General features: G+C 50.4%; 3 protein-coding genes across 5 annotated transcripts in view; all 3 read left to right on the top strand.

The window, feature by feature from the left end:
* The window catches only part of GPR25 (G protein-coupled receptor 25), a 2,241-nt gene extending 2,194 nt beyond the window's left edge, over positions 1–47 (top strand). The window contains exon 1 of the mRNA XM_045787477.2: positions 1–47. This exon is cut by the window's left edge and continues 2,194 nt beyond it. The gene's annotated coding sequence lies outside the window, so the exon portion shown is untranslated.
* Positions 48–17,204: 17,157 nt separating this feature from the next.
* On the top strand, positions 17,205–38,050 carry INAVA (innate immunity activator). Of its 3 annotated transcripts, XM_087857368.1 has the most exons (10): positions 17,205–17,380; positions 23,426–23,574; positions 24,341–24,465; positions 25,001–25,117; positions 25,857–26,079; positions 30,707–30,760; positions 31,611–31,821; positions 32,044–32,217; positions 34,223–34,895; positions 36,212–38,050. In XM_087857368.1, exons 1-10 carry the CDS (start codon positions 17,220–17,222, stop codon positions 36,302–36,304), a joined length of 1,980 nt encoding a protein of 659 aa, XP_087713494.1. In that variant the 5' UTR covers positions 17,205–17,219; the 3' UTR covers positions 36,305–38,050. The 3 variants fall into 3 exon arrangements, with proteins under 3 accessions (XP_087713494.1, XP_045643852.1, XP_087713498.1); XM_045787896.2 differs by lacking the exon at positions 17,205–17,380 and having other exon boundaries at positions 23,382–23,574; XM_087857372.1 differs by lacking the exon at positions 17,205–17,380 and having other exon boundaries at positions 23,460–23,574; positions 34,223–34,835.
* A 1,800-nt stretch (positions 38,051–39,850) lies between these two features.
* Positions 39,851–68,831, top strand: LOC148110653 (maestro heat-like repeat-containing protein family member 7). The gene is made up of 22 exons (XM_087865992.1): positions 39,851–39,938; positions 41,744–41,808; positions 42,469–42,591; positions 42,715–42,794; positions 43,187–43,316; positions 43,966–44,052; positions 45,340–45,447; positions 45,917–46,052; positions 46,791–46,879; positions 48,424–48,573; positions 50,507–50,661; positions 57,350–57,494; positions 57,996–58,168; positions 58,667–58,804; positions 58,903–59,017; positions 61,857–61,997; positions 62,569–62,745; positions 63,087–63,245; positions 64,202–64,303; positions 67,124–67,226; positions 67,829–67,888; positions 68,686–68,831. Exons 1-22 carry the CDS (start codon positions 39,851–39,853, stop codon positions 68,829–68,831), a joined length of 2,670 nt encoding a protein of 889 aa, XP_087722118.1.
* The last annotated feature ends 435 nt before the right edge of the window (positions 68,832–69,266 follow it).

Here is a 69,266-nt window from a genome sequence, read left to right as displayed (position 1 = left end):
GGACCTAGACAGTTAGCTACACCATTGCAGGTGCAGTGATCCTACAGAAAGGCAGCAAATCCTTTGCTTTTATTATTTTTAAGAACGTTTCACATTTTGAAGGTTACAGAGAAAAAAGATGTAAGGGCACCTGCCAGTCAGGTGTCACTTCAAAGAGGAAATGAGTCACTGCGATTTTTTGAATATGTACTGGGCATTTTTTCCTATCCTTTTTGAGACCATCTATCCATTTTCTGACTCTGTGACTTACCCTTTGAGGTTTCTGGAGGGTTTGGGAATTCGGTGTTTATACTTTTGATTTAAGAGGATTTGGCTTAAAGGAATGTCAGTCCTTGCAGGGAAAGGAATGTAATTCTCCTTGAGAACCACCTCCCAGCCAGATCTCCACCAGGCCCATCATAAAGTTGCAGGCTTTGGTGGTAGCAACCACTGAGATCAGCACTTCAGTGCTAGGTTGGGTCTGAATCCTGGGCATTCGTTCTCAAGCTGCGTAACCCCCTACCTAACACCACTGCGTTTGTCTCTAGCATTTGGGGCTGCTGGATTCGAGTGGACTGAATGTCCCAGCCCACCGTGACCCCACCTGTCAGCTGCCCCTTGTAGGTGAGGCTGTTAAGAAAGGTTAAGCACATTCCTCCCACCCATAGAGGCAAGACTTGCAGCCTGTGGGGTCCCTGGTTCCAGTAGGACAAATTTCAGACACGCTTATGATTTAAGAGCTCAAGTCTATTATGGCTCTTCTACCCTCACCATTGCTCTCGGAGGCAAGAAATGCTTCACTGGGGTGCCTGGCTGGCTCAGTCAAGGAGCATGTGACTCTTGTTCTTGGGGTCGTGGGTTCGAGCCCCATGTTGGGTGAAGAGATGACTTAATAAATAAATCTTGAAAAAAAATTATTCTGTGTCGTATGGCGGGCATGCAGGATAGGGAAGCTAGCTCTCACGTGGGTTGGGATGTGGAGAAACCTCAGCTTACAGACTGGGCACTTCTGACTGAGGCTTCCCCTCTACTCCCACCAATTTACTTCTCCTGACTTACTGACTAATGGAGCTCCCTGAAGACAGAGCGGAAGAAGGCTTCTCCGTGCCCGGGTGGGCTTTCATAGCCCTCCTGGAGTACTTACTGAAACTCAGCATTTCCCGCCCGCTGCAGAACTCCGGCTGATGTGATGACGTGATGGGAACTTCCCTCCCTTTGTTTGAGTAGGTCACTCAATTAGTCTCCCTTGTGTCCCTTGGAAATTTTCTTTTATACTCACCCAAGAGTGAACGAGGACCAGTAAACTTCCAGGTGTGTTCAACTGAGAAAGACGAGGCACAGGTTCCGGAAATCTCTGGTTAAAGAGCACTCCCGCATATCTTGCTGGCAGGAGTGTTAAAGGGCAGAATCTTTTAGAAAGCAATTTGTCAATCCATACCTAGAGCCTTAAAAAATATTCATATCCCATCCCTCCAACAGGTTCATTCCCTGTGACCCCATGTCTGCCACTCTCTTCTAAGACAATAATACTAAATAAGAAAAATTTGATGTCTAAAGTTCTAAAACCGTAAAGACTTAGCCTGAAAGGGAACAACTTGAATGTCTGGTGTTGTAATGCCCTCATTAATATAATGGGCTGTTGTTATGCAAATTTTAAGACAATGCTTAAAGGAGAGATTGGAAAATGTCCATGATAAAAGAAAAGAAGGTAACAAAATTGCACGTGTTAAACACCCACTCACTTCAAGCTCAATAATTGTTAGATGGGTTTTGGTAAAGCAAAACATTCCATGCCACGACATCCTATGGATAAAAACCATCTCGTGCTCTTTTCTTTCTCCAGCACAAGTGTGAAGCATCATAGGTATGGTTCTTCTCTCTTGATGCTAACGAGGGAAATGCCATCTGTCTTACTTCTTTGTTCATTGTTCGTCTCTCCCATCAGATATGGGCTCCATAGGTGAAGGGTTTGTCTGCTTTATTCAGTGCCCGGGACCCTGCCTGGCGTGCAGCAGGCACTCATGAACTACCTGTCAAAGGAAAGATCATCATAATATGATATATTGTGAAGAGCAGGAGGAAGGATATGACATTTTGTGTATGTTTGATAAAAGGGCACAGAAGAGAGTCTAGAGGAAATTCAATAAATGTGAGCAGTGATTGTGTTAGAGTAAGGGAATTATAAATCCCATCCCCCCTCCATCTCTTTATTCTCGGAATTTGTGTAATTTTTTTTTAAGGGCAGTTATCAAAGGGCTGTGAAACTGCCGAAGCGCTGGGGCTACCAGGCCTGGGTCCTGCCTCCCGCAGCCACCACTAGCTGCCCGTCCTGGGGTGTCTCTCTGTTGCGTGAGCCTTGCTTTCTTCATCTGAAGGATGGAGATGATTAGGTCTGCTTGGGCTGCCTGGTAGATCAAAAGAAATCATGTTCTTGAAAGTACTTTGTAAGCCGTGGTGTTTTAGACAAACAAACCACAGGAGCCCCGCCTTGGGATTATCTCGGTCCAGGCCAGGCTGCCCCGTACCCATCCCCCTCGACACCCCCTCTCCTGCCCTCACCCTCGCCCTCCCTGTGGAGGCGAGAAGGGTGGGGCTCCTCTGGGTTTTTTAAAAGGTCAGCATCGCTATACTCACATTAAAAAAACAGATTAGAAAAAAAAAGATCAGCATCTGGTCAAAGGCTGGGCACATTTGCCATGTGTGATTCTGACTTTATTCTTGTGACTAATTCTGGGCTTTTTTTCCTCACCTCCCTTGACCCCCAGGGTTCTTTCTCAGGGCACAGTGTGGGAACCCAGCGCCCCCCCCCGGGTGATGAGTGATCTGAGGAGTTCAGAAGAATGGCAGAGCTGGCAAAGCTACACTTGGTGATATGACTCAGCCCCCGTGTCACTCCGGGGGTAAAGTGAGGACTCTGGACACTTGTGAGGGCTTCTCACGTGGTCGACCTTATCAAGTCTAAATCCCTCCCTTACCGGGGCTGAGTGACCCGCAGGAAGCTTCTTACCACCCCCTGCCCTGCACCGAGCCCCCCAGCCTCAGGCAAATGCGGCAAATGATAGGAAGACCCATAGCCCCCAGACCGGGGAATGCTTGGAAAGTGAGAGGAAAAGAGGAAGCAAAGATGTGCAATCGCTCTTCCTCTTCATTCTCACCAAGGTCAAGCATGGGCGCTGGGTGTGGAATGACATCTTCCGTGAAAGTAGACACTGTCTGAGATTCACACTACATCACAGAGCTTCAGAGCTAGAAACCATGTGTCCGTTCTAAGAAGAGGACACTGAGGATCAGAGATGGGAAGTCACTTGTTTAAGGTAATAATGACACCACTTATGTCTGTGTCACATGCCACAAATGTTTAAAAAGCACACACCCATGATTTCATCAATTCTCATGACCCCGCAGCAAGCGGAATGATTAGCTTCATTTTACTGACGCTGAAACTGACAAGTATCAAGGTCACAGAGAAGCAAACGTTGCCGCACAAACCTTTGTCGAAGCCTCCTGCTCTCTCTTCTCCTCCTACCCCTTCCCGTGTGACATCCAAATATGGTGTCTCATAGGCACCACAGGCCAAACAGGCGCTCTCTCCATTCTGAGCCCAGCTCACGCTAGGCGACTCCCTGACCCAGGCCCGCTCTTGAAAATTTTAAGAATTTCCAAGACACCTACCATAAAATCTCACTTATATGTGGAATCTAAAAAAATAAGATAAATGCATAAACAGACAAAAAGCAGACTCAGACTCGAAATACCGAGAACAAACTGGTGGTTGCCTGAGGAAAGGGGGATGGGCAAAATGGGTGCAGGGGAGTGGGCGATCCAGGCTTCCGGTTAGGGAACGAATAAGCGAATAAGTCACGTGAATAAAACGTACAGCACCTGGAAGCTAGTCGATGATATTGTACTTGTGTTGTGTGGTGACAGATGGCAGCTACGCTTGTGGTGGGCACAGCGTAACGTAGTTGTTAAATCACTATGTTGTACACCTGAAACGAATGTCCCATTAGTGTGTCAACTCTACTCAAAAAAAAATTAAAAACGTTTTTGAGAGTTTTCTTCTTGTTATTAAAGTAACATCAGTTCTTTGTTAATATAAAGTGGAAATTACCGGAAAATACAAAGGAAACGATGAAAAACACCTATCATTCCACCATGAAACGATATCTTAGAATATTTTTCTATGTATGTAATAGTACACACGAGTACATTTTCTTTCAACTAAGTTGGGGATAATCTACATGAGACCATAGACTGAGTCTGTTGTGTTCCCAAGTGTATAACCAGTGCCCGGCACAAAATTGGTCCTCAGTAACTGTATGTTGAATGTATACGGTATACATTATTTTGGCACTCGCTTTTTTTTTTTTTTTTTAATTAAGTAGGCTCTACACTCAGCATGGGGCTTGAACTCATGACCCAAGATCAGGAGTTGCGTGCTCTATCAACTGAGCCGCCAGGCGCCCCATATACGTTATTTTGTAGCCTGCTTTCTTCACTTAGCAATATGCCATATTTTATCACATCATTAGATATTTTTCTAAAACATGTTTTTAAGGTTACATTATATCATTATACGAAATACAATTTCATTTAGGTAACCAAGCCCTTAATCTTTTTTTTTAAGCTTATTTATTTTTTAAAGTAATCTCTATACCCAACATGGGATGTGAACTCATGGCGCTGAGATCAAGAATTGCACACTCTTCCAACTGAGCCAGCCGGGCACCCCCAAGTCCCTAATCTTGTTTCAATTTTTCACCCTTATAAATAATTCTATGATGAACATCCTTGTACAAAGATTTTTGTAGCCATTTCTAATTCATTTTTTAGGACAAATTCCTAGAAGTGAAAAGTATTCATCAAAGATTATAAACAGTTTAAGACTTTGGGTACATTGTGCCAAATGGTTGGAGAACACCCTTAACAAACACCACCAGGAATTATTATTTTTAAAAATATTCGTCAATTTGGTATCTGCCCAACTTTAAAAGAACACAAGATTTCCATCTTATTATATTATTTCAAAGACTTTTTAGATATAATAGGTGATTACAACATCCCTCTGAAGTAGATGTTAAAATGATAGCTAATATTTATTGAGCACAGACTATATGAGAGGCACGGAGCTAAAGGTTTTATATGTATTATCTTATTAATCCTCAACAACAATTTTATGGGGTATAGAATTTATTGTCCCTGTTCTAGAGATTTAAGAGTTGAGTCTTGGAGAGTTTATGTAACTTGTGCAAATATCTTCCCTAAAGAACTTGTATTATTATCCCCATTTTACAGATGAAGGAGCTGAAATACCACGAGCTCTGTTGCCTTGCCAGGCTCACACACACATGGCAGAATTTAAATCCCATGCACCCTGGCCCACAGCTCAAGTCATCTTCCATCTTCCACTACTTTACTAGCACCTGCCTTACCTCGTTTATCACTCATCAGGACTAAACCAAATGGCACACTGAGGTCAAGACCACCATTACTGCATAGAATTACCCTGCTTCTGTTTTCAAAAGATCAATGGTTAAATGATGGCTAATTTTATGTGTCAACTTGACTGGGGGTCACAAAGTGCCCAGACATTTGGTCAAATGTTATTCTGAGTATGTCGATAGGCATGCCTGAGATTAATATGTGAACCAATAGACTGAGTAAAGAAGATTGCACTCCCAAATGTGGCTGGTGGGGGGAGGGGGAGGTGCAAGGCAGGGGGCTCCATCCATCAAAGGCCTGAACACAACAAAAAGGCTGTGTAAGAGGGAATCCACTCTCTGCCTGAGTGTCTGAGTTGTGACATCAGTCTTCTTCCTTTGGACTCAGACTGGGATTGGAATTTACATCATCGACTCTCTCCTGGGTCTCCAGCTTGCCAACTGCCGATCTTGGGACTTTTCAGCCTCTGTAATGGTGTGGGCTAATTTCTTATAATAAATATCTTCAGATAGATAGATGGATGGATTTAGATATGTGTATACACACACATATTATAATCCATATAATAATCTATATAATCTATCTCTCTATCTATATAATAGATATATTTCTTTCTTCTATTGGTTCTGTTTCTTTGGAGAACCCAGACTAACATAATCAGGGTCCCCTCACTAAGGAGAGCTTGGGCATCAGAATGAGAGGATGAATGGGGCTCTTTGCAGGTGTGTTGAGGTAGGGGATCAAAATGGGGAGAAACAGCACCCCCCCCCCACATTGCTGGGTAGTCCTAACTGGCAAGTTAGGCAGTGAAAGCAGAGGGGCTTGGCTTCGGCGGGCAGCAAAGCCTGAAGTACAGATCTGAGACAACGGCTGCTGGTGTCTGGGGGGAGGCTGTGGTTTGCCCCAGGGAGATGTGCTAGACACAGGGTGATTAATCTCGCGCACCCTGCTCTGAAAATGACTGTCTTCACATGTGCCTGCTTTCATCTCCTCTCCAATCCAATATGTCTCTTCGCCTCAGCTCCCAACCACCCTAAAACAAGCCTTGTGCTGTCCCCACACTGGATCCTATGCACACAAAGTCACAGCACAGTAGAGGACACAGGGCTTGCTGAATTCTGTCTTTTTAAGCAAAGTCTTGGGTGTTATCTTTTTTTTTTTTAAGATTTTTTTTATTTATTTGACAGAGATAGAGACAGCCAGCGAGAGAGGGAACACAAGCAGGGGGAGTGGGAGAGGAAGAAGCAGGCTCATAGCGGAGGAGCCTGATGTGGGGCTCAATCCCAGAACACCGGGATCACGCCCTGAGTCGAAGGCAGACGCTTAACCACTGTGCCACCCAGGCGCCCCGGGTGTTATCTTTCTTTAAAAAAAAATAACCTATTGTTCCAAATCTTCTTGGGTTTCATTTTTAAATTCTAATTCCATAAAGAGAGAAAAATGTCATATTAAGAGTTAAATAACTCCAGACCCTCCACCCTTATTGCAGTAATTTTCACGTTGGCACATTCTCTTTCCAACATTTCTCTATCGCGGTCATATTTTACATGGCTGGTCATGACATGTTCTGTTATTTTTTCCCTCAGAATATACTATACCATTTTTCTGTGCCACTATATAGATGTCATAATGGTCACTTTTGAAGTTTTCCCTCTCCCTGTGGATAAACCGTGGCGTAGCTGACCGGTCCTCCCTATTAGACTTTCACGTTGTTCAGGAGCTTTTGCTTTGATAAATACACTGCAGCGAGCATCCTTCCCATCTCGCTCAGGACTGGTTTTGAATGTTCCGAACCGAACAAAACTCCCTGCCACCTGCTCCCCCTCCCATAGGCTCTTCTTCTCCGCTGCCCTGCGTGATTCTATCACCTCCGATGGTCTGTCCCCCCCCCCCACCTCAAGCGCAGGAGCTGTGGACACATAAGCCATGTGTTCTGGAAGCCCTTCGAAAAGCAGCACAGCACGCGAATGTAATGACATGCACATCAGTAATTATTTATTATTATTTTAGACCCTAACGGACCAACTGTGAGAAACAGCCTAACACAGGACCTTAATGCCTAAGCTGGGGCCACAGCCTGGGTTCAAGTCCCAGCTCTGCATCTCACTTCTTTGTTACCCAGGTAAGGTATTCAGCCTTTTCCGCTTCAAAATCCTTATTTGTAAAATGGGAAGAATGCTTCTGATCTCAGTGGGCCCGTGAAACAATTAAACGTGCTACTATATGAAGGGGTTAGGACTATGTGACACAGATGAAGCATTCGATGTTTGCTATCATCATTGGGAGTAAAATAAATGATACTATTTGTTAGGTGGAATTGAATTATACCACGGCTTTGGATTTCTCTTCTCAAATTCATTGATTCAACACATTTCTATTTTGCATTTGCTATGTGTCGGTTAGTCAACAAGGCTGTGGAGCTACAGAAATTAAAAAGATTCCCGGTTCCCCTGAAGAACCACTGCTGACGACTTAAGTCTCCATCCCACACACACAAAAGAAGGAAAGTGTGGGCTTACGGGCGTAAAAGAAATAAAAGTCGTGCAGACCTTTAATTTTGGGTAAAGTGAGATTTTTCTTCTCCTCTTTCTTAAAACTCAAAATTATACAAAGAACTCTGTACTATGTGAATACATCACTTTTGTATATCATTGATTTCCAGAGACTTGGTGGATCACAGGGTCCCTTGCGTGAAAGTCTGTGAGTAGACCCTGGTCGTTTGGTCTTTCAGGGCGGGGACTGGCCTGCAGAGCCCGGGGCATTCCCTGGCATGAGTGGGACCGGCAGCCTTCCACGCAGCAGCAGCTCTGCTGACGTGCCGTGTCCGGCAGGGGGCGGTCAGGCTGCTGCAGACAAGGGCCCAGCCCTGGGTGGGGGTGCGATGAGGGAACCGCTCTGGTCCACAGTCCCATGAGTACACGCCCAGCCTGTTCTCCAGAGACAGATCACATGTATTGCTTTAAAAAATATTTTAAGGGGCGCCTGGGTGGCTCAGTCGTTAAGCGTCTGCCTTCGGCTCAGGGCGTGATCCCGGTGGTCTGGGATCGAGCCCCACATCAGGCTCCTCTGCTGGGAGGCTGCTTCTTCCTCTCCCACTCCCCCTGCTCGTGTTCCCTCTCTTGCTGTCTCTCTCTCTCTCTCTGTTAAATAAATAAATAAAATCTTAAATATTTAAAAAAAGGCACCCACCAAAAGGCTGGAAGCATATATCCATCAATTAAAAGTCAAACAATCATGGCAAAACAAGCCTCACACACACCAAGGCAACAACTCAACCGTGCCTCCATTACCGCAAACGAGGCAAGACAAACACGTAACATCAAGTCAGAAAGTAAAACTCCTTCCTCGGCGCACTTAATAAATGCTTTTTGAGGGACGCCTGGGTGGCACAGCGGTTAAGCATCTGCCTTTGGCTCAGGGCGTGATCCCGGCGTTCTGGGATCGAGCCCCACATCAGGCTCCTCCGCTATGAGCCTGCTTCTTCCTCTCCCACTCCCCCTGCTTGTGTTCCCTCTCTCACTGGCTGTCTCTATCTCTGTCAAATAAATAAATAAAATCTTTAAAAAAAAATAAAATAAAAAAATAAATGCTTTTTGACACTTAAGAACCTGCTTCTCTGTGGTCCGGTCCCAAGAGAGACCCACACGTACAGGGTCTGGGTACTCTCAGCGGTCAAAGTCTTGAACAACTCCTGAGCAGAGCCTGCCCCCGCCCCCGGCAGGCTGCATGCACAGGGATGTTATTTTAAAATATAATAAATCAACAGGGACATCTTTGGGGGGTTTTCCTATATGATAACCTGGATTTGGAAGGTAGGTCCATAAGAAGGCGAATGCCCACACCATATGAACTTTACTGCTTTTTAAGAAGAAATTATTTTAAACAGAAACAGAAAATCACTTTTTGCAACCTCGAAGACAATAACTGATTCAGGCAACGATCACTGGTGGATGCCGAAGCCACGAGGCGAGAGCTAGGCCACTAAAGATGCTCACAGAGCATCCCCAGGGACTGGTTCCCAGTGAGAGGGGAGAAAACACAACGTGACAAACATGGCGGTCAGGAGCAAGTTAGCGACAACACGAGGAGGCAAGCAGATAAAACAGAATGTAGGTCATTTCATGAGACAACTGACCTGATTTCAACAAGTCACTGACATGATTAAAAAAAATCAGGGTGAGGGGAGGGGACCCACACAAGAAAAAGAGCCAAATTCCATGTGTAGACCTTACTTGAATCCAGATAAACACAGACCAACTTTAAAAGACAGTGTTGGGACAATTGGGGAACTTTGACCGTGACTTGGTATTAGGTGATATTAAAGGGCTATTGTGGGGGCGCCTGGGTGGCGCAGTCCTTAAGCAACTGCCTTTGGCTCAGGGCGTGATCCCAGAGTTCTGGGATCGAGCCCCACATCAGGCTCCTCCGCTAGGAGGCTGCTTCTTCCTCTCCCATTCCCCCTGCTTGTGTTCCCTCTCTCACTGGCTGTTTCTCTCTCTCTGTCAAATAAATAAATAAAATCTTTTTAAAAAAGATAAATAAAGGGCTATTGTGATAATGATCATATGATTCTGTAAAAAAGTGTCAGTGTGTTTTTCAGAGATGCTTTCTGAAACATTTAGAAGTTGTGTGCCGCCATGTCTGGGACTTCTTTAAAATATTTTGCTAAAGAAAAGATAAACTAAGGAAATATAGGGAAATGTTGATAAATTACTAAGTCTAGGTGATGGATAAATGAGAGTTCATTATACTAGACTCTCTCCTTTTATTTATGTTGGAAAACATTCATAATACAAAGTTTTAAACTATTAATTTAAACTATTAATTTTAAATTGCAGAAATTACATAGCAATAAAGAATATATTTTCACAGCAAAAAGTCCACACAGAAATGATAAAGTTCAACTCCTCTTCGTCCCCCAGTCCCTAGGCCAGCCCCCTTCCCAGAAGTAATCACAGTTGGTATTTGGGTGTATAGAGATTGCTTTTCAATTTCTTAGCTGTGCCTGCTGGAATCCCAGCTCTTAGCAGTGGGCAAGGATAGAAAGTAGACATCACCCACTTTTCAGCATCCAAGACATATTTGAAGTTTCTTGGGCAATCTGAGTGGCTTCTCCTCCCTGGTTTCTTAGGGGGTTTTTGCCCATCACGAACACCCAGCTAAACTTTGTCTCAAGATCCGCCATCAGACCTTGCGTGGTGTCTTTCAGCCATCCCACAGAACTGACTCCAACCACTAAGCCCCCGCTCTCTGCCCCCCCCCCACAGAGCTATCAAAGCACCTAGAACACTTTAGCGCATGAATTTATGAACAAGTGGATGGAAAAGCACTGACCAGTCACAGAGGGGTTGGGACAAGAGCTTTGGGGTGGGAGGTGTGAAGAGGTCACACAGAGCTGGGTTTATGGACCATTTCAATTGATTTCAAAGAGCATTGTACCTCAAGGTAAACCATTCTCCTTTCTCTTCCTTTCTCATCACATTGAGTATTTTAAGAGGAGACAGAAGTGTGAGGTATGAATTTGTTTCTAGTTAATCCATGCCAAGGCCCCAGACCCAGGGCTGGTCACAGGAGGAGGGTGGCCTTTTGAAGCCTCGAGCTGCTAAACCACAGGAAGTGAAACTTGGTCACCAGTAAACAGGTTTGGGCTACTGAAGATGAAATTATCATGCAGAAGTTTCTCTCTTTCTTTCTTTCTTTCTTTCTTTCTTTCTTTCTTTCTTTCTTTCTTTCTTTCTTTCTTTTCTCCTGAGAGTTGGGTGTGAGGAAGATGAACTTATTTTTCTTTTAAGACTAGGAATATGGAAAAAAACATCTTTAAAAAAAAGTCACTACCAGGATGCCTGGGTGGCTCAGTCAGTTAAGCATCTGCCTCCAGCTCAGGTCATGAATCCAAGGTCCTGGGATCAAGCCCCGCATCGGGCTCCCTGCTCGGTGGAAAGCCTACTTCTCTCTCTGCCTGCTGCTCCCCCTGTTTGTGCTCTCTCTCTCTTCTGTCAAATAAATAAATAAAATCTTTAAAAATAAATAAATAAAATTAAAAAAATTAAAAAATCACTACCTTTTCCCAGGTGCCTGGCTGGCTTAGCCCATGGAGCATGTGACTCTTGATCTCGGGGTCATGAGCTGCAACCCCGCTTTGGGTGGAGAGATTACTCGATAATTACATAATGCTAAAAACTGTCTTACCTACATGATTTCACGATCCTCCCCACAGCCAACCAGTGGGTCCACCATCCCCATTTTACAGATGAAGAAACCGAGGCTAATTTGAGTCCAAAACACATACTTTTTACGTCTCTCCTAAATTATGTCCCTGAGCTGGTCAATAACCACCTATCAGGTAAAATGAGGAAAAGGCCCCAAGGAGGTCAGATGCTACTTTGGGGGGCACCTCTATCTCCAGGCCTTTGAGAAAAGCAACCGGTTATGGGATTTCTAAGAATCCAGCCCTGATCAGAGCAGCAGACACCCCCACCCTCACCCTCCACCTTTCCCTCTACCTCCCCTGCCAGCTGCTCAAACTCATGACCTGAGGTGTTTCTCAGACAGGGACCTGGGGGCCAGGGGTCTGCTCCCAGGGGCCTGGGACTTCTCCACCACACATAACCCTGCCAGGGAAGAAATGCGGCGGAAACCAGGCTGACAAAGTCTTAAGACGCGCCATCTGACTTCAAGCAGATATGGGCTTCGTGGGCACTGGAAGGGGGGGTGAAGAGAGCTGGGAGCAGAGGTCCTATCTGTCCTATCTGTCGGGGTGCTGGTCTCTGCCATATTTGAAAGCCCCCCCAAAATCACTGCTTTCTCTGCTCTGGTATTTAGCTTTTTATCTTTGCAGTTTTATTGTTTTTAACATAATTCACTCTTTTCTTAAATTTTCAAATTCTCAGGGCACCTGGGTGGTTCAGTCGGTTAAGCGTCTGCCTTCAGCTCAGGCCACGATCCCAGGGTCCTGGGATCAAGCCTGGCGTTGGGCTCTCTCCCTGGAAGGGTGTCTGCTTCTCCCTCTCCCTCTGTCCCTAACCCCCCTCTCCTGCTTGCTCTCTCGTTCTCTCTCTCAACTAAGTAAATAAATAAATACACTTAAAAAAAATTTTTTTTTAAAGTTTCAAATTCTCTGGGTCTCTAGAAACAGAAGAGAGAATGGCTGGAGACCAGAGCCTGAGGGTATGCTGGGCAGTGATCCCAGAGCCAGGGAAGGTAGACTGGCGGCTTGGGGCTTGCAGGGAAGGAGGGGGCAGTTCAGCCCTCGGGGGAGGAGAGGTCCACGGCTTCCACCAGCTGGGCTATAGGAAGCAAGGAAGTCTCAGGCTAGATTAGAGCCTACGACAACTCCACTCCACCCTCCGTCACTTTCACTCTCAGGACTTTTTTCCCTCCGGGGCACAGGGAAGAAGGACCAGAACATCAGATCCAAGAGCGATCAACTCTCGCCCCCTGGTGGTCCCACTAGGGAGAGCAAGCTGCAACTAAGGCTTGAGCAGTAGGGGAAGAGGGGAGGATGGCGTCTCAGAGGCCAATGCTCTGTACTGGAGGTGCTCAGACACATGTGGCCTGTGGAATCCTATGGGAACCCTGGTGGCTAGGATGGAGGAGGTGGAGAGGAAGGGGCAGGAAGAACGAGAGAAGGCAAAGGAAAAATTAAAGGGAAGACAGAGAAGGTGGGGAGGGTAAGGGGCAGCACTCTAAACAAGGTGGAGAGGAGCTGGTGGCATTCAGAAACCAGCTGAGAATTGCTGGCCTGCAGGATGCTGGTGTGTCCTGGGGCAGTGGGCTCCTTTTCCATCTCCTGCAACTCAGGAGTCTGAGCCCCGATGATGGGTCCGCCCTGCATTCCAAGCAGCTCTCGAAACTCAGTGTCCTGGCCCACGTGCTCTTCCCTTGAGGCAGCTGAGTGAAACCCCCTGGCCTGACCCCCTAAGGTGGTCGTATGGATTTCCCATAGCTACTCACCTGCCTGCAGCCAGCCTGCGCCCAGTCCAGAGGGTTCTGGCCCACACAGGCAGATGCCAACAGGCAGTGCCCCTCCTGTCCCTGCCCCCATCTGTGAGCTGCAGGATGCGGTCAGGAGAGGAAACAGGGCCTCGGGCTCCGAGTCATTCTGGGGTTTCCAAAAAGCTTCTTGCTGAGGGCATCGACAGGGCACTGTCTGGGCCACTGAGAATCCACTCTTTCTCTTCACCCAGCCCACAGAGGAAGGGGGGAGGGGAGGGAGGACAAGGTGAGCGAGCCTCATCTCTGCTAGGCCCAAGAGCCTGAGGACACCTGAGTCAGCAGGACCAGGGCAGCTCCCATGGGCAGGGAGGGTTTTGGGGCACCCCCCCCCTGCAGTATGTGGGGGAGGGCTGTTCCCAGCATAGACCTGCAGCTGCCTAGCCACCACGAGGCTTCCAGAAGCTAAGCTATGGGGTTCCCAGCTTATTCCCCCTTCTCCTCTCCAGCAAGAACTCAGAAAGTTTTTCCCAAGACCCCTCCACCACTTCCCAAGACTAACCATCTGATGGAGAAGAACTGTGGCCCCCTCCCACCGAAGTGAGAAGGACAGAAACCTGTTGGGTGCTTGGTGGCCTCTCCCAGTGAGCACCCCTCCCCCTCCTTCCATAGTCTGAGCTAGTTGGTTCCCCGTGAGGGCTCTGGTTTCTGCTTCCAGAACACCTGCTTCCCCAGCCCTGGCTTCTTTAGACCCTGCTCAAACCAGTCCCAGGCTCTGTGCTCAGAGCCATGTGGCAGCAACTCAAGCTACAGCCTAAGGAGTGCAGATACATTTTGCTCCTTTTGAATTTTTTAATAAAAGAATCAAATGTGTACAAAGCAGAAGATTTCATATAAATATTTGGAGTTCTAGCTTTTGTTTTAAAAATAGAAGCCCTTTTCTTGTGACCTTTGCAGTGATGGCTGCCCTGAGATAGAGCCTCAGTGTTGGAATTTGCCATAGTCTCCACCATGCCCTTTTGTCCACCACACACACACACGCCAAGGCCGGGTCCACAAATCAATCTGATTCTGTTCTGGGCCTGCTGGAATGGCCAAAACTGCTATTTTCTCAAGCAGAATCCTGAAGGTTCAGGGGAGCTCCAGGGAGCAGGGCATCCAGCTGCTCTAGGCTGCAGGGGTCTCACGTAGCCTGGGCTCCTGCTTCCTGGCCATGGGTGGTATGCGGATACGTTGAGGCTAGAAACTTGGGCCTGGGCATCCCCCCTCGCAGCCCTGCTGAGGTCTCACTACCGCCCCAGAGCACTGCATGAATAGTGTTCAGGGTCCTGGCTGCTCAGGACGCGCACTACTTTCCTTCACATTCCCAGGTCATCACACCTCTTTTTCCTGGCCTCCAAAAGCCACACCTCTGCCCTTGAACCTCAGGACCCCGGCATTGTCTCAGGAGGCTTAGGGCTAACACCTTCAGGAAGCTTCTGCTTTCCTTCCAGAGAAGAGGGAGGGGTGAATGGGAAGGGAGAAAGAATACAAATCAATGTTTCAACAAACTGTCCCGTTTCATGAGTAATATAATAATGCTTACCTGCAAAGGCACTTTACCTTCTGTCTACCCCTTAAATGTTCCCAGAATTCCACCCCCCCCCCACTCCCTGTCCTTTTCTCATTCGACACACCCTTCCTGGGTGATTTCACCCACTCCCAGAGTGGCAGCCCTGTAGCGGCTCCCAAGCCCCTTTCTCCAACCTTCCTTGTGCTTTAGAGCCCTCTCCCCATCCCCCACCAGGCTGCTCATTGGACATCACTTCAATGTCCTCAGGTGAACACATCTCATGCTGAAGCTGGGAACCCCTTGACTCATCCCCCTTCCTACCTGCCATGTCTTTAGTCAATCAGCTGTGAAGTCAAGCAAGGTCCATCTCCAAACAGCTCTGTTTCTAAACTCTCCCCACTCCATTTGCTCATTCCTCAAAGTGACCTAAAAGTGAGTCAGCCTAGGTTCTGGACTGACAGTTTTCAGTAGTGTGATGGATAATTTTATGTGTCAACTTGGCTAGGCCTGTGGTACCCATATATTTGGACAAACATTATTCTAGATGTTTCTACAAAGGTATTTTTATTTTTATTTTAAAGATTTTATTTTTAAGCAGTCTCTCCACTCAACATGGAGCTCAAACCCAGAAGCCTGAAATCAAAAGTCACACACTCTACCAACGGAGGCAGCCTGGCACCCCTCTGTGAAGGTATTTTTAAATGAGATTAACATTTAAAGGAACAGTAGACTCAGAGTAAAATGGGTGAGCCTCACCCAAACAGTTGAAGGTCTTAATAGAAAAAAAGACTGACCTCCTCTGATGAAGGAATTCTGTAAGCAGAGTGCCTTTGGACTCGAACCGTAATCTTCTCTGGGTCTTCAGCATGTCAGGCCACCCTGCAGATTTTGGACTTGTCAGCATTTCCAATAGTGTGAAACAATTCCTTAAAATAAATCTTTCTTTTTCCATCTCTCTCTCTCTCTCCTTCTCATACACACACACGCACACACACACACACACACACACACGTATATCCTATTGATTCTGCTTCTCTGGAGAACCTTGGCTAATACAAGTAGCCTCTCTTCAGTTTCAGGATAAAAGTCTTAAATCTTAGCTAGCCCACACAGCTCTTCAGTCAACTTAGCTCATACAGTACCTTTGTATAAATGAGAGAAAGTCACTGCCTCTAGGCATGACCAAGGCACACAATTTGGTGGGCAGAACACGGGTGAGTCCTCCCTCTTAGTATGGTACACAACCTGGACAACCGTACAAAGCTACTCTGCTTCCTGAGGAGCCTCTGCCCGCCACTTTAGCCGTGGCTTTCTTTGTTTTCATTCTTTTCCCTCTTCCTCATCCTACACCCTAAGTTCCTTGCAGCTCCCAGAACCTATGGCGCTTCTTTGCCATTATGCTTTTGTATATCGCGTCATCGCTGCCTCAAGATCCTCCTTACATCTCCCAAATGCCCTTGGCACTGCCTTCTCCAGCTTTGCGACCCTCCGTCTGGCCCAGCCTCCTCTCCTCTTCTCTCTCTCTCTCTCTGTCTCTGTCTCTCGGCCCTGGGTTCCAGCCCTTACTTCATCGATACTATTGCTACTTGATTACTCGCCTCAACTGGGGAAGCATCCGGGGAAGAATGTGAACTGTGATCCACCGTGCTGAGCACTAGTAGGTGCTCATTAAGTTCCCTGCACAGCCGAAAGCGTGAAGAGTGAGTGAATGAATGGATGGCTGGAGGCGCACGAGGCTAGCGCTAACAGTAGGAGGCGCTCCCCAGGAGCGGGCTCCTCTCCTTGCCGGGCCCGAGTTCCACCAGCCGGCGCCCAGGAGGAGGACTGGGCTGGGGCCGGAGGAGGGGGAGGCAATGCCGGCTGCGCCAGCGCGCTGCTGCGGTGCACAGCGAGGGAGAAGGAGGGGAAGGGGCCTGCGAGGGAGGGGCGCGGCGCCCTCTTGCCGGCTTCTCTCATTCTTTCACCCCGGGGTCTCCAGGAATGGAAACGGCCCCCGGCCAGGCGGGAGCGCGCGGATGAAAGGCGGCCCTCGGCCGGAGAGCGGAGCCTCCTCCCGCCCGGGCGGCGGAAACTGGCAGCGCCGGGGGTGTCCCGCCACGCCCGCGTCCCAAAGCGGGAGAAGGGGGCAGCTCGCCCCCTCGGACGGGGTTCCCCCAAGGATACTCATTCCTGCTGGCATCTTACCACCCCGGCACGGGGCCCCGCCCCGACTCCTGGCTCGGACTCTCGAATCCCTTCTTGAGTCTTTCCCCTCTTTCCTCTGGACCTTGGTATGCCCCAGGGGACAGATGTCTTGGGATCTTTAACATTTGGGATGCTGCAAATGCCGAAGTTAAATGAAATACCTCCCGGGAGGGAAGGCCGGGGGGAGACTCGGGGAGAGAGGAGATGGCCTGGACAAACAGGTCCTGAAGCTGCGAGGCAGGAACGGGGGGCGCGGGGACAGGCGGGCGTCGCCAGAGCTCCATGGGACAGGTAAGGGGGAAAACTTAGGGGGACGCAGCGCGGGTGAACTGGGGGGTTCAAGCTCCTGAACCCATGGTCTTCGGCCTTAGCGGAGCTGGCCCTACAAGGAATGGAGTAATTTACAAAAGGGGTGGGAATTTCAAGTTCCTACCCAAAGTGCACATTTCCGACTGCTCAACCCCTCTCCTTCGACCTTCCCCATGCCTGTGGATCCCCTGGCCAGGTTCCGGGAAGCCAGAAAGCAGCCAAACAAAAGGAGCAAAGTCTGGGGCCGCCTGGATGCGGAGGGCGCGGTGGGGGAGGGGAGCAGGGTGGACCGGACAAAGGGGCTTTTTTAAGGAGAGCCTAGAGGTCTGATTTCAGGGCGCATTCCAGGCTCGAGTGGAGTTCTTCTGTCTAGCCCACTCCACCAGCGCCTGCTGGAGGCGAACACCTTTCCCAGTGGGAAGAGAGAAGAGCAGAGAAAGGAAACAGTTCAGGAGCCCTCTCCCACCCGCCTTCGCCTAGAAGGTCCCGGGCTACTAGGCTTCTTTCTGCTCTGTTGACTCCCGTGGCTGACCATTCCTTTGTTAATTCATTAAGTGGGATTTTAGGAGTGCCTGAGACCGGACTCGGCTGGGTGCTGGTGGCAATGTCAGGACGGTAGGATGGGGCCCTTGCTTTAAACAACTTCCAATATCATGTATTAGAAGAAACTTAAGGAATGGACTTTTAAAAAACGTTGAAGTGGATGGCTACAGAGTGTGGAAGTTTCCTGATTGGGGGTTTGTCCTTGGGAAGTGAAAACCCGAAAGAGATAGAGTTTTTCTCCTTTCAACAATCAGATTCCAAGTACTCTCTGTTCAAGGAAACCACTTCCTCACCACCAAGTCGTGGTCTTGGTGTTGATGCTTCTGGGGTTTGGGGCAGGGCATTCATCAGTCCCCCAGCCCCCTAGGCCGGCTGGGAGGGAGGCAGTGAACCCCAAAGTTCCCAGCCAGTTTCTGGGGTTCCCACCTCCCTTTTGGTATTTTGAGTTGACAGGCATGGCAGACAGTGAGATCTGTCCCATTGGAGCTGCGGTTCTTGGGAGAGTTGGTTTGCTATTCCCATCCCAAACCTCATCTTCTGCTGGTCAGGAAATGCTGCATGTGAATTTGAGGGAATGAGGGGGTTTTGAGAATTCCAGGGACTCAATGCAGTGAGTGGATTATCTGTGTTTCTCTCCTCTGAGCTCAGAAATGGGGGGGTTACCTGATGGCGGGGTTCTTAACTGGTCCTGAGCACCAAAGCATCTATGGATAGAATTCAGAGGATTTGTGAACTTAGATGGGAAAAAAAAATATTTCTATTTCACACCAACCTTTAACAAAAATTTAGCATTGCCTTCAGTTACAAAGGCAAGAAACCATAGGCAGTACCTGTGACTTTGCCCTTAATAAAATTCACAGTGTTACATCACATTGCAGTCGTCATAACTGTGTTGAAGTATTGTTCACATTCATCACTTCTATGAAATTACCCACTGCTGGATCCTGTTTAATGTTAATAAAGAGGCATATATATTACCATGTTTTTCTGTTTTTAGAACTGTATTTCAATATAATTGGTTCTCGTAATGATTCTCTTAATTTCATTTTGTGCATTAAAATACATGCTGTCAGCTGGTTCTAGAAACTTCCATCAACCCCCACCTGGAGCTGGGGGATGGGCAAGGTGGAGGAAGGGGACCAGTTACACTGAGTCAATCTCTCTGTGCTTGTCATTGAAAGAATGTGACAAGGCTATTGGGGGATGGGGAGGACTAGGGGGAGGGAAGGGCTGCAGGCTCTTTGGGAGACCAGACTGAAAGCTGGCTCCACATCACAGGAGGGGTCGCCCCCTGTTGGGGCCCCTCAGTCTCAGCTTGGGGAGAGAAGGAGGTGGTCAGCCCGGAGGACTCTGGGGCTAGCACTGTTTGGAAAGAGGGTGTGCACAGGAATGTAAAGGTGAGCGGGGTCTGTGTAGGGGCTGGGACGGGACATCAGTGACGCAGCTCAGCCCCACAGGAGATGTTTGGTGGAGCAGACTTCTTCCACCATCCCAGCCCTGGGGAATGGGGAAGGGGATGGGGTTTGGAGGTATGGGGCTGGAGGAGGGCAGCAATCCAGAGAGATGTGGAGGTGCCGAAACCCCAGGGTTAAGGGGCACAGTGGGAGTAGCAGAGAGTGGGAGAAAGGGAGGTGGTGGGTTGAAATGTTGAGGGGTGTCGTCCTTAATCTTCAGTATGTCTCTGTGTTGTCTGTGGCGTAACAACAGGTGGCCTTAGCCCTTGCCTCTCCCAATGAAATGCGCCAAGTTCTGAACTGTTTTTGGTTTGCTTGAGGATCAATGTGGTGGGAGACCTGGAGGCTTGCCCCTCATGTTTGGGGAACGGGCTTAGATGCTGGGGTCACAGTGGCTCTCCTGTGGAGCAGGGTCCAGGACTGGGGTTCAGCATAGTCCTCCAGGGACCCTATTGAGGGATGGATGTAAGTAATAGGTAGGCCTTGGTAATCCTGGGGCGAAATGTCTAGGATGGAAAGAGAACACCACCCTTGCTTTCTTTAGGACCCTAGAGCCTTCCCATAGGGAGTTCCCTAATTACTGCCTTGCCTGAAGCTTTCTTAAGCCTGATTTGGGAGAGACAAAACTCAGGCCTTGGTTTCCATTTCAGTGTGTGGAAAGAGCAATGACCTATTCTTGTCACTTTGTCAATTTCCTGCTGGTATCCCCATGGACAGCGGACTTTCACCCTACTTCTGGGGTCTTGCAAGCCTTGATTTCTGGAAAGGGAAACTGAGGGTCAGGAGGGCAATTGTGCACCTAACAGCTCACCACATTGCATTATTGTCCCTCGAGGCCATGAAGATGTGACCCCTGTTGCCTTCTTCTGGGGTTCCTCCATGGGGAGCCCCTTTCTCCCTACTCACCACACACACACACGCCCCCCCGGAAGTGCAGAGGCCCAGGAGCTGCCTGCTGGCAACAGCCACAGCAGGATTAGTTCAGGGAAGGACTTGCTCACCTGCTCCTCCCCTCTGACTCAAGTCATAACAAGTACCTGGTTCCCCTGGCCCGGCAGGCAGCCTAGGAGGAAAGGCAGGCAGGCCGGCAGGCGGGACCAGAGGGAGGGGCGGCCGTCGGCAGCAGGCAGCGAGTGGAGAGCTGGAGCTAGGTCAGAGAGAGCACAAGGGGGGCTGGCCAGTGGCCTGGGACACCCTGAGGCGGCATGCGAAACCCCTCAGCCCCCTGACCTGGGAACCGGGGGTGTTTCTGGAATCCTGGACTAAACCCCAGAAGCAGGTGAGGGCAGGGCAGGGTGGAGCAGGTCTTTGGGGCTGAGGGGCAGGCTGGCGGTGGGGGGGGGGGCGGCCTGCCGTAGCCGTCACCAACACTCCCTTCCTCCTTGTGTCTCGGGCACAAGATGATTGGGGGTGCTGGTGGGCCCAGATGAGGAGCCCCTTGCCGTAGTTTTGCTGTAGTTCCCAGGCCTTAGTCTCTACTGGAGAAAGGGAGAGGCCCAGGAGTGGCTTTGGGGGCACACTGTGATGGGGGAGGGTCCTCAGTGGCTCAGCCTGAAGGACGCTGCGCTGGTGTTTCCCTTCCTCCCTCTTCGCTCCTTCTTTCCTCCTCTGCCTTTTTCCCAGGGACCTTGTTCAGTCAGGTGGACTGCTTCCTAGGACCCAGGACTGGGGCTTGCCGCAGGGGGCTAGAGGGCAGGGAGGGATTCCTGCGTTGGGAAGGGGTTGGGCATGGGCCCCGGAACTGCCTTTATCTGAAAGCAATGCCTGATACATCAGGCTCCAGAGACTTCTGTCCTGCTGGTGGAGGTGGGAGCTGCGCAGGGTCCCCACGGTGAGGAGGGCGACGGCTACACGACCGTGTGGAGTTCCTGCCCAGCCCGACATTGTCCACAGGGGTCCAGAGCAGGGAGCCGGAAAGGGCTTTCCCTAGACACTGTCTAGTCTTTGTGCCTACGAGGGAAGAAGGCCCAGCCAGGCCGGAACTAAGACTTGACCCTCCCAACTTTAGGTCCTGTGCTCTTTGCTCTACTTGGAGCCTTGAGTTAGCCCGGAGTGTGCCCAGCATGAGATTGGGGCCACTGTGAATGCCAGGGCCAACCCCTTGACCCTGGCAGTGAACGCTGGAGGAGAGGGGGTGTGTCAGGGGGCTCTCCTCTCACACCCACCCCTCTGTTCCAGTGACCCCATGCCCGGCAACAGTCAAGGAGGGAAGCAGGGCTGAGTTATCACAACTTCTCAAGGGAACGCCTTCGTGGTTAATAATTAATTAGCAAGTGTGACTAATTAATGGCTTCACTCCCACATTACCTCCTTCCTTATCCAAAGCAAAATGCGTTCACGGTGCTAGCTGAGAGGGCCTTGCTTCCTAGCTCTGGCAGGGCCCTGCCCCTAGCTGCTGGGGAGGGTTAGAGGATACCTGTGGCGGGTGGGGGCTGGGTGAACTGCCTGCCCCTCGGGCCAGCTCTCATCTCTGGAGGGATGAGGGTTCGGGAGCGATGGGCCATGCACTGGTAGCTCTCCCACTAAGTGCCCTGTTCTGGTTTCCAGAACATGGGCCAGTCTCTCTCTTCAGCATGTTTGCAAAGGCCCCACATAAACTTTTCTTCTTTCTTTCTTTTTTTAAATCCTATCGTCCATTCTCTAGACTTTCCTGGAGATTTGGAATTCCAAAGTGCAGGTCCATATTGTTTCCAGGGCTATGTTTTTAGTGCTGCTCATGGTACTTCGGTGGGCTCTGTGGTTTACGGAGGTCTGTAAACGTGCTCCATCATTCCGGCTCTTCCAGTCTCAAGAGGCAGAGGTCCTCCTGGGGACCGGGCTGTCAGCAGTCCTCTCTCCCTCTCCTTGCCTTGCTTTCCCAAGGCCTGCCTTCCTCGCCGTTGGCTGAGGGTGGAGGGGCGGCGCCCACCGCCTCCAGCCTGTGGCCCTGTGCCGTGGGGAGGCAGGATAAGCTCCAGACAGAAACTCAGAAGGACTTTTGGACTGTTGCTCAATGGGCTGACTCAGTGAGGAGGTGGCTGGGCTCTCCTTCCAGACCGCCTGCCTCGGCTCCACCCGCCCCTCCCCACCCCTGCTCCAGCCCACAGCTGCCAGGCCCTGGCCAGCCAGGACCCTGAGCAGAGGTGTGGGCTCGGCGAGGAACGAGAGGGCGAGCATCAGGTGTTGTTTTGGCCACTGGTGCCCAGCCGGGCCGATACACACTGTGATTGAACTTGTGCCACCCGAGTGCTCTCAAGCCCCAGGGAGCCAGAGGAGTGGGTGGTCTCAGCTCCTCCTTGTCCTCGGGCAGCTTCCGCTCTAGTCACAAGTCCCACCCTGCCCGTGACCCACACACACACACACACACACACACACACACACACACACACACACTGGGTCTCCTAGACATAGTGGCTTGGGAAATATTTCAGGGCTCTGGGACAGCTCTCTGGCACCTGCCTTTGGATGAATACCCTGGTCCAGAAGGCAGGGCAGCACGGGCTTTGAGGACCCTGGAGCAGGGGCTTGGCTGAATACCCAGTCCCCGCCCACTTCTTGAAGTGCTGTCTGTCACCCACTGGGGCAGCAGGACAGGCTTCATGCCTCCTGGGTTCTCGAGCTGAGGATAGCCCCATGGGGACAGTTGTGCCCCAAGAAGACATCTCCCCCTCTGCTTTCCTTTCCTCCTGCTTTGTCCTCCCACCCATTTTTCTTATCATTTTCCTTTTTTTTTTTCCTTTTCCTCCTCTTTCTTGCTCTTTTCCTCACCCTTCTCCGCAGTCTCAGTGGTCCCTGTGGCCACTCGGAAGGAGGCAGCAGGAGGCTAGGGTGGGCCCAGAGACCCCCCCCCCCCCACGAGAACAGGTTTGCTGGTGAGGCCCACCGAGCCTTCTCTGCAGCACCCCCAGCACTGAGAACCTCCCCCACCCCAGACTATCCCAGAAACCTGGCCCTCACTTCTCCCCCTGCCTTCAAACATCGGATCCTAACTTAAGCTCTGTGTGGAAACAAGGGGTTTCACCTACAGCTGGTTTTATTGTTCTCTCAAAAGCTGGGGAACCTGCAGGCCACCGCCACATCCCGGCTCAGGTTGGGAACGGTGTTACCCCTTCCTACGCTGCTCCCCCTCCTCCCAGAAATCCACCATGGAGAGTAAGGATGAGGTCAGCGACACCGACAGTGGCATCATCCTGCAGTCTGGTGAGTGGTTTGGGAAATCCCGCCCTGTGGGCCCCTAGCCCTGACTCTCCGAGGCCCCAGGCCCCAGGGCTGGCCAGGCTGAGTGGCTAGAAGATGAGTCGGGGGAGGTGGGAGGGGTGGGAGAGGCCTCTGCTGGGGGCTAGATACCCGAGGGGCTGCAGTTTTCCTGGATCGTCTGGCCTGGAGGTCTGATCCTATCTGGATCAGTTCTCTGCAACTCTGGCCCCTGTGATTACTAAGAAGTAGAAAAATTTTATCTGGCTACTAGAAAGGTCCTATCTCTCTGGTTGGCCTGAGTCTGTGGGCCTAGTCTGGTCTCATCTGACAGACGAGAAGAAAGAAGCAGCACATATGTGAGTAAGAGAGAGAAAGAGAGAGAGGGAGAGAGGAGGAGGAGGAGAAGGAGGAAGAAGTAGTAGAGGCAGAAGTGAATTGTACAGGTGGGGGGTGGGAAGGGAAGAACAACTCCGACCAGCAGCCCTCCCATCACCGCACATCGCCCAGGGCAGGGGTGGGGGTGCAGCCCTTCCCTGCGAGCTGCCTTGTTGCCACCTCGGACAGCCAGGAGATGTGTTTGTGGTTATGACACAGGCCGCAGCAGCTGACCTGTAATCTGTGGGCAGGGACGAGGCTATGTGTGTACACGCGTGTGTGTGTTTGCGCACATGTGAGCACATTCCCCCCCACAACCCCGGGGATAGTTAACAAGTGTCTGGGAGGGTCTTCCCACCTCAGCTTCCCTGAGCCGTGCCCTGCCGCCCCCTAGGCCCCGACAGCCCCGTCTCCCCCATGAAGGAGCTGACCCACGCGGTGCGCAAACAGCAGAGGGCCCTGGAAGAGCGGCTCGAGGCGCGTCTGGAGGAGCTGAAGAGACTCTGCCTCCGGGAGGCGGTGAGAGCCTCAGCCGGCCCCCCAGCCCCCCTGCAAACTTGCGGTTAACCTGAGGAGCCCTAGAGCCACATGTTGGGATGTTGGAGCTGAGGGAAGGGGACCCCGTTTGCGAGAGAATTCTGGAAACCAGATGGGGGTGTGGTGCCTGGAGTCCCTGTGTGTGCAGCATTTGACCTGGACATGGGACGCCTCAGGGACAGAAGGAATCAGCCCAGTGGGGCCCCGGGCACAGGGAGTGAAGGACAGAGGGGCTGGAGAGGGAGTAGACAGGTGCGTGTGGGACTGTAACCAGGGCCAGAGTAGATCTCTGAAGCAGGTGAGATCTGAAGTTTGAAGGAAGAGAGGAGGGAAGGTAGGGGGTGCCCTGAAGAGGCCGGGGAGAGCGCCCGGGGGGATGGGGTGGGGTGGGGAGTGGGCAGGGGCCTCGGGGGAAGGGCAGACACAGGCAGTGCAGAGCCCGGGGGCTTGGCCGTTTCTGCTTGGCCAAGGGCTGGGCAGGTGGAGAGGGGCCTGGCTGACTTTGTTTCCACCGCAGGAGCTGACGGGTATCTTGCCAGCCGAGTATCCCCTCAAACCAGGGGAAAAGGCCCCTAAGGTCCGCCGCAGGATTGGAGCAGCTTACAAACTGGACGAGCGGGCTTTGCACAGAGAGGTGAGGGACTTGAGCAGGCCGTGTCTCCCCCTTCAAGTGTTGATCACCGAGCCAGGGCCTCACCAGCTGGTGGGGCAGCTCCTGAGCACCGTGCCCTCTCCCGGGCCGTGGCGGTCTCCACTCCACCCCGTCACACCCATCAGGGTGCTTGGCTCCATGGTGATGAGGGGCTCCCACTAACCTGTAGCCCAAATGGCCGTGGGGAAGGTGCCACCCCAGGAACCGGGAGAGCTGGGAACTCGAGAGGACACTGGGTTTGGTCGCCAGTAGGCAGATCAGTTAAGAGCTCAGCCACCAGCCCAGAGAGGCAATGGCCTGTTTCAACAGCTTATTCTGGCTCCTAGGGTTGTCCTTCTCATCATGGCAGGCAGGCAGGCAGGCAGGCAGGCAGGCAGGCAGGCAGTGGGGGTGGCTTGGGCCCTAGGATGCCTTCCCCATGGTGTGAAAGGTGGCAAGTTTCCCCTGGGCTTGCCTGACCAACCCCTGGGGTCAGGAGGGAAAGTGTCCCCCTTTGGTTCCCACTCTGCCTGGCTCAGGGGGCAGGCTGGTGGGTGGATCCCCCTGCCTGCTTCTCAGGCCGACAAGGTTGCTCTCGGGCACCTCCCACCACCCCACCCTCTGGCCCATGGCCACGGTCACAGCTGTCTTCTTCCCGGGCTTAGGTTCAGGATCCAGGGCGTGGGTTCGGGACCCTTCTCCGTGTCCCCTAGTGAGCCCCCTACCTCTCCCCCCTCCTCAGGACCCCCTGAGCAGCCTGGAGCGGGAGCTGGCCCTGCAGCTGCAGATAGCGGAGGCAGCCCGACGCCTGTGCCGGGAGGAGAACCTCAGCAGACAGGCCCGGCGGCAGCGCAAGCATGCCATGCTGCAGGAGGAGAAGAAGCTGAGGGAGCTGGAGCGCTGCCTGGGTGAGCAGCGGCGCACCAGTGGGCCCCCTTCTGCCGCTGCCCTGCCCCTGGGCCGAGGTGAGCCAGCTGCGCCGAGAGTCCTGCCCTGGGCCATGCGCGAGCTTATGTGGAATGATGGCAGGTGGCGTGGCTCGGGGCTGCTGCATCTGCCTTTGTGCCCAGCACTGTGTTTAATGTTCCAAATTAAGCTTTAGCTAGGACACCTGCCTCTTCGGTCCGCCTCTACCCCATCCTGGCCCTCTGCAGCCCCCACACGCCCTGGCAAAGGGCTCCTCCATCCCCTGAGAGCCTTGCCCCCGTCTCCTTAGAAAGCATCCCATTTCTTCCTCATCCTCCGCAAAATCCACTGCCCTCAAGAAGGCCTCCTGGGCAGAAAGGTGCTCTCCAGGCTGACTCGGACCTTATTCCTAGGGTCTGCTCAGCGGCAGTAGCCAGGGCTGCCCTCCTGCCCTCCAGGCCCCAGGGGCTGGCGGATGTGGTCAGGAAGCGTGAGGCCTCTGTGAGCCTCGGGCTCTGAGCTGAAGTGCTGCCCCGGGGCCTGTGTCAGGCTGCTCAGAGGCCTGCTGCTGCTACTATGGCTGCTCTCCGAATCACTTCAGGGGCGCATAGCTGCTTGTGGGGTGTTTAGGGTGAAATCCAGCACCATGAATGCCACATGCCACCATCGCTTCAGTATCTAGAACCACCCTGGTCACCAGGAGTCCTCCACTTCTGTTCTCCACTCTTATTGGGCCTCTGGTCTAGTCCCTGAGCCCCATGGCCCAGAGACTTGGGCCTGTGGGGTACCTGGGAAGGTGTCCCCATTATTGGACATCCGTGTATCTAGTTCCAATTACCCTCCAACAAGTGGTTCCGAGCCCTTCGATGTGGCTCTTGTTCTCCCCGGACCCAAACCCAGCTTGTTAGGTCGACTTACAGCCCTCCCTGCCAGTTCCCAGGGCATCATGCCCACGGCTTGCCCCGACCCCAGGCCTCTCGTGGGGCCCAGACCCCCCTGCTGCAGGGGAGTGAACTGGGGTGGGGTGGGGAGCAGTGGCCTGGGGCAGAGCTGGATGCCAAGGCCTCGATCTGGGCTTGGAGAACTGTTTACTCCTCCCACCGTCAGGCTCCTACCCCTGCACTGTGGGTTGGTTTTTCCCTGAGGCTGCTCTCCTCCCCTGGTTGGGGACGCTTGTGTTTAGAGTCTCCCAGGCCCAGTGGCCCATGCCTTGGACAAGGGGACGCTCTCAACACAGATTGCGGGAGCCCCACTGCCACACGCTGTCTCTAACGTAGGGGGGAAGGGCATAACCAGATCACCTCCAGCAGAAGCAGAGAATGAGGGAGGAGAGGCCTCCATGTGACAGCTGACCCAGTAAACACAGGACATGGTGCACCTGACCCAGGCTCAGATGGCCAGACTTCTCTGGGTTGCCCGGCTCTGGCCTGGCTTGGAAGCAAGACAGTACTCCTGGTCTGCAAGACTGAGATGGAAAAGATGTTCTCCATCCTCCCTCCACGCGGACAGGCTCGCCACGACTTGACAGTTCCCCCCCCCCACCCCCCCCCCCAGCACTGCCCCCTTGGAAGGAAGCTATGGGCTTGGGCATGAAAGTCGCTGAGGGCTCACTTGCTCTGTGCTGGTGGAGAGCCGGCAGGAGAGGGAGAAGTGCCCCTGACCCGGTTTGTCTCAGCGCTCCCCCCCCCCCGTGCCCCCTCCAGCTGGTACTGCTCAGCAGCCTCTCTGCTCACCAGCCTGCAGATGTTGGGGTGGCGGGGCAGGGGAGTGTCACTCTGCTGCTGCCACTGCTACCAGTGACGCTTCTTGTGGGGGCTGTGAGTAGGTCAGGACCTGCCTGGGGCTTTGGTTAACCCTCCGTGGGAGACAGGAGGCTCTGAAAACTTCTCGGCGCCCTCAGCTCAGGGGAAGACAGAGCTGTAGAGAAGAAATGGGGCAGAGCAGCTGCCTTTCACCCTCCAGACCAGAGACAGTCCCCACGCTCTCCCCCTTCAAACCCTACCTTGACCGTGGGCCTGAGGTTCTGGGCTCTGATGTCCTCCCTTGGGCGCACAGGAGGCCGTGGCTCCAGCCCGTAATTCCTGCTCTGTGGCTCCCCGCCCAGCCGTGCTCTCTCCGGAAGGAGGAAGTAGAAAGGGATTAATAACTAGTAGCTGAAAGGTGTTTTGAATTAAAAAGAAAAAGCAAACGAATAAACAACAACAAAAAGAGAAAGAAAGAAAAAGAAAAGGAAAGGAAAGAAGGAAAGGAAAGGAAAGGAAAGAAAAGGAAAGAAAAGAAAAGGAAAGAAAAGAAAAGAAAAAAAAAGAAAGAGGAAGAAAGAAAGAAAAGAAAAGAAAAAGCCCCCCCCCCCCCCCGCCCCCTGGGTCTCCACACAAGGCTTATTTGATTTAGGATAATTACTAATTATGCCAGGTGGGAGTAATTAGCTATACCCTGCAGGTGGCGGGGAGCAGTCAGGTGTTACACTAATTTACCATAGTGAACTTGAGGAGAAATTCCCCGCACCACGCACCTCTAATTGTAGTAGGTGCTCAGAGTGCGTTTGTTGACTGACCACACGTGCCTTAAGCAATGCTGTCTACTAGAATTTCATGTTCTGTATCTGTCCAATATGGTAGCCGCTAGAGGGGCTCCTGAGCATTTGAAATGTGCCTGGTGCGATCGAGGACCTGAATTTTTAATTTTATTTCGTTTTAATTAACATAACCCCAGGTAGCTAGCGGCGACCTGCTGAACAGTGCAGCCTTTGAGAATGCTCAGTTTGTGGGTATGATCTCTACAGTTACCTCCCCACCTGGGGAGTCCCGTGGCCACTGCTAGACCCAGGGCAGGGCAAGGTTGATCCAGGGCTGGGTCGGAGCAGTGTGGCTGCGACAGGGAGCAGCCCTCAGGAGCGGCTCGTGTTTGGTGGCAGACAGACGTGCCCCACCCGTGCCTTACCTCTCCAAAGGCAGTGGGGTCTCCAGATTACCCTCTTTGCAGTGCACTTTTTTTGGCCAATGATCTGCTTGTTTTTGTGAAGATTAGGGATGATCGGACACGATGTCTTTCTTCCCAGACCACATAGTCAAACCGAAGCACATGACTCTAACCCCAGCCGCGTCACTGGGCCATGATAGTACCAGTCCCACAATTTCTTCAACTTGACATCTGTGAAAAACAAAACTCTCTATTCTCCAGGGTTTTGTAAAAGATCAGAGGCAGAGAACCAGAATTCAATGAAAGGGTGTCTCCTCATTTGAACCCCAAAGCGAAGGCTAGTAGGAGCCAAGCACAGCGTGAAAGAGCTCGCCACTTGGAGTGGGCCCAGCTCCTTGGGCAGTATGCCCTACAGGGTTTAAGAACTACTCTGGGTAGAGTTTTTATTTCATTTAAGTTGTGGAGCAAAGGCTGACAAACTTCTGTAAAGGCTCGGAGAGTAAATATTGTACGGGCTTCATGGGCTATACAGTCTCTGTCACAGCCACTCAACTCTGCCCTTGTGGCTCGAAAGCAGCCAGACATTACGTAAACCAATCTGTAGCTGTGTTTCAGTAAAACTTTATTTATAAAAACAGTTCACTGGATTTGGCCCAAGGACCCCCAGTTTGCTAATCCCGGTTATAACGGATTTCAAGATGGCTGGAATTGTTTACTTTTCTTAGAACTTTCTGGATAATGACTTATGCATTAGATGCCACTAATAGGAGGGCCGATAAATGGTAGTGGTGATGAGCCAGACTTGGTCAGACTGTCTGGGTATGAATTCTGACTCAGTCATGTTTTGGTAGATTGACCTAAACCATGTTCCTCAATTCCTTCTAGCTTCGGTTTTTTTTAGCTGTTACATGATGATAATAGTATTTACCTTCCATGGTGGTTGTGACCATCACCTGAATTAATATATATGAAGAACTCAGAAAAGTATTGGCACAATAGAAATTCTAGCTATTATTAATGTCCCCTCATCATCATTATCAAACATAGTTGAAAACACTTTGTGAATTCCATTCAGGTCTCTTTAGGAGGATTCTCAAGGTCTGAAGTTTCAGTTTGTTCAAGGGCAGTGGGAAATTGAAGTTCCTTCGGATTTCTTGGGTCACAGCTGCTGCTAGGCCATGCAGAAATGTCATACTCTCATTTCCTTCAAGTGACCTGCCATATCACCAATTGAAGAACCTTCCATATCCAGCCAGACCAATGTGAATTGATCCCACAGCTCAGATTCCCGCTTTGCACTGCTCTTGGGGCTGGTAATGCAGGATTTCTCAGATTTGGGGTCCTTGAATTGTATTTATGATCTCAGAAGACTGGAAAAGTTAGGAAAATAATTTTCATCCCAAGGGCCTTCCAAAATGACACTTTGCCTTTCCCTTCCACCGCCAGGAAACCCTGCCAGTGGAAGCCCTGGCTTTTTTGACAGATGGGGAAACTGAGGCCCAGAGCATTGAAATTGCTTATTCAAGGTTGCATAGCTAATGGCAGAGCCAGGATTAAAATCAGGTCTCCTGTCTTCTCGCTCCTAACTCCTGATTTTTTTTTCTACTTCCAAGTCATAAACTCATATCCAATGTAGTATTTAGTACACAGTTGGTATTTCCTGATAAGGGATGTTATCAGGAAGGGGTGGGGTCAATGCTGCTGGCTAACCCAGATCTGTAGGTTGATTTCCTCACCTCCTTCTCTCCCCTTTGACTTTCCCAGAGCTCAGTGCCTCAGATGACAGCTCCCTATCAGATGGGCTGCTCTTGGAAGAAGGTGAGAGGGGTAGTTTAGGAACTTTTGTCAGGGCTGGGCTTCTGGAAGACGGGGGGCTTTGGCAGAGTTCACTAGTGAGGACTTCAGTGGAAAGTGGAGACTTAGTGAACTAGTGAAGGCAGGGGTGCCGGGCTGGGCTCAGGGTCTCCACTCCTGCTTGATGCTAATTTCTATGTGCCCCTGCACATGTTCTTTTGAGGGTGGGGATGCGCTGACCCTTTCCCATTCTAGAAGTTCAATCATTTTGACAGGGAAGGAAAAAAAGTGAATTCTAGCAGAGCCTATAAGATCTGGGATGTCCATGTCTTTGCCCTGGGACATTATTTCAACATGCAGCTGTCAGACCCTAAGAGCCATCTGGCCACAATCATTGCCCTTTTTGACTAGAGGGTAGCACTAGGGAAGGAAACACAGTCAATAGATTAAAAAACCCTGTTTATAAACCCTAAGGATGCTGGGGGTCAAGGTGGACCAGGAGGATAGCGCAGTCCTGCCTAGGGGAGTGCCCAGGTCAATAAGGGAATAGCACACATGGGCACGGCATGAACAAGAAAAATCAGTAAGCAGGAAGTTAGCTGCAGACACGGTAGTAAGAGCAAAGGTTAGAAGGTGGAATAATGTGAGCTAAGAAGAGTCAATCTGGGGAGGCTTCTTGGAGGAGGCAGGTGTGAAACAGCTGTGAGAGAGAAGTCCCAAAGGAGAAGAAAACATCTTCGAGTGTCTGGGCCTGGAGCCACAGCCTGGAGCAGCCAGACAAGCAGCCGCGGGAGGGAGAGCAAGGCACGGGCCACGGAGGTTCTTGGGCCAGTTTTCCAGCCCCCGCCTTCACCAGGTTCTTTTGCCCCTGCAGAGGAATCCCAAGTGTCAAAACCTCCCCCGGAGTCCCCAGCTCCACCTTCCCGGCCTCTCCCACCCCAGAGCCTCGAGGGCTTGCAGCCAGCAGGACCTGAGACTGCGGGCCTGGAGCGGGCCCCAATCCAGAACAGCCCCTGGAAGGAGACCAGCCTGGACCACCCCTACGAGAAGCCCAGAAAGTCTTCTGAACCCAATAGCGAGTCCAGGTCAGGATGGGGAGAAAGGCAGGTGGGGAGTAGGCGGGAGCTGTGCTTGGGTGGGGCAGGAGTACAACAGGGTAAGGCATGGGAGACTGCCCCTCTCCTTAACTGTGATGGTGGGAGGTATGAGTTTTGGGGTCCCCTTCCACTATGCCCCCTTCCTCTGCACAACTCGAGCCCCTCAATGGAGGCATTCTTGCCCCTGACCCGTCTCTAATCCTTTTGCAGTAGCCCAGCCACCACGCCACAGGATGGGCCCAGTACGTCCAGCCTGTGGCTGCTGGAGCCTGCCTCCTACCACGTGGCTCCCGTCCGCAGTATTGCTGGCCAGTGGCACGGCCGCACCAGCGCCCCTGCGACCCCCGAGATACAGGGGAGGAGGGGCCCGTCGCAGTCTCTGAGGTAAGAGGTCACCCCGTAGATGCAGGGGGAGGTGGCACCCACTAGGGACAGCTTGCATTTGGAGAGTGGTGGCTTCTAGGATATAGGTGGGACTGTGGGTGATGCGTGGCTGGTGCTGTGGCTTCTCCATGGGATCCCTTCTTGGGGCAGCTCTCAGTAGAGGCCGTGCCACCCACAGTCAGCAAAACCAGAGGCACGTCATTCGTGAAGCAAGCTGTTTTCTGCACAACACAATTCATGTTTTCTCCCCTTAGCCATATTCTCTGATGGCAAGAGAATATGGAACTTGGTAGATACTTCGGCAATTGCCTACGATTGTTTTGTTATCGGTCACTGGCAATGGGTGGTTCACTTTCTCAATTGATGTGCAGTCGATTCTCACTATTTGCGGTAGTTTTATGTCCCATAAAGTCACTGCAAACACTAAATTAGCAATACTGAACCATTGCTCCCTGGGAAAATATCGGGTTAGGCTCCTGAGAGCTTCGGGGCACAACACTTTTGTCAACTGATCAATACATATCCTTGTTTAATGTGTGTTTCTGTTTAAAGACACCTCATTTAATATACATTATTGACTCATTAACACTGAATTCCTGGCCGATAGCACTCTAGGACATGCTGGAATAAAGCTCATCTCATATGTATATTCCGCAGAAGGCACACCCATAGCCTTTCTCCACTTAAGCACACCAGACTGCAGCACTATGCTTTGGGGCCGTTTTAAACAGGGATGTCACCAAGAGAAAGCACAAAAATACGAAACACGGGACACTAAATCGACCGTGGAGAGGATACTCGTTTATTGTATGAAAGCCGAAACGAGAAGTCAGAGCACTGCCTTGTTCTGTCTCAGTTGAGAACGTGCCTGGTGGGCTTCTCACAGTTTTCACCATTCTGTGCACGTCCGCAAATGACCACAAGTGTTGTGAGTGTTGATTTGGGGTTACAAATACATTTTCGCTGTGGGAGATTTTGCAAAGACAGAATCCGCAAATAATGAGAATCAATTGCGTGTTGTTTTCCAAGTGTTTTCCCAATTTTCTTGGTGATAGTCTCAGTGACAGAGCTAGGCCAGGCAGTGTTGGCTGCACCACATGAAAGCCCTGGGCATGATTGCTGGGTTCTTCTGTCCCTTTACATGTGCTTGTCAGGCAGCGCTGGACGGGCCGGGGGCGGGGGGGTGGTGCGCAGCTTGGGACAACTGCTCTCCAGTCAAGCAATGAATCTTTTATTTTATGTACTTCCAGGGCTAGGTGACAAACAGTGCCTTTCTGCAGATCGGTAAAAGGCGCCCCCCTCTGGGCAGACACAGCCCCACCACAGGGCATATTAACCCTCGAGGGCTGGGTTTCAGCCCCTGTGAGTCCTGGGCGGCTGCCCTTCTGAAGGGCCAACCTACAGGCGGCTCCCCTGTATTAGTTTGGTGGTGCAAAATACCCCAGAGTGGGTGGCTTAAATGACAGAATTTCACTGTCCCACAGTTCTGGAGGCTGGAAGTCCAAGATCAGGGTAGGGTTGGTTTCTTCTAAGGCTTCTCTCCTTGGCTTGTGGATGACCGGCCATCTACTTCCCTGACACGGTGTGCGCCACACACAGCTTTACAGGTGCAGCTTAGATACCCGACCATGGCTCCCGGAACAGATTCTGCGGGGTCGGGGACACGACCCCGCAGGGTCCCTCACGTGGCTGAAGATAGGGGACATCGCAGGGGCATCCTTGCCACAAACCGCAGAAGTGTGAATGCAGCAGGAGGGATATGGTGCATGGCGCATGAGGGCCGGGAGGGTGTCTGGGTGTTTATTTGGGGGGAGGTCTGACCCAAGACCCAGGCCTGTGAGCCATGCCTCCTCTGCCGAGACAAAGCGAGCGGCGGCCTCACGGGTTTATCTTCACCCCCCAACCTCCACCCCCACCCCAGGCCCAAGGGAAGAGCCTTGGCCTCCTGGACTCCCAGCCTCAGGGAGCCCCCCCACACTCAGTGCGTCTCCCCTTCCTCCCCCAGGACGGATTCCTTCCGGGCGGGTCCCGAGGGCCGAGGTCGCAGCGCCTTCCCCCGCCGCCGCCCCACTCACTACACGGTGACGGTGCCCGACTCCTGCTTCCCCCCGACCAAGCCCCCGCTTCCGCACCCCGCCTACCACTCCTGCTCGGAGGACAGCGGCTCCGACGTCTCCAGCATCTCGCACCCCACGTCGCCGGGCAGCAGCAGCCCCGACATCTCCTTCCTGCGGCCGCTGGCCCCGCCCGAGCCGCCTCGCCACCGCGGGGCCTGGGGCCCGGCCGGCTCGCTCTACCCCAAGCTGCTGCTGCCTCCCGGCCACCCGGCGGCCGGGCGCTACGTGCTGCTGGCCGAGAGCCCCCTGCCGCCGCCGGCCGAGTGGGAGCTGGGCCGCGCAGCCCTGGGCCGCGCCTACGAGGACGACGCCGCGCTGCTGCGCTGGCAGCACCTGGTGGCGGCCCGCGGCCGCGTGGTGCGCACGCCGTCGCTGAAGGACAGCCCCGCGGGCCGCGCGCTCAGCAAGGCGGCGGTGTCCGAGGAGCTCAAGTCGTGGCACGAGCGCGCGCGCCTCCGGAGCGGCCGCCCGCACTCGCTGGACCGCCAGGGCGCCTTCCGCGTCCGCAGCCTGCCGCCGGGGAGAGAGGGCTTTGGGCGAGCCCCGGGGGCCCGGACACAGGTACGGGAGCGGCTCCGGGGTCCCGGGCCGTCAGCGGGGACGGGCTGCAATTCTAGCGGGCCCCGGAGCAGAGGCGCGGTATGCCGACAGGGTGGTGGCTGCCGCCATCCCCAGCTCGGGAGGACCCACGGCAGAACCACTCCCCCGGGGCCTTTGGAAGGCCCTCGGGACTCCCCTGGGGCCCCTCCTAATGTTGCCTCTGGCTCAAGAGCACATACCCACGTACGCGGGTGGAGGTGATCCTGGCAGAGAGCGGAGACTTTTTTCCTTAGGGCTCCATAGATGATCCGCAAAGCAGATAAGCCTCTATTCATAATCGGAAATCCCATCCGAATTAACCCCCCAGATTTCCTGACCTGAAGGCTCAGGACAAAGGGAGTCTGAAAACGTGTTTGCGAAAGCCAGGACCTGTGAGTGCCTGTGGTTAACTTCCTCTGGACAGCTCTCCACACCTCCGGGCTGAGAAGCAGGGTGGCTGATGGTTAAGGGCACAGACTCCGAAGTTAGGCTAGGGGGTTCAAATCTCAGCCCTGCTACTCGGAAGTGATAATGATTGGCCAGCTGTCCATCTCGGCGGGCCATGACCTTTAAGTGAGTTATTACGTGTGAAATGATCAGAATCGTGTATAGTAAGTGCTAGTAAGTGGTATTACTCTCTGTCAGGGACCAGATTGGTAAGATAGAGCACTCTGACGTGAGGTAAGGGTGTCCACTCTGGATTCAATGGCCCAGTTTCTTCATCCCGGAAGTGGGGGTAACACAGGAGTCCTGTCTTCTTTCTCCCTGGTACGGAGGGCTCTGCAGGGGGTGTGCTGCAGAAGTTACCAACAGGCTGCTTCTCTGAGACCCATGATTCCTAGTAGGCCCAGCTGCACGTCCCTCCCCCACCCACCAGGTCTCTGGGCTGCAGCTGGCATCCTGGCTGGGCAGCAGCCTGGCCCTGGTCCCAGGCCGCACCCTCCAGCTGACGTGCTTTTGCTTTTCCCTTCCTGCCAGCTTGGACCTGTCCTCAGCCCAGGCCCAGCCCATCCCAACCTGCCCGACAGGGAGGGTGACAAGAAGGAAGCCCAGGAAAGGCGGGGAGGAGGAGGTCAGGGTGCCTCTCACACCCCAAAGAAAGCTGGAGTGGAAAATAGATAAGGGTGGTCCCTGGGGGACATAGAGCCTCCTGGGACGGGGGCAGGGGTGGAGTGGCTGGGCCCATGTCGCTGCCAGTCAGCGTCCTTAAGGGACGGGGATGGTGTGCCTGCATTTGCTGTCTGGACATTTCTACCTGGTTTGCTCACAGATCTCTCCTTGCTTCCTGACCCTGGCAGGTGGCCACAGTGTATGTGCCCCGGAGATCACCCGAAGGGGCCCCCGTGCAAGTCTTTGTGCCTGAGAATGGCGAGATCATCAGCCAGGTGTAACCAAGGCCAGGTGTCACCGCGTGGCTCAAATGCCTCGGCCCAGCTGCCAGAAAATGCCAGAAAAGACTGTTGGACAGCAGGGCTGGAGCCAAGCCCTTCCACCCTTGAGTGCCTTCTTCAGCTCCTTTACCCCCATCGCAGGTCGATGAGCCGGGGCTGAGCCTTTTTTTTTTTTTAATGTTTTTTTTTTTTTTCCAGAAACCCTGGCCTTAGGATTTATATTTGTGATTTGTCCTCAAGATCCCTATAATATGATGATGCTTTATTCCCCAGAGCTTGGTTTATTGGACTTGAGGCCTTGCCTGTCTGACTGACAGGATTTGTCTCCTTCTGCAAGCGGCGTGATGCATGAGGCAGAGGGGGCCGCGCTGGGATTCCTCACAGACTCTACCCTCTGGCTCCGAGAATGTCCCCAGAGAACAGTGCCTGTCTCACTGCAGCTGGAGGCATACTAGTGTGCCTCTCCGGCCCCGCAATTTCCCAGCTCTCTGGGTACTGTAGGGGTGTCTGGGCAGGGGGAGAATCTTCTTCCCCTTTATAACGTGCTCTGTGATGCACACATGAGGTGGTAAAGATCATACGTCCTGATGGAGTATTGTCTTCCTGGATGGACCCCTCTCTTTTCCTCACCCCATAACACCCCCCCGAGGGGCCCTAGTCACTCACCATATGCTCTCTGTGCCCCTGTGGGCTCCCACATCTCCTCAGACCTCTGAGCCTTGAATTGGAGGCTTTGCCAGCTTGTAGCATTAGGAAGACCGGGCTGGCGGCTGGCCTGTGGTGGTGTTTGGTGGAGGCCGGCTCATACTTTGACCACCTTCTCTGGGCATCGTGACGACTTGCAACCCCACCCTTCCTTCTATCCCTTTTTCATTATAGTCCTAAAAAGCAATGCCTTCCAGATATTTTTGGAAAGGTACCATGTTTGTGGCATGTTCTCATAAGAGGGGGTAGTGGTCACTGCCCCGCCGCTCCTCACCCAGCTGTTCTTCTGCCCTGACACTGGGTTTCCTTGAAAGAGGGCACATCCTTATTTTTACAAATATGGGAATACTCACTCTTAAGGGTGTTCATTAATTGTCCCATGTGCTAAGACTCAAGTAGGCCTGAAAATGGCCTGTGCAAAGACCATCCCACAGTCCCTGGGTTCTCGTCTTTGGGCTTCTTTGCCCTCAGAGCTCCTACTTTGAGGAGAAAACACAGAATGGAGGCGAGGTGGGGCTAGGGAGAGCGGAGTTCTGATTCTGCCCATGCAGAGCCTTTTCCCCTCTGAGTGCCCTGGAGTGGACAGAAACTACAAATATAGCTTACACCTCCAAGAACTTTGATGTCTGACCCCAAAGAACACAGTTCTCCCTACTGGACAGAAGGCAGTGTGGCCGACTGCACAAGGTTGCCGAGGGAGAAACTTAGGTGGCCCCTCAGAGGAATCTGGGGGAGGAGAGGAGAGCCTGAGGGCAAGCATTTCTGTCACTATGCTCTGACCCCATCCTGCAGCTCCCCCACTTCTTGGGTGGACGCTGGTCCCCTTACGTTCGAATGTCCTACTTTGAATTCTGTTCTCTTTCATTTTGTCTCGAAGCCCCTTTCACTGGTGTACAGCCATCTCCCCTCCCCGTGTCCTCCCAGGAGCCCAGAGCTCCTTTGGCTGAGCCTGGAGACATCCAAGCACCCCCCCAACATGAGCGTCCTTTATGTTAACTTATTGGTCCTGTATGATGCCTGGTACTTGGCGGCGGGGCTGGAAGTGTGTGGGTTTTAGTGCCAAATATGTCAATAAAGTCCGTTCTTTGTGATTGGTCCAGCTGACGACGAAGGTTCTTTTGTGGCAAGTTTCTGAGCAGAGGTTTTGCCCCGGATTCCTGCCTGGAGTGGCAGAGTTTCCTGGTCCCCAGCTGGTCCAGCCAGGTTCCTGGGGAGCAGTGGGAGGGCTGGGGTGGTAGAGGGAGGCTCTCGGGTTCTTTGCCTCCCTGACAGGATGAAATGAGGACCAATCCCCGCCAAAGCTCCCTAGGTCTCCAGGGCTTGAGGGGACAGGCTCTGGGAGTCACCTTCTCAATGGCAGGGGACTTTGTGGCAGCTTCAGGAGGTCTGAAGGCTTCCTGCGAGCCAGCCTGGGCCGTGGTCAGGGATGTGGGGGGCGAAGAGTCTCCTTGAAGCTGTTCTTGGAGCTCTGGACTGCCCAGAGTGGAGGTTCCCATGAGAAGCAACCCCTTCAAAGCTGGACAACTGGGGAGCTTCCTGGCGTTCCCTACAAGGTCTCGTCCCCCAAATCTGGGCAGGATTGCCAATGGCCCCTCCTTCCACCTGAGGACCAGGGGGTGGAGAGGGGTGGAGGAAAGCTCCAGCTTGGACCACCTCCACCCCTGCCCTGCAGGGGCCGCTACAGGACCTGGGAGCGCAGCGCCCCCTGGAGCCACAAAGCCCAGGAGCAGCGTGAGCCCCGGATCTGAGGTGCCTGGTGTGTCAGGTAAAATGGTCCCTGCCTGCCTGTCCCCCTCCACAGCAGACAAAAGGCAGGTGGCTGCGGGTAGGGGCGACTCCAGGCTGGCCCTGGGTGCTGAGCCCTGGGGACAGTGGGAATCTGTGGGCTTTAGGGGCTTGGCTTTCTTAGGCCTGATGGGGGGTGCTCCATTCCAGGTGGAGGTGGGTGGGGGAAGGGAAGGTGACTCCAGGGGTCTCTGGAAGACAGAGCACCCTGATGGTGGACCTGAGCGTCTTCAACTGCACTGAACTGCTGATAATGGGGTGCTTGATCCTGTATCATAAACAGCTGGATGCCTTAGGCCCAGGGAAGCTGACCGGGTGCTGGGAGTGCCGAGGGGACCGCCTGTCAGAGGAAGAAACTCCCGGCAACAGGACTGGCGGGGACCAGCTAACACACGGGGAAACAAAAGAAAGCAGGGGGCAGGGCCTTCTGATGAGGCTCGTCTCAGAACAGCCAGCAATGGGATACGAGAGTTTGGGGACCCATACGCAAAGTGCCAGGCAGTGGTCTCCTGGTCCACAAGCAGGTGTCCCTGGGCAGTGTCTGGGAGGGGCAGACATTTAGGGGCTCTTAGCTCCCCTACCGCAGGGCAGAATGGGATTAGGAATTGGAGAACGGGGACAGAAGCCTCTGGTACAAGGGAGCTTTAGGATTTTAGCAGCAAGACTCCCAGAGGCAATTCGGCCCAGAGGCAGAGGGAGGGACACGGCTGGTGCCTGAGTCTGTATTTTAGACAGTAGTCATGAGGCTTCTGGGAGACCACCCCCGAATATGAAATTTGTCCATACAGGGAGAGGCCTGAATGGAAGAGTTGTAGGCAAGTCAGGATGAATCAGGGCCCTTCCGAGGGTCCCCTTTCTTCCCAGGGGGAGGGAAAGGGAAGCCGATGGTGGGGCCAGGCACTGGCATCGCTCAGCCAATTCCTTTTCTCATAAATGGCCTGCCTCCTGCAGCTTCACCTCTTGGTGGAGAAGCTGCCTCCCCGGGAAGGAGCATCTGACACGCGCCCTGCCTCCCGTCCGCATCACCAGCGGCAGGCGGCTGCCCCACGTCTGCAGATGAATCTATCTCCTAACAAGCAAAAATCCAACAGAGTAACTTTCTCGCAATCGACTGGCCAAGTCTCTTGGAATCCTAACTTAATGGGTGAGCAGCTGGCCCTGGCCCGGGCTGTGTTTCAACTCACTGCAGGCTCAGAGGGGGTGGTGATTGCCCAGCCCTGGCTTGAGATGGCACCTCGTGGACACGAGTCGGCCCCCTTCTGGCTGCCCCCTTCACGGCTCTAGGCTCTGCATACTTGTCCATTTGCAGACCTGCCTCCATGAGCGGCCTGGAGCTGGGCAGGGAAGAGGACACTGGGGCTTTGAATTAAACCTCACCCCGCTCATAGCGGTTCAGGGTAGCCAACTCCCCTACCCCCTGCCACATTCCATTTCCATACCTATCTATTCTCAGCTGAACAGCCAGAGTAATCTTGTTAAACAAAAGTCAGACTATGCCATTCTTTTACTCGAAGCCTACTCGCCGCCCCCCCCGCCCCCACCCCGCGTTCAAAGCAAAAGCTGGAATCCTTACAGTAGTCCTTGCCATGGGCCTTGCGAGGCCCTCATGACCCATCCCATTACTGCTCTGCTTTGTCTCCGCCATTCTCTCTGCTCCTCCCACTCCAGGCCCACACTCCTTGCTGTTCCATGACCGTGCCGGCATGATCCTGCCTCTGGGCCTTTGCATTTGCTGTTCCTTTGGCCTAGAATGCTCTTTCCCTCGATATCTGTATGGTTTGGTCCTCACTTGAAGGAGTGGCCCTTGAAGACTACTCAAATTTGAGGAACAAGATTTTCTTTGATCTCCTGTGTATATACACAAACCTATATGAGCAAATGCAAAAAGAATACCTTGAGAACCACAGTAACAGTAGTTTCTGTGAAGGAACCGCTTGGTACGGAAGCTCTACGTCTGTAAGCTCGGCTTAGCAGAGAGCCTTTTACATAAACGGTGCTCAATTAAATGTATGCCTGAGAATGAATTTACTGACCTCCTGCTCTGTGCCAGGGATTATCCTAATTTTTACATGAATGAATGAATTCAAGCCTCATTACAATCATACATACTGTGATTATCATCGCCACGTTAAGATGACAGAACTGAAGCTGGGGGACATTTAATCTGCTCAAGATTGCTCCTGACATGCCTTCCTTCATTGAATTATCACAACAATAATAAATACGATCACCTTTGCCATTGTATAGATGAGGAGGCAAGAGTTGAGAGAGTTTACTTGGCTAAAGCCCACAAGGCCAATAAACTAGAAGAGCCGAGCTTTGAACTCAGGCGACGGGTGTTTCATTGCCGTGCCCCATCCCCAGAGTGGCCTGAGCGCAGGTCTGGTTGCTTCTGGCCCCTGCATTGCTACCGTCTCCAACCTCTTGATTCATCCCCTCTTGACACTCCTTGGGGTGGACAGGCTCTGTTCTTAGCATTACTCCCCAGCCTCTGCGTCTGCACCTGGGTCCCGACTCGGGGAGGCTTCCCCAGAGGCCTCTACCAGCCCCATTGACAAGGAAGCTTCCAGGGCTGATGTGAGCTTTCAAGTTCATTCACATTCAGGATTTCAAAGCCTGTCTAGGACAGCTCCAATAATGTGTGGCCACTGGTGGTGACTTCAAGATCTCTCTCTTTACAATTGCCTTTCCATCCCTGGCCATGCATGATGCAAAAGAACTCTTACCTGAGAACCCCCCCACTCCCCATGATTGCCTCTCTCAGTCTTAAGCTTCAGAGATCCACACTAGGTCATTGGCCTGGAGAGGTTGGTTCTTGGAGCTGGGACACCCACCCAGTATCTGATGGTTTCTGAGCCTACTTGGCAGAGCGTAGGGATAGAATGGCCCTGCTTTCCTAGTCCATCTGACAGAATCAGCCCAACTCCTCCCAACTACATCCGTTTGCAGGATTGCGCCAGTCAGAAAGAGATGCCTGTGAGTTCATTTTGGAATTTCTAGAACAAGGACAAGAGGTAAGGAAATCCTCTGAACCGTTTTGAGAGCTGAGGAGGAAAGCAGAAAAAAATGAGGACTCGTGCTTCCTTGGGATTTGAATACTAGGCCTGGCTTGGAAGTTACCTGAAATTCAGTCTTTTTTTTTTTTCTTTTTGAGAGGGAGGGAGAGAAAGAAGGTGGCGAAGGGCAGAGGAAGAGGAAGAGAGAGAATCTTAAGCAGGCTCCATGCCCAGCGCGGAGCCCCACATAGGGCTCTATCTCAGAACCCTGAGATCTAAGCTGAAATCAAGAGTCAGACGCTTAGCTGACTGAGCCACCTAGGCGCCCCAAAATTCAGCCCATTTTTGCCTTCTGACCTGGGAAATCTTTGGTTGAGTCAGCAGACAGGCTCTGTGCAAAAGAATCTTCCTTATGGACCCTTAGCTTCCCTGTCCCCAGAGGGTTCTGAGGGGGCCAGAACAGAAGATGCGGGAACTGTGTTAAGGAAATCAAGCGAGCTATATCTATCCTGGCTAACTCTAACCCTAACCTTAACCCTAACCCATCCCAGCTGCTCTGAGGTCTGGCCTGACCGTGGCGGGCGGGGTCTGGGGGTACAGGCTGCCGGTCCCACCTGTAGGAGGAGTTAAGGGCTGAGGCCTGGCTCACAGGCGGGGAGTTTCTGTGTTCTTTCCTAGTCTCAGTCGGACAAGCTGAAGTTCCTGAGGGCTGTGGACACTTTGTGCAGTGCTGTTCACGCCCAGGCAAATGGCAATATGAATGATTACTTTCCCAAAACCATTCTGGCCAAGAAAATTGAGGTGAGAAAGACCCCCAAGCTCTTCTGGGAGTTGGTCATCCAGGGATGAGGATGACCAAGTCCCAGAGCCAAGAGCCGGCACCTCTCTCTGAGGGAAATTCTTGTTTCTTCCTGGCCCTTCTAGATATTAATCCTTGAAGAATCCACCGAGGTCTTGGTCAGCAATGTGTGGCAGCAAGCCATGCTCTGCATCGTGGCCCTGAGGTTCCTTCCTTGCTGTTACCTCCTCTGAGCCCTTGGGTCTCTGATGCGGAGAACATTTGGGTTGGGAGGAAGGGCAAGGTTTGGGGACTAGAGTTTTGGGCTGTGGGTGGCAGGGCCCCATGATTGCCACCTCATCTACCAGCATCCAGGGGTGGTGGAGGTACCCCCAGTTTCATTATTAGAAGCCTGTTAGGACATCTGGGATAGGGAAGGCTTCCCAAGAAGCCAGGGACCTCCTTCCCTGGCAAGGAGGCCATTGAAGAGTGTTTGGGGGCTCAGGTCCGCACTCAGAAAAGACAGCCGAGGTTTTACCCTAGGGTCCTAGAAGCCTAACCCAGCTTGTCACTAATATCCTCCAAAGCTCTCTTGTCATTCCTCCCTTCTCACCCCAGCCAGGTGAATCCACCCTTCCACATATCCCAGAAACTGGACTTGGTAAATGCCTGCATCTCTAGCACATTCTCTCTGCCACTCATCATGCCCAGTCCAGACCGGAAGGAAAGTGCTAGTCTCTACCTCCAGGTAATCCCCCCCATCGCCTCCTGGTGGAGGTCTCCATGGGAGAGGATTTGTCTTCAGAGGCTTCCTCTGTCCTCTTAGCTCCTGGGCCCCCCTACCCACCTCTCTGACCCCTCCTTCAGGAGCTCAGAGCCCCAGGGTCATCATGCTTCCCAGGAGTAACCTCTCTGCCCATCCTCACCTGTCTCCCACACTAGGTCCTCTCTCACAAAGGCTCTCGTTTCTCCAATTCCGTGGCAGACTCAGTCTTAAGATGAGACAATATGATGATAAAACCCATAGATTTTATGGAATAACTGACCAGTGGGCTGCCAAATCTCAAGAACTTTCAGTTTTAAAAAATAGAACTTTCCTTAATCTAAGAATGAATCCCTAATGGTGAGAATCTCATGGGGACTGTATTTGTTGGCAAGAACCGCCCGATGCCTACATTTTACTATTTGGCCTACAATTTGGGGTGGCCCTGGTCCAGTCTTCAGTGAAATCAAGAAAGGTCAGCACTTGGGAAGATCAGAGTGTGGCGGCGGAGCTGAACTGGCCCCCAGGTTACTTCCTCCTGAGGAACATGGGGCACGTGGGGGAGTGCCCCAGGGAGCCAAGCTGACACGGTGGCTGTCGGTCCTCCTACACTCCACGCTTCCTCCCTTGTCAGACGATGCAAGCCTTAGATGACATGTTACAAGCTCTTGTAATGGAGGACATGGACCCCAACATGCCCACCCTGCAGAAGTTCCTGGAGGTAAGTGGCTGTAGAAATCAGTCACACTGGAGCCCTCTATTAAATCTGGTCTTTTGGGAGGAAAGACAGGGAATATTAAGATGGTCTGAGGGTGTTTCTAGCCCAGAGGCCATCGGTTCTCAAACCTCTGTGAGCGTCACAATGACTTGGAGACCACTTCCTGCATCGCCCTCTCTCTGTCTTTAGAGCCTTTCAAATATTCTTAGTTATGATACATTGTCTTCTCTTTGGGGTGAATTTGAATAGGGGCAATAGCCGAGTCACTTGAAACCAACTTTCATCAACAAGTTGGTAATGAATCAGGATAAGACAATTTTGGATAAAACATTATGTGTGATTACCAATATGGAGACAGGATCAATTGGATATCTTAAAAAAATTTTTGATGAGGGCCATATCTAGAGAGGAAACATAGCCATATTGGGATTAGTGACATGGTTTTTATGGACGGTATCATTTCTGGTATGTTTGTTGAGAAGCATTTCTGTGCCTTAGAGGCACCTTCCCTGTAAATGGACTAGTAAACGCACTATTATAATTTGAGTTTATGGGGAACAGACTCAGAGCTTTGGTTCTCCATCAGGGTGGAGTCCTCAGGAAATCCACTACTGGGGTCCTCGTTATCCAAAAGTAAGTGGTGCTCCCCAAGGGCACACTTGATATTGTTTCCAAAATTTCATCTATCGATTTATCTTGATAAATGAAATTAAAATGATAAAAATAAGATTTTTATATGCAACAGCATTTACATTATATTTGCTACTTTGAGGTAATTCTGAAACAAAAAAAAATCACGTGTGGCTATTTTAGACATAATTTTTCCTGCAAAAATTATATGATCGCATAATACATCATTTATTTCATATTTGACTTTGCACAGCGGGATCAGAAGGAGGGTTAATTTTGAAAAAATATTTAAGGTCGATTTAGTTTTGCTGAGGGCCCCTCTCTCTCTTTTTCTTGCCTTTGTTTTTTTCATATTTTTATTAAGGCATGATTTACATACATTATAATGCGCCCTTCCTAGTGCCTAGTTCTGCTGTTTTTGACAAATGCAGTCCTATCTACACGACTACAGTCAAGCTACAGAGCATGACTCTGTAGCCCACCCCTCTGCCCACCCAATCCCCTGACAGTGATGATCTTTTTTTCTTTTTGGCATATGAGCTGCCGAAGCGAGCACCTGTTCGTCTTTTCGGCAGCTGGGGAGGTAGATTCAAAGCAAGGAGGGATGAGGGCAGTGTTCCCGCAGAAGGCATGGGTGGTGTCCCTATGCTGCCTTTCCAGATCATCTTGCCTTGGTTAACACTGGCGGAGAAAGTGCACGAACAGACCCGGGCCTTGGGCACCGTTGCCCGGATGCTGAGGTTTATTTGCAATTTCCCTGAGCTGTCGGTGAGTGCCTGGGGTGGGAGGGAAGGCTGACCCATGGGCCTTGCCTCTCCGAACACCGGGCACCTGACTGAGCCTGAGGCTCACCCAGAACTCCTTATTTATTTGTTTGCTTGTTTAGCATGAGTACCTTTTCTGCTTCTATGGGATATTGCCCTTAGCTAGTAAACTCTAATTGTCTGGACACCTCTCAGTCTTGGCGGGAGACCTTGGCCTGGAGAGCTGGGATGGGCCCGTAGCTTTCCACTGGCTAACATATCAGACGCGTCTGGCTGCCCCATTTTCCTGGGTGTCGATTGGGAAGGTTCCCCAACTCCAGGACAGAGTGTGGAGTTGGTGGGGTGAGGGGCCGCACACCAGCACATAACTTAGTGATGTGGGAAGAAAGGGGAGGCTGGAGGGGGACGATGGTCACGGCAGGGAGAAGCTTCTTCCGGGATGGTGGAGAGGTAACAGTTTCCCCTCCCGGCAGCACATGATGGAGTTCTCGCTGAGCGGGAAGCTTATTGGCATCTTGGGCCTGCTCTGCATGAACGCCAGCTATGAGATCAGCACAGGGGCCTCGGAGGCATTGCATTACCTGTTCAAAATCCTTGTGCTTCATCGAAGTAAGTGACACGAGCCTGGGCTGTCGCGTGGCTGCAGCTGTGGGGACCCACTGAGTGGCAGGCGCAAACCAGCTCCGGTCCCTGAGTGCCTGCCTTGTGTCGGGCGCACCGGAGGGCGGGGCACGGGGGTAAACGGGCTTCATCTAAATGAACTTCAGACCCATTGCTGAGGCGATGCCCTGTTTTAAAGATTCTAGAAGATCCTTGGAAAAACGGGGGAGCGGGGTTCGCAGCCACCTGTGAGATCCCATCGCTACTCCTGGGTATATGACTGAGAAAATGAGCGTCCTTTCTCAGGGAACAGACCAGGGAATCTTGGGTCTAGACCTTCTCTGCCCCAGAGAAAACAGAGATACAGACAGCCGTGCACACTTACAGAGAGGTGCTGGAGGAGTTTGCAAGTATGCCCTCATGGGAGTTTCAGAAGCCTTGGCTTTTTATGATCCAATAAAATGTACTTCCTGTTTTGCTCAGCTGTAGGGGTGAGGGGTGGGGACAGTCCACACGGTGGCTTGGGTACAGGAACAGCAGGACCAGTGGACCAGACCACCTCCCCAACTACAGTCCCCCTCCACCCATCAGCCTGGCACTACGGAACCCTCCCCCATTTGGCTGGGCAAACATTACTGCACCTGTTGAACCCTGTTGATCTCTGAGGTTTGGAGGGGAAGTGAGGGAGGGTGTGTTCCTTTCTCCCTGGTAAGGCCCTGCCCCTTAATTGTTGTTTTTGGATTGGAGGTATGAAACAGAAGACAGAGATCATCCTGAAGGACTTGCAGAAGCATTTCCGGGGAGGATGGTTTGCCAACATACAGAGCCTCACAATGGTAACCCTTGCCCTCCACCGTGTGTGGGGTGCCCAGACGGGGAGTGTCCTCAGGGGAGAAAGACGGCTGAGTATCGATTACAGAGGGCCTGGCTGGGGCCACAGAGGAATACTCCCCCACCCAGGGAACTGCCCTCAAAGTTCAAGGTCTCATGGATAGCATGCCAGAAGGATAAGGCCCACTCCCCTAGTTTCACTTGAGTTGACTGAAGTTGGAGGTCATTGAGAGAGTTTGTAAAATAAGGACCCAGTCAACCCTATCCCCCACCCCCAGATTGTGCTCCTGTACCTTTACCTGTGGCCTAGCTTTAATTCTGTTCGTTCAGCAATATGTATTGCTGATCTCAGCAATGGCGTCCCCAAGCTTAGTCTACTTCAGCCATTCCAGCCAGATAGCCAAGAATCATTCTTCCATCTTTCCTCCCCCTCGCTTTCCACATCCAGTTCAGTCCCAGGTCTGTCCATTCTCATCCTGAATGGGATGAGAGTCCATCCACTCTGCCCCGGCCCCACCATAGCTATGCTGCTAGGTCCACCATCAATCTCTTGCCCGCGTTATTGCAGCAGCCACCTGCCGATCGCCCTGTTCCTGACCGTGCTCTCATCACACCATTTTCTGCACTGTCGTCAGAGAATTATTTCTTAAATGCACATACTATCATATTATTCCTTTTCAGCCTTTGCACTGACTCTCCATTGTTCTTATCCTAAAGGCCAGATTTCACACAGCCAGTGAGGCCCGGCCCGATGTGGCTCCTGCCTAACTCCCTCGCCTCATCTCGTCTAGATTCCCCTTCCCCACCCAGTCCAGGTCCCTTGCAGGACACAGTGGTTGGACTGAACTCCTGTCTCTCCAGACCTTTGCACAGTCTGTTCCCTGCCTGGAATTCTTTCCCCCCATTTTCACCAAAGTATGGACTTCAGAGGTACTTCTTCCAGGAAGCCTTGTCTAATCTTGCAAGTCTAGCTTCGGTGTCCCCACTGTGTCCCTTACTGGCATTTCTCATATGGCCTCATGACTGCCTATTTGCCTGCCCTGACTCGACGGTAAGTTCCCTGAGGGCAAAGGCAGGGGGTGTCTTGTGTGCGGGCTTCCCCAGCTCCCAGCATAGCACCAGGCACAGAGTTGGGACTCTCTTTCTTGTGTGAGTTAATGAGCTTCGCTGGGGTGTGTAGATCCAGAGACATGAGGCATATCTGGTTTAGACCATAGCAGTCACTCCTTGGTTTGGACTGCTGTCAACTCACTACACATCAGAACTCATTTCCAAATGGGATCACCTAATTACATTCCAAATTCAAAATAGAAATGCCTTTTGCATTGTTCTCTGTACCGTATTGTCTGGACCCTTGTTCTTACCTGGGGGACTTCAGAGCTGGTGACCCTCTGGAGCCTGGCCTCACACCATGGAAGAAGCAGATGCTGGCCAGGGGCTCTCTCCACTGGACCTAGGTTGACTGGTCTCTTTGGAGTCTGGAGGTCTTGTGCGGTCGCAGGGTGGGGTGCTGACATTGCAGAGACAGCTGGTGCTCTTCTTTCTTCAGTTCTTCAGGAAATACCTGACCCCTGAAGAGAGAGCAGATGTGATAATGGTGTCAATGGAGGCCATGACCAGCGCCAACAGGCATGACGTCTGTGCAGCTTCCAAGATGCTAAAGATGACCCTGAAGTACTCTATGCCAGAAATTGGGAAGGTACTAGCTCTGAGGGCTTAGTGGTTCAAGGTCAATTTAAGGATTCTTCCTCACTGTTTTGGATCTTGTTCTGTTTTCTTTCCTACTGGTTGGGGTTTAAGGAATTGAAATCCTTTAACTCAGAGGAGGAGAAGTTAAATGAGGAGTTGTTTGCAATTGTGCAAAAGGCCCTTCTGTGGGAAAGGGTGACCTGCTGGCCTCCACGTCCACCAGAAATGTAAGAATAGGGCCAAAGCTATAGCAGGAGACTACTGTGGGGTCCTAGGACCGAGAGAGAACTGTTTTCCCTTCTGCTTCCAAACAGTACGTTAGGTCTGTGGATGCCTTCTTCATTCAGGTGGGAGAACGCACAGTCAAGACAGAGATTAGTCTATCAATCTCATATATCAATATTTCATATATACATATGAATTTATGAGACATTGACATGAATCAGATGGAATACAGAGACTCTTGTCAGAGTCTGGTTCTCAGTCAAATTAAGATAGCATAATTTATCTTTGTCCCTTAATATCCCATATTTAAGGGTCTCATGGATTGATAGATTGATAGATTCACTCTCATCTCAATGGCCTAACCTACTCCTCTATCTTGCTCTATCTACAGTAGGTCCAGTTATTGTCCTGAGTCTTACCCTTGCCACACTCTCTGGCCTGGAGAGCCATCTGAATGCCTCAGAACAGACGGGGAATGAGCTCTTAGAGCTGAAGGCCAGCCCAGAGGTCAACCACTGCAACCTCCCACTCAATGCCTGTAACCCCTTCTGGAGCATTCCTGACCCTTGAGCAGCCAGACCTCTTGAAACCACTTCCGGGAAGCTCACTACCTTAAACCCATAGCTCATTCGAATGTGTGGATCACTTTCATTATTAGAAAGTTCTACCTTCCTGTGAACTGAAATCTTCGTCCCCACAGTTTCTAGTCTGTGGCCCAAGTTTGCTTTTTGGAGTTAGGCAGAAATCAATTAATATTTAGGTTTTGCTTAAACTAGGTGCCACGCACTCAGCTAGCCTTGTTCACATGTTATTTTACTGAATTCTTACAACAGGTCTGCGACAGGTTTTCTTTTCTTTTCTTTTTTTTTTTAAAGATTTTATTTTATTTATTCGACAGAGATAGAGACAGCCAGCGAGAGAGGGAACACAAGCAGGGGAAGTGGGAGAGGAAGAAGCAGGCTCATAGCAGAAGAGCCTGATGTGGGGCTCGATCCCATAACGCCGGGATCACGCCCTGAGCCGAAGGCAGACGCTTAACCGCTGTGCCACCCAGGAGCCCCTGCGACAGGTTTTCTTTTTAGAAACGGGGAAAAGGCTCCAGGAGGCTAAGAGCCTTAGTAACTGAAGTTTCTTGAGCACTTATTATGTGACAGACACTGTTCCAACCAATGAGGATGTATTAGCTCAGAGCCATTGAGGTGGGTAAAGTTGTTTTCATTTTCTATATGAGGAAGTAATGCATAGAGAGGATGAAAAACTTGCCCAAGGTCACACAACTGGTAAGCAAGGAAGTGAGGTTCAAATTCAGGCAGTGTGACTCCAGGGCTCGTGCTATTCACCACTAGGCACACTGCTGAGTCCACACGGCTAGCAAACTGGGACACCTACCCTCCCCCCATAATAGCTTTATGTCTCCTGTTCCCACATCTCCAAGCTACTCAACCCCAGACACTTGCTTCATTCCTCATGACATGGTTTCCAGGCATGACTCAAGTCACCCTTCCCTGCTGCTCTTCATTTTGTCCCTCTAAAAATACGGGGGACAGGACAGCCCCCAGCCACACAGGTGTGGCCCGAACAGAGTGGGACAGTGACTGCTGGGGACAGGCTCACATCGGTGTGTGCCCACACACTTTATATGGGTGCCTAGTTACGTGCCTTCTGATGAGCTGGTGCTCTGTCCAGAATGAACCTTGCTCCTCCTTCCCCCACTTCAGGTGCCAGAAATCATCCAGTACATTTGCCACAATATGAACAGCATCACTGAAACCACAGCGCAAGGGACCATAAAGAGGATTCTTTACCTGCTGGCTCAGACCTACACCAATGAAGTGATTCTGACGCTATTTGAGATGGAAGATCAGTCACAAAGGTAGGTGACTATCAATTCCACCGACCAGCCCCCAACAGTCTTCTGATTTGCTTATTCTTCAAATGTACCCAATTTTCAATACAAGTAAGTTCCTTACTTATCTGGGGGAAGGGCGACTGTCGAAGTAATATGGGCTTATTGCAGCATATTTGAAAGCATGCAAAATTTTGAAAAAGCAAAAAAAAAAATTTAAATTGGTTATCACCAACTATAATTTATAATTTGTCTACCTTTTATTTTCATTTTTTGAAAAGATTTATTTATTTGAGAAAGAGAGAGAGAGACAGAAAGCATGCATGAGTGGGGGAAGGGGCAGAAGAAGAGGGAAAGAGACAATCTCAAGCAGATTCCCCACTGAGTGCAAAGCCTGATGCGGGGCTTGATCCCATGATCCTGAGATTATGACCTGAGCCGAAATTGAGTCAGATGCTCAACCAACTGAACTACCCAGGCATCCCTAATTTGTCTACTTTTTAAAAATGGTTTTTAAAGATGTATTATCAAGGGGCGCCTGGGTGGCACAGCGGTTAAGTGTCTGCCTTCGGCTCAGGGCGTGATCCTGGCGTTATGGGATCGAGCCCCACATCAGGCTCCTCCGCTATGAGCCTGCTTCTTCCTCTCCCACTCCCCCTGCTTGTGTTCCCTCTCTCGCTGGCTGTCTCTATCTCTGTCAAATAAATAAATAAAATCTTTTAAAAAATGTATTATCAAGCTCATACTGTACATACCAATTTGCATATTTTTTCATTTAACATTTTATCATAGCATTTTCCTAAGTTAAAACCTTTTTGTAAACATATTTTTAATGGCTGCCTGATATTATATATTATATAATACAGTATTATATTCTATGAATCCACTACACTATAATTTCCTTTTTTGAACTTAAAAGATTTTTTAATTTACATGCAGTAAACGTCACCCTTTTGCTGTATAGTTCTGTAAGTTTTCTCAAACGTATAGTCAAAATCATCACCCCCATTATCAAGATACAGAGCATTTCCATCACCCTCCAAAATTCCCTTGTACTACTCTTCTGGAGTCAACTCCCTTCTCCACACCCAACCCCGGGAAACACTGATCTGTTCTTTATCTCTATCATTGTGCCTTTCCCAGAATAGGGTAAATAGAGTCATACAGCACAAATCATACAGTACAAAATAGAAACATGCTTTTGAGCCTGGCTCCTTTCACCCTGCATAAGGCATTTGGGATTCATCCAGGTTGTTGTATGTATCAAAAGCTGAGCAGTCCATTGTATGGATATCCCACAGGGTTTTTGTTTTTTTTTTTAAATCCGTTTACCTTTTGGGTGGTTTCCAGTTTTTGGTAATTATAATAATGCTGCTATAAATATTTGTATACAGGTTTTTGTGTGAACATCAGCTTTCATTTTTCTGGGATAAATTCCTAGGGACTGCATTGCTGGGCAATATGGGAAGTATATATTTAACTTTAAAAGAAACAGCCAGACTATTTCTCATGTGTAGCTTTCTTTCCCATTCCCACCAGCAACATAGGAAAGTTCTGGTTGCTCCCATCCTTGTTCAGAATTGGTATTTTCATTGGAAAAAAAAAATTAGTCATTCTACCAAGTGTGTAGTGGCACCTCATTGTCGTTTTCATCTACATTGTCCTAATTTAATTGCAGCAAATGATGTCGAACATGATTTCATGTGTTTCTCTGCCATCCGTAGAACTTCTTTGTTCAAGTAGCCACATCTTATACTCATTTCTTAATTGAGATGTTTGTTTTCTTTTCTTTTTTTTTAAAGATTTTATTTATTTATTTGACAGAGAGAGAGACAGCCAGCGAGAGAGGGAACACAAGCAGGGGGAGTGGGAGAGGAAGAAGCAGGCTCCCAGTGGAGGAGCCTGATGTGGGGCTCGATCCCATAACGCCGGGATCACGCCCTGAGCCGAAGGCAGATGCTTAACCGCTGTGCCACCCAGGCGCCCCGAGATGTTTGTTTTCTTATCCTTGATTTGGAGAGTTCTTTCTATAACCGGGACACAAGCCTGTCATATATATGATTTTCAAATATTTCCCTCATTTTGTGGATTATTTTTCATTTTTTTAAGTGTCTTTATGTATTGTGTTTAAGGTTGCAGATTTTTTCCCTTGTTTTCTTCTAGGAGTTTTCGTGTGTTATATTTAAGTGTATGATTCATTTTTGGTTAATTTAGGTGTGAGGGACTGAGTCTAGGGTCAGCTTGTTGCATATAAATATCTGCATCTAGAGTTTTATTTGTTGAGAGTTTTTAAACTATAGATTCAATTCATTCAGCAGTTATAGAGCCATTCAGATTATCTATGTCCTCTTCAGTGAGTATTCATGTATTTCAAGGAATTGGCCCATTTCATCTAAGTTACCTTATTTATGATCAAGGGGTAGGTCATAGTATTCTTTTATTATCTCTGAATGTCCATAATGAATTTCCCTCTTTCATTACTGGTATTGGCAATTTGTGTCTTCTCTTTGTTTTTGTTTCAGTCTGACTAGCAGTTTGTTACTATTATTTCTGACATTCAGCTTTTATTGATTTCCCCCTATGTTTCTGCTTCCATTTTTATTTATTTCTGCTCTTATTTCCTTTGTTCTACTTGTTTTGAGTTTAATTTGCTCATCTTTTTATAGTTTAAGGTGGAAATATAGATTACTGATTTGAGAACTTTTTTTTAAACAAACATTTTAATACTATGAATTTCCCTCTAAGCATAGCTTTAGCTGCATCCAACAATTTTTGATATATTTTCATTCAGTTCAAAAATCTTTTCTCAGATTCTACTTAGAAGTGTTTAATTTGCAAATACTTGATAATTTTCCAGATATCTTTCTGTTATTGATCTCTAGTGTAAGTCCATATGGGCAGAAAACATACTTTGTATGATTTCTATTCTTTAAGATTTGTTAAGGTTATTTTTATAGCTCATAATGACCACATATATTTTGCTCTGAAAGAATATGTATTCTGTTGCTGTTGGGTGGAGTGTTCTATAAATTAGGTGAAGTTTGTTGATAGTGTTGTTCAAGACTTTTATATCCTTGCTGATTTTGTCTATTTAGTCTATCAGTTATGGAGAAAGGAGTGTTGAAATCTCTAAGTATAATTATGAATTTGTCTGTTTGTTCCTTCGCTCCTACCACTTCCTGCTTCATATATTTTTTTAGGTGTATACACATTTAGGATTGCTACATCTTGATGAACTGACTCTCTTATCATTAATGTCCCTGTTCCTACCTAGTAATATTCATTGTCCTGAACTTTATTTTGTTTAATAGTCATATGACCAGTTTTTCTTTCCTTTGATTTACCTTTTCATGGTACATCTTTTTTCATTCTTTTATTATTATATCTATAATGGGTTTTTTGTATACAGCATATAGTTGGGTCTTGTATTTTTATCTGATTTAACTATCTCTACCTTTCAGTTGGTATGTTTAGACATTACATTTAATACACTTAATGATGTGGTTAGATTTTTTCAGTTTTATTGAGATATAATTGCCATACATCATTGTAGAAATTTAAGGTGTACAACATAACAGTTTGATGTACATATATTGTGAAATGATTACTGCAATAAGTTTGGTTAGCCTCCATCACCTCGTACAGATCAAATAAAAAGAGAAAGCAAAAAAATATTTTTTTTCTTTGTGATAACTCAGGATTTACACTTTTAATGACTTTCACATATATTATACAGCAGTGTTAGCTATAGTCATCATGCTATACATTATTACATCCCTAGTATTTATTTATCTTGTCACTGGAAGTTTATATCTTTTGGCTACCTTTTTCCAATCCCACCTCAGCCTCACCACCTCTGCTAACCATAAAACTGATCTTTTTTTCTATGAGCTCTTTGTTGTTTTGTTTCTTTTTTTTAAAGACTCCACATACAAGTGAGATCATATGATATTTGTCTTTGACTTATTTCATTTAGCATAATGCCCTCAAGGTCCACTCTGTTGTCACAAATGACAGGATTTTCTCATTTTTTATGGCAAAGTATATTCTATTGTGTGTGTATATTTACATATTTAATATATATATATGTCTATATTAAGTCTACCACTTTATGATTTGTTTTCTGTTTGTCTCCTCTGTTTTTGGTTCCAATGTTTTAGGATTTTAGTGGGTCTTAGGATCCTTAACATACCTAAATTTTTATAGTCTATGTAAAGTTGATATTTTACAACTTCAAGAAAATGTAGAAGCTTTAAGCATATAGGTTCCCTTTCCTTCCCTACTTTATCTTATAGTTGTGATATGTATTACATCTAGCACACCAAAAAATGTTATCATTTTTGCTTTCAATAATCATACCTATATTTAAACTTGAGAGAAAAATAGTCTGTTACATTCACCCAAATATTTACCATTCTTGTTGCTCTTCCTTCATTATTGAAAAACATCCTGTAGCATGTCATTCAGAACAGGTCTGCAGGTGACAAATTCCCTTAGTCTTTTTCATCTGGGAGTGTCTATTTCACCTTAATTTCTGAAGAATATTTTCACTGAATATAGAATTCTAGATTGATGGCTTTTTCCCCCCTTATCACTTTAAATGGGTCATTCCATTGTCTTCTGGACTGTATAGTCTTTGCTGAGAACTCTGCGATAATTCAAGCAATTTTTCCTGTATGGAATGTGTTTTTTTTTCCTGGCTGCTTTCAAGATTTTTTAAAAAATCTTACTTTTGATAAGTTTGATTATGTTGTGTCTGAGCATGGTTTGTTTGAGTTTATGCTATTTGAGATTCACTGAACTTCTCGAGTTTGTCTTATACCAAATTTGGGGGGAGTTTTGGCCATTATTTCTTCAGATACAATTTCTGCACCATATCTTTCTTCTAAGATTCTAATGACATGAATGTTAGACTTTTTGATGTTGTCTCAAAAGGCCCTGTTAATTTTTTTCTAATTTGTTTTTCAGATTGTGTAATTTTTGTTAATGTAGCTGCAAGTTCACAAACTCTTTTCTCTATTATTTCCAGTTTCCTAGGTCCCAGTTAATTTTCGTTTCAGGTATTTTATTTTTCAATTCTAAAATTTCTTTTTGGCTTTTTTCCCCCCAATAGCTTTTATTTCTTTTCTGAGAACATCTATCTTTTCATTCATCTCAACAGTGTTCATCTTTACCTCATGGAGCATATATAAAATGTCTCAAGTCTTTATCTGGAAAAAAAAATATCTTCAACTGCTCCTTTCAACACCTCAGGATTGGCATCTGTTGATTTTTTTTTTCCTTGAGAATTGATCGCATTATCCTTTTCTTTGTATGTCAAGTAATTTTGGATTATAGTCTGGACATTTTTAATATGATGTTGTAAGGCTCTTGGTCTTATTAAATTCTCCTGAAGAATATTGATTTTTTTTTAAAAGCAATCAACCCAGTGTACGGTTTAGACTGCAAGTTCTGCCTCACCTTCTGTTGGATGTAATTTCAGTGTCTGTTAAGTTTTTAAAGTCTTTGCTCTGCTGCTTTGTGTCTGTATTACAGGTGAGCTTCTCAAGGGTCATTTGGGTCTACCCAGTGCATGTGCAGCTCAGGAGTGATCCCAGAACTTATATGTTGGCTCATTTACAGAATTAGGAATTCCTCTCTCTCTCTCTCTCTCTCTCTCTCTCTCTCTCCTACTTTCTGGCTTCCAGGAACACTTTTTCCAAGTCCTCTATCTAGACAGCTGGGTTTTCTCTCACAATTTTACTGCTTGTGCCAATACAATTGCACAACTGGGACCATGTTTAGGGCAGTAAAATGAGAAACGAGAAAATGGGGTTTCTCCCTTCCACATGCACATACTCTCTGGGTCATAAGTCCTTGGTGTTATTACAGTTGCCACCTGCACTCCCACTACACAGCGGGCTTCTGGCGCCATCCTCAGGACAGTGTTGGGAGAGAAAAGAGACAAAGAAGGATCCCACCCATACTCTCATAAAGCCACAAGTCCTGGGGTCCTGTTTTCCCAGGACTTCTGGCAGAATGACAGAGTTTTACTGAGAGATTTTGTTTCATGTTCCTGCTGCATAGTTTAACACTGGAGCTAGCTTTGGGTCAAAGTTGGGAGATAAAAGAGAAAAAAAATCTGGGAAACTCATCCAGTAAGTGTTGTTTTTCAGATTGTTGCATTCTTCCCCCAATCCACCTGCTATTAATAATTTTCAAAATCTTCAAATAGTTGCTTTCATACTTGATCAGTGTTTTTAGCATCAATCAGGGGAAGTGATTGAAGGGAATGTGCTTGCTCTGTCCTGGGCAACACAGCACCAAAAGGAAAGAATTTCTTTGTAAAGAAATTAAGAAAATTAAGAGAACCTTAATCTTAGGGAAATGAAGATTGCTTGTTAATGACTAATAAGTATGGGGTAGGTAATGAGAGCTTGGACAAGGCGATAGAGAGGACACCACAGGAGGCTCTACTGACTGATCTGCAACTTTGAAGTGTAGCTAGAGATATTTTCTCATATCAGGCTCACAGGCCAAGTGAACATCTTTGGATTTACCTATGTGTGAGATGATAGAGAACACAGAGGTCTGGAGGTGAGGACAAAGTGAAAGGAGTGAAAGGAGAAAAAGAGAAGGGCTAGAACACTGGGCAATGGAGCCTGGAGTCCCTTTCCCTGGAAGCCCTGTGGAATCTATGGAGGGTGACCACGTCGGTGGGTTTCTGCCTCTACAGAGGGGTTCACAAGCCCTGGGAAATCCTGGCATCATTCCCCAAAGGCTATGAAGTGATCATGGAATTTCTGCTGCAGAAAATGACTCCACACCAGAAACCAAAGGGCCAGGAGCCCAGCCACGGGATAGAGATCTCTCCGTTGATTGTATGGAGGGGCCCATGGAGGGGAGTGGGTGCTGGGGGAGGGGGGCTTCCTGGGGCCCTGTCCCATGCTGTCCTGAGCTCTTGGAGCCTCTCCCTTTTTCATATTCATGTTTGGTTGAACATTCTAATGGCAGAATCTTGTGGTTGGAGGGAGGGTTTTCTAGTTGTCTCTGCCTTGTAGGGAGACAGAAGAACTAGCTTCTCCTTCTCCCTGGGTGAGCTTAGGTAAGACAAACACCCCAGCGCCCCCTTAACTCTGAAGGTCTATGAGAGAATAAAATAACCACGACTATGATGAGAGCATTTAAAAATAATAACATTCTAGAAATTGCCCTTCATTTTCTTGGCTCACACTAATTTAGTTTTGATTTGCCCTGGCAGCATGGGCTTTTCTGGGCCAGCCCATCATCCTGATAGGTTATGGGCAGAGATTTCATGGTGACAGGACCTGAGAGTTGGAATAGAAAGATGACAATGCCCCCGCTCTCCTCCCCACCCTCAGGCCACCAGGGCCATCCATGAGCTCCTGCTGGAACCGAGTCGGCGGATGGAGGTGCAGACCTTCTTTTCCTCCCTGTTTATGGCCCTGCTGTTCCGGATCTCCTTCCTCGTGCTTGAAGGGGACACGGAAAGCCAGGATCAGCAGCGTGTAACCGAATGGGTAGACCCTGTCAGGTACCTTTGGCCTCTGGGCCAGAGTTCCAGTGCTTGTGGCTCCAGGGCCCATCCAGCAGCCATGCCTAGTCATTCCCCTGCCACTTGCCTGCCCTAGTCCCAGCCTGCTGGTTCTAGACACCCTTCTCACATCTCCCATGTAGGGCACAGAGTGTGTTCAGCATACATCATTTCAACAAGTCTTACTGGACTATTTAAGAAAGAGTATTTCTGACTTACTGGGCTGATGCCAAGATTCAGTACCAAAGTGAAATCAGTAGAATGGATAAGACCGTGCACCCGAGCTCCACTCCCTACCCTTCTGCTGGCTCCCTGCATCACCTCAGGGACCCCATAGCTCTCTTAGCCCTGGTGTCTCATTTGTAAAATGTTAGCCAGGGTCTAAAGGCTGTCCCACTACCAACAGTTCATGATTTGTGTAGACAGGCAGGCTGCAGGTGAGGGAGAGGAGCACAGATGGTGGGATGACTTCCTGTCTGCTTTCTGCCTTCTCTCCAGTTCCAGCATGGAGGCCCTGAAGACCCTGATGCGAAGTACTGGGTATGGGGACTATGTGTCTTATGTTCAGAAACTTGGGGGCTGGGAGCTGCTCACCAGTCCTGAAAGACACTATGAGGGGGTCACCCTGCTGGCCAGGTAGGCCTTGCCCCCGTCCCTGGCCAGATGACCTCCCATCTTGTTGGCTCTCTCCTGGGGCCCATGCCTGATCCTGAGCATTCTGCTCTCATCGGCAGGACAATGGTCATCAAGAATTGTTGGCACAACCGCCCCATCTTCAGCCTCATCATCAGGATGCTCCAAGAACAGGATTACACGAATCACTTACCGGCCTTCGTGTTCATGACTGAAGTGAGTGGTTCTTGGTGGGAGGAGGGAGGGTGAGTGTGGTTCCTCTGGAAGGCAGCTGTACCCAAGGGACACCTCCAGGGGTGGCTGGTGGAGGAAGGGGTGGCCAAATTTACTGTGGCTCCCTGCCTTACAGAAGGGTCGGGGGACACTATTAGTGACAATTAGGTTACCTTGAGTCACAGGCTTGGAATGTATCTGGTGTAATTCCTCTTGAATCTTAAGGCAGCTCAACTCTGTCCTGACTATATGGGAAGACATAGCTCTTTCCTTCAGCCACCTTGACCTTCACCAGCCTTTTAAAAGGAATCTTTGCTCAGTACCACTGATTGACTCAATGTATTTCAGCCTTTCGACAGAAAAAAAAATGTAGAAAATTTAGAACATATGATAAAGAACTTTAAAAGTTATAAAACCATTAATAGTCACAATACCCAGGGGAAACCACTTTTAGGTTTTGGCCTGAATGGGTGTGTGTGTCTGTCTTTATCATATTCTAATATGATGTCATTCTCTAATACTCTGTATCCTGCTCTCTTCAAGCATCTTCAAACATAAATTTTAATGGTGATGTAATAATTCATCACAAAGATGTTCTATAATTTATTGGACATTTTGTTTCCAATTTTACACTATTACAAATATCACTGTAGCGGACACCTCTGTGCAAAAGACTGCCTGTATTCCAGGTTATTTCTTTAAATATTATTTCTTTAAATATTGAATATATTCAAAAATTATGAATGTCTTCTATAATTTTTTACATTAATGCCAAATTACTTTCCAGTAAAGTTGTACCAAATTATACTTCCACCAGCAGTGTCTGGGGAAGTTTTGGGATTTCTGGCTCACCGTAGCTTTAAATAGGCTCCCTTTAAAATTCAAGGCACCTGATTATTATTATTATTTTTAAACGGAGGATTACTTTGACCATCTCAGAGAATAAAGCAGTGCTAATACTAGAATCTAAGCAGATATTCCCCTAGCGTGTCATAATGTGTCCTGACGCGGGTTGTACGGCATCGTCTTGCTGGAAGGTACCCACGGCCGTGAGCGAGTATGTGCGTGTTGGTAGGGGTGCTGGTATATGCATTCGAAGATGTAGGCTGTGTTGGCAGAACGCCTGGTAGGGATGTGCGGATGTGGGAATGTCGGTGCAGGGTGCACAGCTCTGCATGGAGGAGGGTGGCTTAGCTCAGTGGGTGTCTAGCATTAGTGGACCTCATGTCACTAGGGAAGCTGTTTAAATGCCGATTCCCGGGCCCCATCCCCAGAGTCGTGGATTCAGTGGCTCCGGAGTAAGGTCCAGAAGTCTCTGTTTTCCGTAAACACCCCCGAGGTGTTTGTAGTACAGGTAGTCCTCGGACCCAGTTTTGAGAAACAGTACAGGGTGCAAGCTGCCGGCGGCTGGGGGGCGGGGAGCCCCACAAGACAGGACACTCTCTGTAGGGCAGTAGGTCTGACCTCTGGCTGCCCATTAGAATCCTCCCAGGAGCTTTAAAATACACTAATGCCAAACCACAACTTCACTCCCTCTCCCGACTCCCTGCCTTGAAATTCTATTTGAATTGGTCTGGGATGAAGTCCAGGCATCGGTTTATTTTAGAAGTTCCCACGTTTAAAGCTGTATTCCAGAAATACAGCTAGGATTGAGACCCACTCTAGAAGCTTCCCCAAACACCATAATGCCCAACTGAAACAAACGGTCATGTGAATGGCAATTACTCATCGGCCACCCTTACCGGATTTTCGGGTCCAGAAGAGTGGAGGGAGGTGTCAGCAGGCTGGGGAGGAGGCTGGGACTGCACCGGAGTGAGGAGCCGGGGGAAACCCCACTCTCAGACCTTCACCAGAGAGCCGCTTTTAAAGTGGAGAACCAACGGGGTTTTATGTACCAGCTAAGACAGCTGAGCACAATGTATAAACAAGAGACCGCAGCTGGGAAGGCTTTCTAGGATGTCACAGCCCTTTGCAACTTCCCTGTTTCGTTACCCTCGGCCGTTCCCCTGTGATGATCCCAGGTAGAAACGTTGAACACAGACAGGGCCGTGCACTTTTCTTCGGGGCGCTCAAGGACCAGGGGAGCTCAGTGACTCTGATTTTCACTGCAATTCTCTGAAAAAGGCGTTACTGTCTCTGTTTTGTAGAGGGTGAAACTGAAGCTCAGAGAGTTTGAGAAACTTGCTCGGCTAGCACGAAAATTAGTTGGGTCCCCTGGGGCTGCCAATCAAAGACAAGTGGAAAGGGCTGCTCCATCCTCGGAAACGTGTTTGCCAGTGGGATCGCACATGCAAATGCAGACGTATGTTAGTACGTGCATGTGCGTACACACAAAAGCAAGCGCCTCTGGTTTACCTGTATCTGATTAGCTTTTGTCTTTTACAATTTGATTTCAAATGACATATAGACCCATACAAATTTGACATGAACGTACAAATGAAATCACATGTGCTTTTTTTTTTTTTACTGTATCAGTTCTACCTGCCACCTCCTCCTCTCCCAGAGATTTCAGAGGCAAGCAACCAAATATGTATCCTTCCAGATTTTTCTCCATGGTCAAATAATCTGTACACAGCTATCTGTAAATAGCTGGGTGCACTTCTTTAATCTTCCACAGCTCCCCTCATCAAAGATGCCTGAGGATCACCTGCAGTATGAGTGAATGACTTCCGGAATGATAGAGTGTGAAGTTACCTTTCAACTAAGCTTTGGCCTCTTTACCTGTCCTTCCAAATCCTTAAGAACGTTTCTTTATAAATAAATCGGAACCTAGATTCGAAGTCACTGGGGGGTTTTGTTCTCCTTGTCTGTCATTTCAGTTTTCTCGGTCTCTCTTTGCCAGCTGCTCCGCTGCTCGGGGGTGGCGGCCGTAGTGGATGAAGGCGCCATCCGCATTCTGGCAGACTGGTTCCAGTACGAGGAGCCCGCCACGGTGAAGCTCTTGCTGCAGGTCGTGGGGATCTTTGCAAAGCACGGGAACATGGTAAGGGGCGGGGCAGGGGGGGGACGGTATGCTCTTAAGAGATCTTGTCACCCAGGGAAGCAACTGAAAAGCCCAGAGGTCCAGTGTGTCATTACAGATGGGGTGGACCACACTCTTGGGATCGGACCCAGGGAACCCTCATGAAGCCAGGCCACTGGCTACGGGGGTCAAGGACCTGAGCCATTCATGCGCCAAAGAGAAGGTTTTTCATGGGTCATTTCAGAGTAAAGTCCAAGCCAATTCCAAGAACTCAGGCCATCCAGGTGTCCTAGAGATTGGCATCATCCCCAGGATGCTCAGGGCCGTGGAGCTGAGAACTTCTGGGTGTAGTGGGAGGACGGCTCTCCTCTGCCTTCTCCTCTTTTCCTGTGAGGACAGAAGGTCGTCCAGGGCAGCTCCCTCTGACTGCCGCCCATTTATGGGCCGGTCCCAGTCCCAGGATGAAAAGAGGGAGGTCAAGCGTGGCAGCGCTGGCTCATGTTCGTGGATCCGCTTGAATCTCAGTGCGAGTCCCTTGTCGCATGAGTAGTTCCCCGGAAGCCTCCTTTCCTGAGTAGTGGTCCCTCTGCAGGTGCGACAGCTCCACATGCTCCAGCCCTACGTGCTGAACTGCTGCTACTCCCTGGACAGCGACATTGTGATGGAGACGTTCACGGTGCTCAAGTGTCTCGCCGAGCACCTCAGCTGGCAGCACTCCTCCTCCTTCTTTGTTCAGCTCACCTTCACGCTCGGGCCCTTCTTTGAGAAGGTGAAGCCCTCTGCGGGGTCATTTCCCTTCTCTGGGTGTCCAAGGGAGTGGGCAGAATTATCCAGAAAGGCCCCTGAAGCCTGAAAGTGAGGCCATTCTGTAGAGGTCTGCTTGGGTATGCCCTCTTGGGTCATGGCTGTAAAAGGCGTGAGATGTATTGAGAGCAGGCGGCAGTGACAAGGGAGAATGGGGGTGCTGTGCGATCACAACAGATCACTGGGGGGAAGGGAGTGTGCGTAGGAGCGCGTGGTGGGAGCGGGGAGCTCGGGGGCTACCCGTCCCTCCTGGGTGGACGGAAGTGGAGGTGTCTTCCCCATGTGTGTGTGTCTCTTCTCCCGCAGGAGTCAGAACACCTGCGCTTGGCAGCCTTCGAGACCTACAGGGCTCTGTTGGCCAAGGTCAAGAGGAGAATGCTTGTCTTCCCCTTGAGGCACCAGGTCCTCAACTTGATAGTCCTCCTTGTGGCCCACCTGGAGGATGTGAATGTCAGCGTGGCTCAGGTGAGAGGCCAGGCCCTGGAGCCTGGTCTTCTGTCGCCGGTTGTCACGGGAGGTAAATGCTAACAGGTGTTGAGCGCCAAGGAGGGGGCTGTCGTGAGATTGGAAGATGCTGGGGGAGTTGCTTTGTCTCTGACGTTGGAGAGTTGTAGGGAGGGGCCAGATGGGACCAGATGCTTGCACCAGGGTTTTCTCTCCGTCCTGGCTCTCTCCAGCTGGCCACCAGCACATAGTGGAATGCCCTGGGTGGGAAGACTCCCAGGAGGAAAACCCTAGCATCTGGCACAGTGCCTCTCTCTGGTTCTCTGCCCTTGGCATCATGGCCTTCCTTCCAGGTTGCTCCCTGCAGGCTCCTTTGCACTGAATTGAGAACATCCCCCCCCCACCCCCCACCAGCAGCAGAGAGGTTCCCATGAGGCAGTGTCATGACAGGACAGAGAGAGCCCGGGGTTGGTCCATGTTGTGGGGGGCCAGGGATGTGAACGGCAGCTGGGGAAAGTTGAAAAGTGGCTGATGCAGTTTGTCACAGGACGCTGGGTTTCCAGACGAGGTTACTTTGCTATGGCAAGGCCTCTGATGGGCACAGGTGGCGAAGTTGCTGGAAGTCTGTGGGGAAATCAGTTTCAGAGAGACTGTTTTCGGGGATGGGAAGCCATGTGGTGGGTGCATGAGGCTAGGAGATGGATAGTTTCATTTCATTCAGTGCCGTACCACAGCACCTGGGAACATCATTACAACCAGGCATCTTGCTCATTAGCGGGAAACAGGTGTAGGCACAGCCAAGCTGCCTCGAGGACCCTGCCTCTCTCCTCGCCCCTGGGTCCCACTGGGTTCACCGGAGCCTTCCCTCCCTTCAGGACTGGACTCATTGCCATTTGTCTCCCTTCCTTGTGCCCTTCTGCGTGTTCTCCCAGCCCCCTCCCCATAACTCCTCATGCCGAGTCTTCCTGTCTCTCCAGATCTGCCGGCCTGCCCTCTGCCACACGGCCGCCATCCTGGGCTGGTCAAGGCTCAAAGTGATATTTGCCGAGAAAGATGTATGGACTATCCTCAGAGCCCTGGTAAGGTGGCAGCTTACTGACCATTCTGCTCCTATGCAGGGAGGGTGGGGGGGCCAGCAGTCTGCTTCCTGAAGCATCTGGGCTTTGCTGCAGTTCAATAATGAGGAGCTCAGTGAGCAGCCACTTTGTGCCCAGTACCTCGACCTGGTTCCTGCCGTCCCACTGCTCCCTGTCTAAGCTGCCGAGCTAGAAACACAACCAGACAAATTTAGAATACTGTGGTGAGGACTAAAAGAGAGGAATGTACTTCACAGCACAAAGGAAGGGTGCCCAGCCCAGTCTGGGAGTTGAAGGAAGGCTTTCTGGAGGAAGTGCCATCTGGGAAGAGGGGAAATGGAAAGCAAGGTGTCACTTAGGCCAAGAGAAGGGATCAGGGGTGCAGGCCGAGGTGCTGCCATACACGGGATGTGGTGCAGAGCACTCACTCTGTTCCAGGGACTTTGCCTATGTCATCTTATATAATTTGATCCTGAGAAATAAGGGCAGAAGAGCCCGGTGTGGGGGGAGCTGTCAGTGGCTTGGAATGATGTGAGCAGGGGCAGGGAACTCAAATGCCTACAAGGCCACGAAGGGAACGTTAAAGAGAGAAGCAGACGGGGTGGCCCTGGAGGGGAATCGAAGATCCCGGGGTCCCGTGAAGGCAGTGCCTCTCAGCGTGGTCAGGACCCTACACAGCCTTGTTCTGTTCTCAGCAGGGTCTGATACTGCATAACCTTGTTCTGGTACATTCTCAGTAACACCGCCTTCATCCTGAAAGGAAATTCACAGATGATAGCCTCCACCTGTACAGATTTCCAAAGTAAATATAATCCCCAACTCCAAAGGAGAAATGAAAGTAATTTTAAATAAAATAGCATGTAAATATGTCTGTAGTGCAATATAACATACATGACATGGCTACATGACGTGACATGATATAACATTACGTAATGTAACAGAACATAACGTAAATAGTAGATGTGAGTATGTGGCGCCCGTTCCTCTGGAAGACAAGGTGAAGTAGTTGACTCCTTGACCGTCTCTGTGGAATCTCTGTGACTTGACCTATTACAAATGCAGAATGGTACCAGACTGCTGTGTTGGGGACTCAAACACCATGAGAAGTGTGGCCCTTGGCGCTATGACGTTCAGAGTAATGGACAATATTTGGTGAAGGTCTACGTGAAATGAAGTACAGTCTTTCTTTGCTTCATATTGTAGATGGATCCCTAGGAAACCCCAGTGTGTATTTGAACTGTGAAAAAATAAATTCTGTGTCTATATAAAAGACAGGGTCAGGTTCTGAGCACAGATAATTAGAAATAGATTTTGATACAAATATGCAGGGGGCCTTCGAAATTAGTGTACTCCCTCTCATCACTTTGACAACCAAAAACATCCCCCCCCGGTTCGATAACTCCCCTGGGACTGTACAGTCCCCAGCGGAAAGGGTTGAGAACCAAGTGAGTCTATGAGATACAGTGGGCTCAGTAATGCTCGATTTTCCACTTTGTTAAGACAAGCAGGAAATCCTGATTTTAGGTGAAATTTACCAGATTTTTCTTGGCAAATCATTTACGGTGTTTAAAGCTTTGTGTGGAGCAAATGAAAAAAAATCTGCAGGTTGGTTTTGGCTCATGAACAGGAGGTGTGCAGTCCTGGCACGGGAAGCAGGAAGCATCAGTTCCAAGTTTCCCATGAAGGAAAATAGGAAGGGAAACCAGGCCAAGAAATAGAATGGGAACAAGAGGAGAGGAGGATGGTGGTCACTTAGGAAAGAGATAGTTTCAGGAAGCGATGAGCGGTCAGCAGTGCATGGTGACCGTCGTGTGAGTCCAGGGAGATAAAGACTGGATGTGCATGTTGGGTTTGGACCCTGGGAGCCAGATCTGATTCAGCGGCATGGTGCAAGGAGACCAGGGTACAAGTAATCCAGGGGTTTCTCAGGGTAACTTCAAACCTGGGGGAGGTGAGCAGTGGATGGGGCTCCGTCTCACAGACCCTTCAAACGGAGCAGTCAGGCTTCTGTTGGTTTGGAATGTTAGGTTTCCAGTTAGGATTTTTATTTGAAGAAAAGATGTTCTACCAAAAAAGTCTGACAAATCACAGACGTAGCCTCCTCATTTAAGAACTTGGGCTGCAGTGTAAAGGGGGAGTAGGAGAGTCCCTGGGAAGGACACTCAGGGAATGGGGTTAGGTCTTTTGCAAAAGCAGGACACGTCATCCCCCAGAACCTTCAAGGCAGGCAATCTGGATGGACGCAGAAGTGGGTGCGTGCCGAGGCAGGGAAAGGAAGGTATTAAAACACTTAATTACATGTGGCCCTGCTAGGCTCTGTTTAAATAGAAGGGTGTAGACACGATTGGTTCTATTGTAGCCTAGAGCAGATGACCTTGAGATTGAAGATTTTAAGCCAAGATGTACTAAACAGTATTGAAACAACTGGGTTCACTCCTCTATGGTTGGGAGTAGGAGGAATGTGTGAGCAAAAGATTGGGGGTAAATCTATTCAGGTTTTGTGCGTTCCACAGGGAAATTGATCCCCCTGTCAATCCAGGAAGGCTTCATGGAGGAAACAAGACTACAGGAGCTGGGGTGGGAGGGGATGGAAATGTAGAATTTTTAAAAAATAATTAATTTTTTAAGTAATCTCTATACTCAACGGGGGGCTGAAACTCATGACCCCAAGATCAAGAGTCACATGCTCCATCAGTGAGCCAGCGAGGTGCCCCTAGAATGTTTTGACGGGGCTTCGCACTGAGATGATGTCTCTGGACTGGCTGAGGGGGGCAGAAGAACTGGCAGTGGGCACCTTACCCAATCTGGCTCCTCTTCTCACAGCTGGAGCAGGAGGCAGAGAAGGCCCCGTGGTTCCTGAAGCAGTGTATGCCCCTCCTTAAGAGCCCACAGGCCCCTATCCGCCAGACAGCAGTACGGTTTGCAGGTACCACTGTCCCTCTTCTTGGAGCCACTGTGTCCTTGTCCTAGCATCCTTCAAACAGCCCGGGGACCGGGGACACGAGGATATAAGAGCCCGAGGTAACATTGGAGGGTGAAGGGGCTCCTTGCCCAGGACTGTTCCCACCGTAGTCTGTGTAGTCTCCACCCATCCCTCGGTCTCCACCTGTTCCCCCCACCCTCCCCGCCCCGCAGCAGGCTCCGGGTTGGGTCGGGTGACCTTTCCTACAGCGGAATGGGCCAAGTCCTGGTGGGCCAGGCCAGCAAAACTCCCGACGGGCGGGGTGTCAGCGTGTCGGTGCTGCTCTGACGCTCGGAGGCTGGGGAGGACTGCTTCAGGTCGCCCCAAGGAACAGTGTCTTTAGAACAGAGGGATCCCCTCCCTCTCCCCCAGCCCAATTTGCCGATGACCCTCAGGAACAGGGGAAGCAACTTCTACGTGTGGGAAAAGTCTAGACAAGGCCAGGTAGGGGGAGCGAAAGATGGAAAGAAGGACGTGTGTATTTGGGGAGGAGACACGAGAGCAGGGGCAGCCAGGGCCCTGTGGTCCCTTGTGGGGCCCCTGAGGTGCTCTGTGCGCTCCCGTAGGCCAGATCATCCAAACCTTAGATGCAGAAGAGGCCAGTGATATCGAGGAAGTATATACAGGTGAGTGGCAACCCAGTCGCACCTCCTTGCAGCTTCTAAGGGTACTGGTGTCAGCGGGGAAGTCGCAGAAATGAGGGGAAATGGGCACGCGGCTCACGAAAATGATCCCTGGAAAGAACGAAGTGGGGCGTTGGCCAGAGCCCTCCCGCTCCTCCTGTTCCCTCACTGACCCTCACCCCTGGTGAGCTCCAGGCCGGTCAGCAGCCAGGACAGTTCCTGGAACTCTTGAGAGAGAGTCTCACCTGGGGGACACAGGGGTTCCCAGCCCCTTCTCGTGAAGCCGCTAGTACTGCTCCTGCGATAGACCGTGTGTTCTCCGCCATCCCCAACCCCCGCCGCGCCCCCCAACGCCATGCTCTTCCCTTTTCCTCCGTCTTGTCTCAAGCACCCTATTCCCGCCTCTGCCGCGTCCCCTGCTGCTGCCCGAACCCCTGGCTGTAGCTCTCTGGGAAGTCCGAGGACGTCACTCACAGCTATTCCCTGCAGAAGAGGAGGGCAGAGGCGGGCAGGAGGGGGGTGGCGGAGGGGGCCGGGAAGGTTGGTTGTGGAGGCAGTTGAAGAAGCGGCCGGGCTCACGTCTCGCTGAGCCCGGGGCCAGTGTGTCCTCCTGCTCGTGACTGAGCAGGGCGGCCTCCCAGCAGGAGTTCTGGCTCGTTTTTTAAAAGCCGCCAGTCCCCATCCCGCTGCGCCGCCCGTCTGCCAGCCGTCCCGCTGGGCCCGCCGGTGGGGCCCAGAGCCGGCGCCCAGCCCAGCAGCCTCGCTCTGTTCCGAGCAGCTTAGCGGTCCCCGTGTTGCAGCCCTCAGGTCCCTGCAGGAAGACCCCGACCCCACGGTCAGCTGCCTCGCCACTCAGACCTTCTACATCCTGGAAGCCAAGGACAAGCTGCCGGTCGGCACCCCTACGTCCTGCTTCTGCGGCAGGAGGCCTCGAAAGATCTCCTGAGCCTGTGTCCTTGGGGCCTGGCCAGGGCGGATGTGACTGTGACAACAGCGACGGGCTCCTGCGCCGGACCCTAGAAGTGGATGTGTGCCCTGCAGACCGTTCGTAATAAAAGGGAGAAGCGTGAACTTGTTGTGGATTTGGAGTTTCCTGGCCTTTCCACTTTGTTCTGCGGGGCAGAGCCGTTCACCGTGGGCTGCCTCCTCCGGGCGAGCCTCTGGCCCAGGCTGGCCTCTCCCGGCCCCGCAGCCACCCCCCCCCCGTGCCCTTCCCCCACGTAGCCAGGTGATCTGAGGCCCGAGCGTGAGACTCTGAGCATCAGCTTGAACTACAGACTGGCACGAAGGGGGACGCGGGGACACGTGAGGTGTTCTCGACTCCAGCTGTTCTGGGCAGGCTTCCGGGTGGCGAGCGAGAGTCCCCCCAGCAGGTGCACGC

The sequence above is a fragment of the Ursus americanus genome, chromosome 2, assembly GCF_024610735.1.
Source record: "Ursus americanus isolate L20-20 chromosome 2, mUrsAme1.1.p, whole genome shotgun sequence".
In the NCBI taxonomy this organism is placed as follows: Eukaryota; Metazoa; Chordata; class Mammalia; order Carnivora; family Ursidae; genus Ursus; species Ursus americanus.
The sequence above is the reverse complement of the archived record's forward strand: the minus strand, read 5'-3'. Positions and strand labels throughout refer to the sequence as shown.

What these genes read in the sequence shown, in the direction of transcription:
- LOC148110653 (XM_087865992.1), top strand. Translation starts at nt 39,851, where the DNA reads ATGAATCTATCTCCTAACAAGCAAAAATCCAACAGAGTAACTTTCTCG. An exon ending in TTGGAATCCTAACTTAATGG is followed by an intron (nt 39,939 to 41,743) that starts GTGAGCAGCTGG and finishes ATCCGTTTGCAG; the next exon opens with GATTGCGCCAGTCAGAAAGA. An exon ending in ATGGAAGATCAGTCACAAAG is followed by an intron (nt 50,662 to 57,349) that starts GTAGGTGACTAT and finishes CTGCCTCTACAG; the next exon opens with AGGGGTTCACAAGCCCTGGG.
- INAVA (XM_087857368.1), top strand. Translation starts at nt 17,220, where the DNA reads ATGCTGCAAATGCCGAAGTTAAATGAAATACCTCCCGGGAGGGAAGGC. An exon ending in TGGGCTGCTCTTGGAAGAAG is followed by an intron (nt 30,761 to 31,610) that starts GTGAGAGGGGTA and finishes TTGCCCCTGCAG; the next exon opens with AGGAATCCCAAGTGTCAAAA. An exon ending in CCCCGGGGGCCCGGACACAG is followed by an intron (nt 34,896 to 36,211) that starts GTACGGGAGCGG and finishes TGACCCTGGCAG; the next exon opens with GTGGCCACAGTGTATGTGCC.